General features: G+C 41.5%; 1 long non-coding RNA gene across 3 annotated transcripts; it reads left to right on the plus strand.

The window, feature by feature from the left end:
- Nucleotides 1-14,630: 14,630 nt before the first annotated feature.
- LOC135980814 (uncharacterized) lies at nucleotides 14,631-37,974 on the plus strand. Of its 3 annotated transcripts, none has more exons than XR_010597714.1 (3): nucleotides 14,631-14,761; nucleotides 16,787-16,932; nucleotides 37,003-37,974. It is a non-coding gene; the product is annotated as an uncharacterized LOC135980814 (long non-coding RNA). The 3 variants fall into 3 exon arrangements; XR_010597712.1 differs by lacking the exon at nucleotides 37,003-37,974 and adding an exon at nucleotides 19,304-19,789; XR_010597713.1 differs by lacking the exon at nucleotides 37,003-37,974 and adding an exon at nucleotides 18,070-18,391.
- Nucleotides 37,975-72,089: the final 34,115 nt, after the last annotated feature.

Here is a 72,089-nt window from a genome sequence, read left to right on the forward strand (position 1 = left end):
TGAAGAAGTGAGGTTCTTACCCACGAAAGCTTATGCTCCCAGTACTTCTGTTAGTCTCAAAGGTGCCACAGGACCCTCTGTTGCTTTTTACAGATTCAGACTAACACGGCTACCCCTCTGATACTTGATACTATATACAATGCACATTTTGGGCCTGATCCTGTGGTCGAGCTGAGATGCACCCTCCCCTCAGTTCCAGTTGGAGGTCGTGGTTTTATGGCCACTCTAGCTTTTCCCAGTCATGCCCTCTACACTGCGGACCAAGAAAGGGAGTGGTTGCTATGGTGGTCACATGTCACCAAAGGATTCCCCTGCACCAGAGGTATTCTCTGCCTTTAGATCCATTGAATGTACAGGTTCAACACAGCTGTATGGTGTCCATGAATCTGGACATAATTTAAAAGAGCCATTAATAGTTTCTCCTCTTTTACCCAATGGGATGCTTACCTCCTCAGATCAACTGACAGATACATACAGAGCAGCAAGAGGAGAAATTTGTGACCATGCAGCGCCCAAATGTTTATGCTCTAAATAGGCAAAATTCCTTTTAGTGAGAGCTCTGGTTGGGTATTGATGGCAGGGTCAGTTGCAGGTTGCTAGAAAATGAAGCCTATTACCCTGGGAATGCTTTTGCACTACAGGTCTATACAATTAATTTAACATTTATATTTAAAGATAGATCAAATATGCTTGGGAAAAATGGGGTTCCAACATTATTCAAGTAGTATTTAACTTGTGCAAAAACTCTTCAGTATCTTTGAAATGTATGAACTAAACTTTTGATGGCATGATAGTGACATTTTTTATATTTTTTAACCAAGCCTTTTCACAGCTCCTAAATGTCTGTAGTACTAATTTGAAATCATGGCATGATTTGTTAATTCTTATAGGTCTGCAAAACCTGAATAAATAGGACAAAATTTGAACCAGATTTTCTGAGTCTTGCCAAGACATTAATTTAGTATTATTACTGTCAAGAGTGAAATATGCTCATAAACTTGCAGCATCACATCACACCACTTCACAGCTGACCTGGCATTCCATTACATCAAACCCACAAAGTTATCTGCAATTTAAGAGAACCAGTGAAATTGTCTATTTTTACTGAATTTAAAGCTGCCCATTCTCAGGATCTTTCAGAGTAGTAGAAAAAACAGTTGTTGGGACACACACGGAAAGACTGGTCTTTATTTCCAGGTTCCAGCCACCTGACATAGATCAAAGACTAGTACCCTGTCACATGACAGAAGTCATACTAACTTCTATGGCTAATATTCAATCTTCTTTTATAGGAGGAAAGGGGAAAAAATGCAAATAAACTGTAATTTGAACTAAAAATCAACCATCACAGTCTAATACCACCAGTTAATAAAATGCACGAATAGGGACATCTAGGATGGAGGTCAGGGTAGATTATCAGAATCCCATGTCAAGTGAGAGGATTATTCTGTTTCTAGTATTTCGAACATCTGCTAATAACAACTGTCACAGAACTTCAAAGGCTTTCTGAACATACAGCCATTTCTTGTTTATATAAGAGTTCCTTCCTTCTGCAGTAGCCCATTCAACTGCTCAAGTGAATCTGATCTCTTAATCCTGCATTCGCTATTCCTGGTATTTTTTTATTGGCAGTGACTGGCTAGGTGGATGGATATTATTTTTGTCAGCACACAATGTAAATAACTCTGGGGGTATGTCTAGACTGTGAAAATTAGTAGTGTTTTAAAACATGTTAGTTAACATATTTTAATGTTACTTAAGCAACAAAGCGTGATTGTAAATGTGTTAGCTGGTCATGGTTAGGACTAGAGGGAGACCAGTGAATTGACCAAGACTAGATCATGCATTTTCAAACATCACTCTAATTGTCTGCACTAGATCCTAACTAGTGTTTAAAACCACATTAATGAACTCATGTTAGATACCACATTTAAAAACACCATATATTTTCCCAATCTACAAAAGCTCCAGATGCCCTCTGTGGCTGTCATGGTTTTGTTGAGATGTCATTTTTCCCCCTTTATGGTTGCCAACCTCAGAGATGATTGTGACTTTGTGCAGATTTTACTTTGGTACAATTTGGAGAACCAATTTCACAAAGTACCTAAGCCACTGCTGATGTCTCTACTATGATTCTATGTGGTACCAGAGGACCTTGTCCAGACGGTGATGAGTTTGGATGATAGATAGTTCTATAACAAAAGTGCAGACACACAGCAGTGTAAGATTGGCCTCCACCAGGGTTAGATGCTTAGTCCATCACAATTCATAATTGTGATGGCCTTTAAAAGTAAATCCAAATGAAAAGTTATACAAAGTAGATCTATGTAGATGATATTACACTGATGGCCAGTAGTGAGGAATATTTGGTTCAGGCAATTGAAACCTGGAACAGAAAACTAATTAACTAAGGCCTCAACACGAGAAAAGAAAAACTGAAGTCATGTGGGTGACTAGCATGGAATGAAGGTAGATGCACGTCCACATTGAGGGCCACTACCTAAATCAAGTTTCTGTGTTTAAGTACCTTGAGGGCTGGTTAGCAGAAAATAGAGAAATCAACAGAGAACTGCAAGTAGGTCTTTTTAGAGCATGGAAAGTCTGGCACAAGATTAGTGGAGTGATTTATGATAAATGGATGTCCAGACTACTTGAGGGACAGTTATACAAAGCTATGGTAAGACCAACTCTTCTGTACGGATCAGAGACATGAGCAACTAAGGAGAGTCAACTGAAAGGACTTGAAACCATTTACATGAGATGTTTGAGGGCAGTGAGAGGCCCACATGCAGAATGAGGTCATCAGGAGTGAGACTAAGGTCTGTGGTATCAGAGAGAAGAGGGAAGAGAAGAGGCTAAGACTCTGTGGACATGTATGAAGGATGGATGAAGGGAATCCTGCTAGGGAGGCATTTGAGGCTAGACTTCGTGGGCAGGGAACAAGAGGACAGCCAAAAAAACAGTGCATAGACTGTGTAGGGGAGAACAGAAAGGATATGGAGTGACCGCTGGAATGACAAGTGTGAAAAAGATTGATCTGGGAACTCAACCCCAGCTAGCTGGGGAAATAGGAAGTTTTTGCCTCTCTCTCTCTCTACAAGTATCTAACAGGTGATCCTGATGAAGTAATGTGTAGTGTGTTGTAAAATTCTAACAATGCTAACCATTCTTACACGTCTCAATACCCAGATGCATTTTGCTTTGTATTTCAAACCTCATGCTGTGTAGTACTGCTGTGGAAGAACTTGCTGAACTGATATAATTCAAGATGGCAGGACTATTAGGCATACCATAGAACAAACAGGAGGAAATGAAGATGCAGAGATGGGGCAAAAATTGAGAGGACAAGGGAGGATAAATGGAGAGGATAAGAGAAGATTCAAGTACCTTTAAAAGTTTACAACCAAATTCTCTGCTGATGTAAATGGACAAAATCTGACTGAAATCAATGGAGTGGCAAATGTTTACACCAGAGAATTTTACACTTTATTTTCAAAACTTTTACAATTGGTTGACTAGCCCCCAGACTTATATCACCTGTCCTAGATTGTACTAATAGATCCAAAGTGATTATACAAGATTTTTGTTTCTGCTTTTAATAAGTTACTTAATGAGCTTGTAATGTAGATGTTTGCATCCTAGAATTATATATTCTTTTAATGTGAACAGTCAAAAAGCAATAAACAGGATTATTCCCAGTGCTTTCATAGGGAAACAAGACATCACCAGCACTTGGATAATCCATTTTTATCCACTGTATGCAGGATGTTCTAGCCATTTCATTTTAAACTAATACAGTTACTTTTATTTCCCCTTTTCTGTTTTTTTTTTACTGTACTCCTTTTTTCTTAATGCATGTGCTAAAAATCCTGCCAACAAAATGTAAACAGAAATCTTAATATATAAACCATTATTTATTTCCAGCACTTATTTAAAACAAAGATGTTCCTTTGTGAGCCACAGAATCCTTTATCAGGATGAATGACAGCAGTTTTGAAAAGAGCGGAACCCGTCTTTGTTTGCTTGTCTGTAACTGAAGTAATGGCATAGAACATTAAACCAATGTCTCTTAAGAGACAAAATGCATTTTCTTTCAGGATTAATGGTCCACTGCTAGTGTGAAGAAGATTAAAACTGGGAGTCAAGAGAGGAGAAAGTCCATAGTAGGTTCTACAGTTCAGGTCTATGGAACTTGTTAGCAAACAAAGCCAAAAAGTCAAGCATTTGAGTAAACAGTTCAACATGAAATTACCCACTGAAAGCTATCAGACGTTGTGGTCAAATACATCTGCTGCACAGTTAGGCAATAGATAGAGTGATTTAGTACTGCATACAAATCAATGGGTTTCTATGTGATGGTACCAACTGAAAGGCTGGCAGCAGCAAGACGAATGCCAATCACTGAGTGTCACTTCTTCATTTACATCACATTGGTATTCAGACAGCAGCAGACAACCCCCAAAGTGAATTTTATTGCTCAGAGAAAGTCAATATTTTACAATAACTGTAGGCATTCTGAAGCAGTGATTTAAAAGACTACTTTGTGCAGACCATTTACTTCTTTATACACATGTATATTGCTATTCATTGCCACGGATACCTACAACCAGAGTAATTTTGTGAGACTTCTTAATCTTAAACACTTAGTCTTTTACAAAGTAAACTGCCAATGTTTAGTTTAGTTAGCAAAACTGAGTTATTAGAAAGCTCCTTTGGCTTCCCTAGAACAATTATTTACTGTACATGGTTCATTTGTCTCTCTCTTTTCAATTTTCTTAAAACAACATTTCATTAGTTATTTTGCCCTGAAATTACCATCAGACAGACCAATCAGAGCATCCTATTTTCTTATGAAATATCAGTCTGGCTAAATAACTAGCTTTCCTAAAACTACAAACAGCTTTAGCAAACAGAACACCAGGAGAAGGATGTTCAGGTTTTGATTTGCAGTTTCATTGTGAGCAAGACAAAAGCCATGCTAACTTCAGTGTAAAATTTCACTGTCTTTTTCATTGTATTTTCAACTATTGAAATAGAAAAATCTTCTAGGGAAGATAGACAGACAGACATTAAATGATCTCTATGTCTTCAGAACATTTTATCATTTGGAAATACAGGATTTCCTAGGCTTGGCAAACATCCTAATTATATGCTTCCCCATATTCCAGAAATTCAGGGTTGTCTTGAGCCTGGTCTTGCAACTTTTACTCACATTGTGTAGACCTTACTAATGTAATTAATTCTGTTGTCCAGAATGGAACTACTAGTCTACAGAGTGCAGGATTGGGCCCTCTCTCTCTCTCCTTATTCTACATATCTATCCAAAGTGCTTAGTTCATCCTTCCACTCTTCAAAATAATGTGTCACAATATCAATAACAATGTATCACTGGTATTGGGAAACCTTTTTACCAAGGCAGAAAGTCTACTGAAATCTGAATTCTCTTACATGGGACATATTTCCCATCTGATCTAAAATAGAAGATCTTACCTTCATCCCAATCTACATTTCAATAGATATGTCTGTACCTGCAGTATAGCAATAGAAAAGACACTAACAAGTCTTGTTTGTATGAAAATAAAGTTCTGCGATTTGTTTGTGAGGATAGGCAGAGGAGGGAGTAATTCATGGCACCTAATAATGGTGGCTCAGGAGTCTGATTATGTCAGGACTCGGTTCCTCAAAAAGACCAACCAATATAATTGATCTTGTAACATTTAAAGACTCTTCACTTCAAGTGTATTTTATTGCTGCCTGGCTACAATTATGTTGACCATAAGTGAGGCCAGCACTGGGGTTCAGAACTCTGAGGAAAATCAGTTCAGCATGTAACCACTTCACTCCTAATGGCAGAAGTTGCATAGGAAATTAATTTTCAGGATCACATTAAGTCAGGCAGCAGAAACTATTGTGTGCTTCAGTTGGATAAAATTGCTATAGCTGCTGGAGAGATGAGTGTCAGTAATGATATTTATTAAACAAAATGAATAATGTTTGGAAGCCATGGAAACCAGAGAACTAGAACTGGGAAGATGCATTAAGTGCAAAGGTCACCAAGAGCTTTTTAAGACAATCCAGGGATTTAAAGAACAAGAATAGATTAGATGATTTGTAAGCATTTTTATCTGTCTTCATTTTCCTACAAGTCTAGTGAAATAAATAAAGTACCAAAATGTATAATCACAGAAACAAACTTCCAAACTTACTGTAGTGTAATAGCTCCATCCTATTTATGTCTGTCAGTCAAGACTCCACTCTTTATATGCCTAAAATACCAACATTTAAAATACAGATAATGTAATACAGAATAAAGTAAAAAAAAGGACCACAGAGAGAAAACATGTTAAGTCTGGAATACAAATTTGCACAGAATGCTTATGAGGAAAAGAAATGTGGCAGATTATAAATGCACAGCTAAGGAAAGAAAATCTTAACTGCTTGTGACGTTTGATAGAAAGAAAAAAAAGAAAAAAGAAAAAGTGAATGGAGCAAAGCAAAGGTATACAGAATAGGTTGGTTCTGAATAACAACAATTTGTTCTTAAATAGTACTATGGCCCCAATTTTACAAAAACATACACAGATGCTTAACCTTATACCCTGTGTAAAGTTAAGCATATGTGTAAGTCGGGGCAGTGGCCTTAGTGAGAGGAAGGAGGAGGAAGAAGGAAGAGATTAAAAAAATATGAGCTGTTATACGTTTTAAAAAAGATCAACAAAACAATCATAGTATTGGATGTGTAGGAAAAAAGTTAAGCAAAAGTTAAAGGCCAAAGAAATGAGTCTCAGATTTAGCTAAAATAATCCTTTAAATTGAAAAAATAATGCTAGATTACACACTTTCAAGAACAAAAAAATGGCCACACTTGTAATGGGTCTAACCAATGGGTCATCTAGCCCAGTAACCTGTCTTCTGACAGTGGCCAATGCCAGATGCTTCAGAGGTAGTAAGCAGAACAGGACAACTTATCGAGTGATCCAGCCCCTGCCATCCAGCCCCAGCTACTAGCAGTCAGAGCTTCAGGCACACCTGAAAATCTTGGCTAATACGCATTCATGGACCTAGCCTCCATGAAATTATCTAATTTTTCTTTGAAATCAGTTATACTTTTCTCCTTCACAACATCCCTTGGCAACGAGTTCCACAGGTTGACTGTGTGTTGTTTGAAGAAGTACTTTCTTATGTTTGTTTAAAACCTGCTATATATTAATTTCATTGGGTGACCTCTGGTTGGTGTGTTATATAAAGGGGTAAATAACACTTCCTTATTCAATTTCTCCACACCATTCATGATTTTATAGACCTCTATCGTATCCCCCTTAGTCATCTCTGTTTTAAGATGAATAGTCCCAGTCTTTTTCATCTCACCTCATATGGAAGTTGCTCCATACCCCTAAATAATTTTGTTGCCCTTTTCTGTATTTTTTCCAATTCTAATATTTTTGAGTTGGGGTGACCAAAACTGAAGGCAATAGTCAAGATGTGGGCTACCATGGATTAATATAGTGGCATTATGATAATTTCTGTTTTATTATATATCCTTTTCTTAATGGTTCCTAACGCTGTGTTAGTTTTTTTTATTGCCACTGCACATTGAGTATATGTTTTTCAGAGAACTATCCATAATGACTCCAAGATCTTCTTCTTGAGTATTAACATCTAATTTAGATATCATTATTTTGTAGTTATTGTTGGGATTATGTTTTCCAGTGTGCATTGTTACACTTATTAACACTGAATTTCTCCTGCCATTTTGTTGCCAAGTCACACGGTTTGTGAGATCCCTTTCCAATTCTTCATAGTCTACTTTGGACTTAACTAACTTGAGTAATTTAGTAGCATCTTTAGTTTTTGCCATCTCATTGTTTACCACCTTCTCCAGATCATTTATGAATATGTTGAACAGCACAGGTCCTGGCATAGATCCTTGGTGAATCCCTCTACTTAACTCTTTCCATTGTGAAAACTAACCATTTATTCCTTCCCTTTGTTTCCTATCTTTTAACCAGTTACTGATCCATGAGAGGATCTTCCCTCTTATCCCATGTCTGCTTACTTTGCTTAAGACCTTATTAAAGGCTTTCTGAAAGTCCAACAACACTATATCAACTGAATCACCCTTGTTCACGTGCCTGTTGACACCCCCACAAAATTTTATTTGGCATGATTTTCCTTTACAAAAGCTGTGTTGACTCTTCTACACATGTAATGTTTATTTACAGGTCTGATAATTCCATTCTTTGTGTCATCTGGTACAGAAGCTGATTTAAGCGATAGGTTTTGTACTACAGAAGTAGTTCTGCAATTTCATCTTTGAGTTCCGTCAGAACTCTGGGGTGAATACTATCTGGTCCTGGAGACTTCTTATTGTTTAATTTAGCAATTTTGTTCTAAAACCTCCTCTATTGACACCTTAATCTGGGACAGTTCCTCAGATTTGTCATTTAAAATGAAGGTCTCAGGTGTGGGAATCTCTCTCACATCCTTTCCAATGAAGACCAATGCATAGAATTCATTTAGCATTTCCACCACAGCCTTGTCTTCCTTGAGTGCTCCTTTAGCACCTGGATCAACCAAACAATACATTACTGCCAAACAATACATCCTGCCAAACAATACATTACATTTTAAACATCGCAATACATTCTGTAGTCCTTTCAAAATATAAAGGGAACTAAATGGACAAATTCATGCACTAAATCTTTTTTTCTACAAAGTTCCCGTTATTCAGCAATTCCTAACTTAGAAAATAGATGGCTATTATTTTGGGAGAAATTTTTCACATACTTTTATAGTGAACATAGTACTCATCACACTCAAATAGCAGGATCTAAATTATAGGGATACTATTGATGTACACTTTGTCTTCAGAAATGCAAGTTTAAATTTAAAATTACAAATGAAAGTGACTGAGGAAAACAAAGAACTGTGAGATAAAAAAGCAATTACTCTATTTCAGATTCTTTATGTAGCAAAAGAGAAAAAGAAGATAATGTTATTTCTAGCCTGAGCACTCAAATTAAAATGCCATCTACCTGTGTTTCATTTGAGGCCATATGACATTACAGGGTGCAAATACAGTTAGAGCTAATCAAGCACACCTATTATCTAATGTATCTGACAGCTCTCTAAGATATTAGAAGTGATTCACTTCATCCATTAGTGGGAACATCATAAGGGTGCAAATGTCTTTTAATACTCAACTTCCATAAATAGGCCATCTGTTATCTGTTAGATCAATATGAATAAGAGTTGAAATAAGGCCAGGATCTTTTTTATTTGTTAACTGGAACATCCTTCAGTATTCTTGGAATTATTTATTTAGTCAGTTCACTTTCAACAACTCAGAGTATATCCCACGTTTATATGGCATATCCCATTTCCTGGACATCTTTACCCTGTAATATACTCAGTACCGCACTGTACCCAATCCTGGTCCACACGTAACCAAGAAGATGTATGTGTGGCTGGGGAGGCAGATAGAGGTTGCGTGCTTGTTAAGAAGCAGTGGGAGTCTTCATAGCTAATTATATTTTTCATGTGTAAACTGTAATAAATGTAATACATTATAGAGTTGAGATGATGCTGCTGCTGCTGATGAAGATGAGAAATTCATGATTAAGGTCTTTCTTGAGACAATTGTATTGTGGCAATTTATTTAGTCAAATGTATTTTGTAGCTTATCTTTTGGAGAGAATGACAATCAGTGAATTTGACATTATGAAAAAGTAACTCTAAGTCAAATATTAATATATTGGTAACGTGGCACATATGTGGATAAGCATTTCCCATAGAAGTTATGAAGAGAATTAAATGCAAATAATTTCAGTCCTCAGTTTCCCTTTAGTTTCAATAGGAGATTAGCCAGTACATAGACCAAATTTGGACCTGTTGTGAATGCAGTTTTAAGCTGGAGATTTTAAACACACAGGCTTCAGGAAATTCGGTGTTCCCACAGCAACTGGAACTTGCCCCCTGCCTTCTAGTATTTTGTATTATTGTCTTTGGTGTTAAGCTAATGCCATAGGGCCTAGCATTGAGTCTACTTTTGCAAGGAGACCCACACTCAAAGAGCCTTCTACCCACACTGCTGAAGGCTGCATACCTGGGGAGACAAATCCCCAGCCATTGAGAAAAACAGGAGTGGAACTTCACCTGAGATGCCCAATCCTGAAGTGTGGAGGAAGAAAGGACACCCTGACTCACAAGACCTTTTCTTTCCCCACAACCTCTCTCCAGGTACCATTCCTCTAGGACTTTACCCTCAAATCCTTAGGGTCCCTCAGTTCTTCTGATAACTAGATAGAAGACTTCACCCATCCTCTCCATATCTTCTGGACAGCTCCATCCTTCAGGGGATGACCAAGGAGGCCTCTCTATCACTTCCCAGTTCAATAGAGAAAAGGAAGCTCCTGGAAGTTCCTTACAATCTACAGTGCAGGACAGAGCTCACACAGTGCCAGACAGGCTGGCAACATTACCTTTCATAGACTTGCCCCTCATGGGGACTATCCTTGTCCCCATGAGTAGGCTGTCCCACAGCCCAAAGTATACTCTGTCAATATCAGGTGAATTTCCCTTTGGAGTCTAGGCGACCCATCCAAGTTAGGGGGATGACAGTAGCTTTGAAAAACCTCACCTAAGCCTTTAAAAGGCAATAACATCAATACATTTTGATTTTTTTCTTAACTCATAATTTATTTCCATCAAAAATCACATTAAAAAGGCCTTTAATTAATTCTTTTGTAGAGTGTCAGAGTGGGTGATCTTTTTTCTTTTATTGTGCTGATGATTTTTTGGCTCTGTATATCATATTATATGATTTATATATGCTCAGAATAGAACAATGTCCTGTTAGATTCTATGCTTCCCATGTTTAGGGAGTGGCTTGATTGTAAAATGGGCACATATTAGTAACTTTCCTGTGCCTGGGGTAGTTGTTTTTTGCTGTTGTTGTTGTTGTTGTTGTTTTTTCACACAGAAGAGAGAGGTCATTGTCCTAATCAGCACCGTTTTTTGGGAAAATGTTCTTCTCCACTAATTGAATTGAATCTTATGGCTATGACCCCAGCATTTTGCTGTCTTTGTAATGGAAGCACCAGCTTGCTAAACGTGTTCCTGATACAAGTATGAATCTCATCCCATTCTGTGGCCTTCTACTTCCATTTGTTCTGGAGAGATTTCCTGGCCTCCTGGGTGAATTCCATTGAACAACAATGTGTTCCGATAAAAATTACTTACTTGCAGGATGGATGGAGTTTTGTGCATCCAAGGTTCTGGAGAAAATGTAACAGCATAGATCAGAGAACTAACTGGGTAAAGAGAAAGAGGAACTGCAGGGGTAAGAAAAATTGGATTCCCTTCTTCATTAGTTATGCATAGGTACTTTTGGTGCTCTCTGCTCCTTCTTGTATCCTTTTATTTAGGAGACTCATTTTGACGTACTGGTTAAGGGGACCAGTCTTAATATCAGTTACAGCTACCTGACATCTGTTACAAAAATATAATTTTCCCCATTATTATTAAGCAACCTGCACAGGCTGGACCTTATTAATCCTATGATAGACTCTCAACAGTAACATATTTATTTGAAACAGAGGGTCCTGTGGCACCTTTAAGACTAACAGAAGTATTGGAGGATAAGCTTTCGTGGGTGAATGCCCACTTCATCAGTCTTGCGTCTGATGAAGTGGGCATTCACCCACGAAAACTTATGCTCCAATACTTCTGTTAGTCTTAAAGGTGCCACAGGACCCTCTGTTGCTTTTTACAGATTCAGACTAACACGGCTACCCCTCTGATATTTCTTTGTGAGATTGAAGCTTGATTATCATCATGACCCCTCTCAAACTTGCAGCTTGCTCAGAGTGTAGTAGCAGGATTGCTAAGAGGTTGAGCAAATATGATCATGGAGAATTTGCTACTCCGCTCAGCTCCAGCATGTTTAGGCCTGCCCACTTTTTATGAGCCCTTGTCAGCATCCTCAGCTGGAAGACTCTGCCTTCTGAACAGGCTTATTTGGGGCAACACAGGCCCTTTCCCCAGTGCAGACTTTGATTTCTGTCTAATTAGGGATGGAATATGTACAGCACATTATACATAACCTCCACGTTACATTTCAATAAGAAAATGTTAAAGACCTTGGGACAGCTCTTCAACTGATGTAAATCATCGTGGTTCCATTGGCTTTAACAGAGCTATGTTACTTTACATTAGAGGATATGGCCCTTGTGTTGTTCATCCAAAGAACTTCCCTTGAATAAATGATTGAAATTAAAACTCATAAGAACATAAGAATGGCCATACTAGGTCAGACCAATAGTCCACCTAGCCCAATATCCTGTCTTCTGACAGTGGTCAATCCCAGGTGCTTCAGAGGGAATGAACAGAACCGGTAATCATGGAGTAATCTATCCCCTGCTATCAACGCCCAGCTTCTAGCAATGAGAGACTAGAGATACTCAGAGCAAGGGCTTGCATCCCTGACCATCTTGGATAATAGCCTGATGGACCTATCCTCTGTGAACTTATCTAGTTCTTTTTTCAATCCCGTTATAATTTTGGCATTCACAACATTGCCTGGCAATGAGTTCCACAGGTTGACTGTGCATTGTGTGAAGAAGTACTTCCTTTTGTTTGTTTTAAACCTGTTGCCTATTAATTTCATTGAGTGACTCCTTGTTCTTATGTTAAGTGAAGGAGTAAATAACACTTCCTTATTCACTTTCTCCACACCAGTCATGATTTTACAGACCCCTATCATATCCCCTTTTTGTTGTGTCTTTTCCAAGCTAAAAAAGTCCTAGTCTTTTTAATCTCTCCTTATATGGAAGCTGTTCCATACAATCATTTGTGTTGACCTTCTTTGTATCTTTTCCAATTCTATTTTTTTTTAAGATGGTGTGACCAAAACTGAAGGCAGCATTCAAGATGTGGGTGTACCAGGAATTTATATCGTGGCATTATGATATTTTCTGTCTTATTATCTATCTTTTTCCTAATGGTTTCTTACATTCTGTTAGCTTCTTTGACTGCTGATACACACTGGGCAGATGCTTTCAAAGAACTATCCACAATAACACCAAGATCTCTTTCTTGAGTGGTAGCAGCTAATTTATATCCCATCATTTTGTATATAGAGTTTGGATTATGTTTTCCAATGTGCACTACTTTGCATTAATTGACATTGAATTAAATCTGCCATTTTGTTGCCCAGCCATCCAGTTTGGTGAGATCCCTTTGTAACTTTTCACCATTTACTTTGGACTTAACTATTTTAGGTAATTTAGTATCATCTACAAATTTTGCCAGCTCATTGGTTACCCCTTTTCCCAGACTATTTATGAATATGTTGAACAGCACTAGCCCCACTACAGATTCCTGGGGGACATTACTATATACTTCTCCCCATTCTGAAAACTGACTACTTATTCCTACCTTTTGTTTCCTGTCTTTTAACCATGAGAGGATCTTTCCTCTTATCCCATAACTACTTACTTTACTTAAGAGCCTTTGCCGAGGGACCTTGTGAAAGGCTTTCTGAAAGTCCAAGTACACTACATCCATTGGATCACCCTTGTCCACATGCTTGTTGACACCCTCAAAAATGTTAATAGATTGGTGAGGCATGATTTCCCTTTACAAAAGCCACATTGACTATTCCACAATAAATCATGTTCATCTATGTGGTTGATAATTCTGTTCTTTCAACCAATTTGCCTGGTACTGAAGTTAGGTTTACTGGCCTGTAATTGCCAGGATTGCCTCTGGAGCCCTTTTTAAAAAATTGGTGTCACATTAGCTATCCTCCAGTCATCTGGTACAAAACCTGATTTAAATGACAGATTACATAGCACAGTTAGTAGTTCCGCAGTTTTATCTTTGTGCTCCTCTGAACTCTTAGGTGAAAACCATCTGGTACTGGTCACTTACTACTGTTTAATTTATTACTTTATTCCCAAACCTCTTCTACTGACACCTCAGTCTGGGACAGTTCCTCAGATTTGTCACCTAAACAGAATGGCTTAGGTGTGGGAATCTCCCTCACATCCTCGGTCATGAAGACCAATCCAAAGAATTCATTCAGCTTCTCTTCAATGGCCTTATTTTCCTTTAGTGCTCTTTTAGCACTTTGATTTAGCACTGGATAGGGCCTCACCAACTGTTTGGTAGGCTTCTTGCTTCTGATGTACTTAATTTTTTTCTGTTTGTTTTCGTGTCTTTTGGTAGTTGCTCTTCTAATTCTTCTTTTTTTTTTTTTTTTTACTTTCCTAATTATACTTTTATACTTGACTTGCCAGAGTTTATTCTCCTTTCTATTTTCCCCAGAAGAATTTGACTTCCAATTTTTAAAGGATGCCTTTTTGCCTCTAACTACCTCTTTTACTCTGCTGTTTAGCAATGATGAAATTTGTTTGGTCCTCTTACTATTTTTATTATTATTTGGGATCTATACTGTGATACAGGAAGGCTGGGGGCAGTGGTAGAGTGCTAGAGGGGAAATATATAAGCCCAAGGCTAATTAAGGGGTGGTTCCCTGGAGACTAGGGAGGGTGGCTACAGGTTAATTGGAGCACCTGCAGTCAATTAAAGCCCTGTCAGGAACCTAATAAAACCCTCTGCTTCAGGCAGGGGGGGGAAGAGGAGCATGGACTGGAGCCTGGAGGTGTCCTGTGAGACCTGAAAGCGCAGAGAACTGAAGTAAGGGAGACCCTTCCCCAGCATCTAAGGACCAAAGATACCCCACCCAAGGGGGAAGAGGGTAAGAACCTGCAGGGGTTGAGAGGGGCTGGGGCTCAGAGTGAGGAACAAACCCAGATCCCTCCTCCTTTACCCCCTTCCTGGGCCACTAACGGGGCCTTTAGTGCCCCAAGAGCAGGAGCAAGGGGTGGCATCTTAGCCCCCACCAAGAAACATGCAGGACCCACCATCCTAACATTGGCCATCTTGTCACAATATTTAGTTTCAGCCTCTATTATGGTGTTTTTGAAAAGTTTCCATGCTGCTTGTGGGCATTTTACTTTCACTTTTATCATCATAGGTCACTCCCAGTTTTTTTCCTTAAATACAATCAGCCACATTAAAAATGTATAAACATATTGGTTGTGCCAAAGTTGTTACATTTAAGGCTTTTTCCTGTACAATGCTCACTATGATAAGGAAGCTAGTTAACTGGAAACTTAAAGGAGTAGTCACAAGACTCAAATGTCTGAAAGCTGCAGTATTACTTAAAAAAAAAAAAGCTATGATTTTTGTCTAATGTATAAAGAACTCCAGCTTCAAATATGAATCAATTATTGGAGTCAATTATAATTTTTTTTAAAATTGTATTGCTATTGACTCTGAAAATACTCAAACTCTCCATTTAATTCATTATTCAAGAACAATGTATTTAACAATGTGCAGAGGGGGGAAAAAACCCTAAATATTTAACTCACTCAGTCCAGTAGTGCAGAATAATAGAGATGTGCAGGAGCCTAAGAAATAATTCCTTACTACAATCGTGGGCCTTATTTTTAACCCTCGGGCCATATGTAAACTTGAGTTTAATATCATGGAAGTTACATAGAAACTTGCTTTTTCCCCCTGTGATTTACCTGTAAGTACGAAACTAGAATTTAATGGTGTTAATTTCTAAGTTTATAATTAAAGTCCAGTAATAATGTCTTCTTTCTACATAACAATCCAAACACTGACACTTCCAATAGCTTGGTAACTTCTATGACAGGGGAACGATTAATTCAATGCATACTGGAGGAAAGAGGGCTACCTACTGAGACACCAATAACATTTCTTGTAGTATACAATTAGGAGAAAAGATTACAAGCTAATATGAGAGCAGAAAACAAAGGAAATTATATAACCAATAATAATTAAACTGATAAAGCAATTCATCACTAGTTACAAATGCTATTATTATGAAGATACCATTAAATTAAACTTTTATTGAATATTTTTTCTCCAATATAGTGGGCATAGTCCTAGTCTCCATCACATTTAAGTTCACACATCTTTTTTTGCTGTATCTTTCATTTTGACAGGCACTGAAAGTACAATCCCACTCTATGCTTATGCTTTGTTTCCTATATCTGTTACAGTTTGTGGGGTAGTGTGCAATATACATATCCCAATGTTTTGATGCATCTTGATATCTCTAGTTTCATAGATCAACTGCTCATATTTAATGATTTTCTTCTGCATCACTAGTTCTGTTATCTTGCAAGAAAACTGATTCCCCCCCACTCCCCCAACCTGACATATGAAGAAGAATGTATCCTTTTGCCTAAGAGGTTACAGTGCCATCAGCTACAGCTTTAATGGCATTAGAAGCAGGAACATTAGAATCAGCATTAGCAAATTTAGGTAGTTCTAGTCTTCTAGGACAAATTGTTAATGTTCAACTTAGCTAACAGGGTCAGGAACTTGGACTGGCATTCAGCATCTGATCACCTGTGGAAGCAGTTTGTCAGTCCACCCACCTCCCTCTCATGTATGATAGAAAAGAGACAGAGATGTATATGCTTTGAAAACAGTTAACAAAGATTTATGAAGGAAATTGACAATAGCAGGGATAGGGGAATGATAACTAGACTAAACAACCCAATACAAATGCAAGTGTGGCTGCCTGCAATTGGACGTGAAGCCTGGAGACCCGTACAGCTCTTAACCTAGGCTATATTTAAACTAAACAAAAGGAAAACACAAACTGCCCCAATACTGTACTGAGTCAGAGGAAACAAAACTTCAGGTAAGACATCACCATCAGCTCTTTTGTATCTCATTGTAGCTTGAGAGCTTGGGATCCAAATCCTGGATCTCAAACCAAGCTTTGCAGCCTGACCTGGGCTACAGGAGGGAGGAGCACAGGACCGTCAACGAAGATCTACTGGAACCAGGATTGAAGATAAAGATGTTGCTGGAATCGGGATGTAGGTAGGTGTCATAGTTCATGAGTGATGATAAGTGATGACTTCTGGGCCGATGGTGTAGGTCTGGAATCACTGAGGAGATAATTTGCACGGCTGTCGATGAACGTGATACCTGGCTGCCGCTCTGGACAGCAAGAATGTTCAGGCGCGCAGCCCTTTTTATAGGCTCAGTGGCGCGAACGTAGCGGTCTGAGCTGGCTCTAACTGCCCCCCTAAGAGTATGTTGCTCTTTTCCCGCCACTAATTTGAAAAGGTGCGAAAGTTCTGACAAGAAGGAGCAACAACATGGAGTGCGAGTTGTCATTATGGCACAACACCATCTTGAATTATGGACTCCATTGATTTCTGTTCCATAATTAAGTCATTTTATAATAATCATTACAGCAAACACATTAATTCAAACACAAACACTAACATTAACATCATTAAACATGCATTTAGGGGAAACTTCCCAACAAAATCATATTCCATTTCTTACTCTATATGTTGTGAGAAAAGCTATGTGTTTTGTTGAGTAAGGCAGAAGCATCCAATCTTTGTTAAAACTTGTCCATTAACCCCACTTTGTTCAAAGAAATATAATTGCTTCTTGCCATTTGGAAAAAAAATGCTCAAGAAATCGTGCTGCCAAACAGCTGTATTTGCTGATGTCATCCTGTTTAGTGCTTTGGTGATGCTCTGTAAACTTGGTGGTACACACCATGCAGTCAATTCACCCACTTTGCTTCAGGGAAGAATCCTATATTTCTGTATTCATTTAGTTTAAAGATACATCCCTATAAAGTGTACTGAAAGGTGATTAGATGGCTCAGAGATGGGACAATGAGTCTTTCACTCATAGGTTATTTACTCAAATTCTAATATGGTAATGACCCATGCTCAGTACCATGGATTTGATCTAATCCACAGCCATCTATTGCATTTACCACCACATAAGCTGGAAGTGAGGATACTACATAGGAATAATTCTGCCTTTCTTAGGCAGATAAAAACAGCTGCAAGCTGCAGTTTTACTGACGGATAGATAAAGTGAAAGAACAGATTCATGAGAGAGGGGCAGGGAAATGTGGAAAACTGACCTTGATTCTGGTTGTTGTCTGTGTTTGTAAGTTTCTTTTTTTTTTTTCCCCCTTCACTGAAGCTCCTTTGCTGATGAAGAGAATAATGAATTGGTATTGGCTGTTACTAGCAAAATTGTTAGTGTATTAGGGGCTATTGTGAGTTATACACTTTGCTCAGAGAAAATCTACAATGAGTTTAGTTCAAAAGTGTGCTTTGGAACAGTCTGAGGAAGCTTTCCTTTGGGCAAGGATCTGGTACCTAAAACACCCCAGCAGCTGGCTGGAAGGAGGGCCCCCTGAAGGCTGGTTGTTGATTCCTCAAAACCATCTCAAATTTTGGGTGAATATAAATGTTTTGGATGCTCTGAACCTACTGTGACATCATATATGGGTGTATGTGTACTTGAGACCCAATAAAAAAGTAGTTTTAAGTAAAAGCACTTTGTGCCAATCATTTATCAGACAGAGGAGCTGATTTATTCCTGACACTGCCTGGAGAGAAACAGTTAAGTTAAAATGTGTTGGTGATTTCAGACAATTTGCTAGTGGTGAGCACCTCACAAAATCCACCAATATAATTGAAACTTGGTCTGGCTGTCTTAGTAGAGACTCCAAAGACTAAATTTACATAGACTGAACTACTTTCATCTTACGTGGTAGGTATGTAAGTCAGTCTAACAGATATTGGTGCAGAAGCTTGTGGTGGCCAATACTTGCACTTATTTTGCCTATGGATAAACAGAGCACTTCAGCTTCTAATGCAGTCAATCTAATACATTTCACAAGCAATAAAATTGTGTTTAGTTTTGAACAGGTACATGACTGAACAGTACTGCTTTTTGTAAAACAGACCTCACTTTTGGTGTGATAGGCTTCTTTTTACTGCACTAATGGCACAAAGCAGCACTAAAGATAACGTAGACAGCCACTGCAGAGAAAAGCTCAAGTGGCATAGAACCACTCTAAGCAGCTTCTATGCTAGGCCCTTCTTAATGGTCAGTTTAGGGGGCATGGTGCTGTGGCCAGGCTTGCTGATGGGTAGGGATTTGCAGCTGCCATATCAGCCTTTTGGAACTTTCGCTAGCTGCTGCAAATTGCAGCAGCTTTTAGGTTGCTCTAATTTACACAGGGAACCCAGACCTGAGGAATCACAAAGGACAGTCTTGCACGGAGTGTCTGCATCAATCCCAATGATCAGGGTGCAAATGTATTTTTAGAGTTCCATGCTGTTCTTTAAAATAACTCATATTCCCTGTCCTTTTGCAAGGTTATAAGCTCCTCCCCTAAAAGTAAACTAGTCTTCCATTTTGTTAGGTCTTCTTCCTATATTGCCAAGGGACGTACTGGCCGCCGCTTTCCGCAGCTCCCATTGGCCTGGAGCAGCAAACCGCGGCCAGTAGGAGCCACGATCGGCCGGACCTGCGGACACAGCAGGTCCACAAACTGGCCTGGCCCACCAGGGGCTTTCCCTACACGAGTGGCGTCCCAAGTTTGGGAAACACTGCTATATTGGAATAAACTTGTTATATATTTTCTCAATTAAAATGATGTTTTACCCACATTTTCAGTCTTTGCATTAACTGGTTAAATTCTGTGATGCACAGAATTTAACATCACTGGTTTTAGAAGTGTAATATTTAAAACTACTTAGATTTAACTCAAAACTTTTAGAATTCCTGGTAGTTTTTGTTTGTGTTTTCATTTGTTTGTGTTTAAATTGAGAGTATTGCAAGGACTTTGTGAGCTAACAATTTACTTTATGCTAAAGATGGGCCAAAACTACAAAGTTTGGATTTAATGTGAGCATATTGAATATTAAGTATAGATTCCGAGAAAAAAAACACTTTAAGGATTATTACTTGCCGTATTCCATCCAATTATTGACCATCTAGTTCTGCTTAGTTTGAGAATATAATAATTATAAATCAGTGTGGATTTTTTTCCACATTCTAGACTATTTCTTAAATAGAGATCTTCCTTGGTATCTCACTTTCATTCCCAATCCCACATCACCATCCCCGACCCCAATAACTATCAATCTTGGTTATATACAAAAATAATTAGTCAGATCTAAAGGAATCAAAATGAAAATAAAGTTGCTTTAATGCAATAGGTGCAGATACTTACTTATGTTCCCAAGTTTCGTATCACTAAATGGCTAAAACTGTTCAATTTCCATTTTGAAATCCTTTTAGAATCAAGTGAAAGGCTCTTATGTCTGAGCCTATCATCTATATTTTCAGACGTGTAAGAGGCATGGGAGGGGGAGTTAAATTCTCTCTCCTCCTGAGCTCTCCAAATCATGAGGTTGTCATCATTTGCTCTTCTTCTCCATATGATAGTCCCACCATCATTGCTCCCTTTATAAAAAAAAAAAAAAAACAGTCCAAGCCGCAGCGTACATAGTTGAAGTCCACATCCCTCCACAACTGACTGTTTATTTCATGCATGAAGTGAATCATACTGTCCACACTGAGGAGAGACGCTGTGCAACCAACATGGTTCTACCACAGGAAGGGGGCCGCATGGGATGTATGACCCCATGTGTAGCACACATTTTATATTTCTGCAATTTTTCTCCCTTTCTCAACCAAGTGATTTTATAAAATACAAAAGTATACTCCCGCATGTGGCAAAAATAGTTGACTATCCAACCCCATTCCTTGATTTCTACTAGATTCTGGCTGGCACATTAATATGGATGGGAATTCATAGAAGAGACCTCAGGAGATCATCTAGTCCAACCCCCTGCTCAAAGCTGCTATCAACCCCCCCTCACTTTTCTCTTCTGCAGACTAAATAAGCCCAGTTCCCTCAGCCTCTCCTCAAAGTCATGTGCCCCAGCCCCCTAACCATTTTTATTGCCCTTTACTGGACTCTCTCCAATTTGTCCACAGTCTTTCTGTAGTGGGGGGGGGGCCCAAAACTGGATGGAAATACTCCAGATGTAGCCTCATCAGTGCCGAATACAGGGGAATAATCATTTCCCTCAATCTGCTGGCAATGCTCCTACTAATGCAGCCTAATATGCCATTAGCCTTCTTGGCAACAAGGGCACACTGCTGACTCCTCCCCAGGTCCTTTTATGCAGAACTGCCGTTTAGCCAGTCAGTCCCCAGCCTGTAGCAGCGCATGGGATTCTTCTGTCCTAAGTGCAGGAATCTGAATTGCAACAATAGCACTACACCAGCAATCAGATTCATGTGGATGAACCCTTGTGCCCATGTGAAACCTTATTAACCTCAGTGGGACTCCACCCACAAAGATTGCCTTGCACAATCAGAGCCATTGAGGATAGATCAGAACCCTATATGCTACAGTATAAGCCTACTGCTGCACTTTACAGTAATATGTAGCATAGCCTTGGCATAATAAATATAGCTTAAACTGGTAAGTGAATTTCATAAACTAACATGGTTATTACAATATAATATCAACAGATCACCTACTGGATTTTGAAATAACATCACTTATACACTCTAATTACATTTATTTATTAATATACTCATATTTCAAATATGAGTATATTGAAATATGTTTACTACTAATGCCAGATTTTAACTGATTATAAAAGAATTATTTTATCTGTGGCATAGGACCTTTTCTCCCTGCACCCTATGTCGGGGTACTTACCAGAAAAGTCCCAGTTTCTGAAACCCTATTAAGCTGATGTATGAAGTTAGGGGCCTCTTTTCCAATGCCCAGTCACCCAGCTTAACCATACTGAAGTTCATGCTCCAACTAATTTTATGGTAGGATCTCAGTGCCATGAAGCATTTGCCAGCTTCTCTTCTGAGTTAGACGTTCACTAGGCTGCAATGACCCAGTGTCCTAAATCTTGGAGTTGCACCTTCTGATGCATTGTGATTTAGATGGCTCTAGACTCCACTGCAACCTCCTTTTAATAAGGCAAAGAGATGCACCACAGTATCTGGACTCTTATTTCTTCATTAATATAGGATTTTAGGGTAGCTGAATGTCTCTGCAGGGGATGTCAGTAGACTAGGCGGCTCTGGGAGAAAAGGCTGGAGGGGAAGAGCCATGGGAGGAGTCTGGAATATCGGGGGGGAAGAAGAGACTTTCACCCCATGTGTACACACAATTACCTAGTGATAAACTAATTTAATTACCTGCATTAGCTGTCAAGCAGTTGTATGAGACCCTAAGTGCCAACAGGCAGGGAATGCCCTTTGAGAGTCAGACTCAAGGCCATTGTCCTCTTCTCATTGACATCCCTCTTGCAGATCCACTTTTAACATGACACATGTCAGGAACCACTCAAGCAGGGCCCCTCTGGATATAGAAGAGTGAAGCCTAAAGGCAGGGCATTTCTGGTCTGAAATAGCCCAAATCTGATGACCTTCAGGGCATGCTACAAGACATATCTTTAAGAGGGCTGATGAACTGGCAAACCTCAGCCAGAGGTGATGTAAAGGGAAAGTGGTGAATGTTTTATTTGTATTGTTTTTGTGCTGCAGGGTTACTGAATATTATCAAACATTATGGATTGCTTTTAATTGATTCACTGTCTTTTTCAGTAATTGTCAGAGGCACCTAGGATGTCAGACAGGTGCTCTTGGTCACTTTATAAATGTAAATTATAAACACAAGAAACTAATTGGTAGATAATGGCTGGTTATTGATATGTAGAAATTCTCTCACCCATGCAAAAATTCAGTGTCAATAAATTGTACTTCCTAATCTGACCAATTAACACCTTGACCACTTTAATGTATATACTACGCCCCCTTTTCTTACTCTTTTGTCCATCTTTTGATCCTGCAAACACTTCTGTAGATGCTTAACTTTACTCATGTGAGTGGATTGTTCATATGAGTAAAGTTAAGCATACATGTTTCCAGGCTTGGGGCTTTGGTTTGTAAACTTTTTACAGCAGGGGTTATGCATACCTTTATTTTTGGAGAGTGCCTGGTACAATGAGGGAGAAGCTATAAAAAAATAATAATAAATAAAATAACAAAGGTTCCTAGGTTTCAAAACTGTCCCAGTAAAACTCTAATCTTACTCCATAAAAGGCATGCAAAACCTGCCTTATAACAATAGGTTCAAGGAGCTCAATCTATTCATCTCTACAAAGAGAATGTTAAGGAGTGACTTGATCACAGTTTGTAAGTGCTTACAAGGGAAACAAATATTTAATAATGGGCTCTTCAATCTAGCAGAGAAAGGTCTGACAAGGTCCAGTGGTTGGAAGGTGAAGCTAGACAAATTCAGACTGGAACAAAGGTGATAATTTTTAACTGAGAATAATTAACCATTGGAACAATTTACCAACAATTGTGGTGGATTCTTCATCACTGGCAATTTTAAATGTAGAGTTGATGTTTTTCTAAAACATATGTTCTAATTCAAACAGGAAATATTTTGAGGGAGTTCTATGGCCTGTGTTATGCAGGAGGTTGGATGCATGCTCACAGTGGTCCCTTCTGGCCTTAGAAACTATGAATCTCCAATGAGTCCTTCCAAGAGCCTGAAGAACTGCATGGGACAGTTTTGAGCCAATCATCCCAATTCCTCCTCCTGCTTGTTTGATGGATCAGCATAATATCATGTATTCCCTCCTCAGCAGGGTCTATACCACTAGCTGTCTTTCTTCCAGCTCCCATCAGCCTCAAGGGGTGAGACTGGGCCTGAAAATAGACTCCAGGTCTCAGTTATACACCAGCCACTGAGCAGCAAGGTTGTTTAAGCAGATTTTTGATTGTGCAACTAATTGAGATGCGTGTAACTGTCCTTAAAAATGATGATGAAAGACAATGCACAACGTTGTCAGCTGAGAAGCACTGGGCTTCTGATAAAGGATTTGGTGTGGTTTCTATTAAATTTATTCCAGCAGCAGTTTCCAGTGCTCCTATTCAGAATTTTTTTTTCTTCTACTTATGACTCACTTGGGCTCCATGTCTACAAATTCTGACACGTAGGCAAACTGCTGCAGCCCTGCAGAGCCCTGCTGAGTTCAGCGGGACTCCACGTAGGTGCAGCAGTCCATCCACATGCAAGAATTTAGAAGATTGCTACCTCAACATTTTGTTCGATAAGCTGGAAATGATTGTGATGTCACCAGTGCTCAAGTCCTAAAAAAGCAGTGCCGGAACTCATGATTTTGAGAATAACAACTTTTTTACTGCACACCTGAAAGATGCTATATACATGTCATTCTCCATTGAATCAATATATCCCAATCTGCTTATATAGGTTTGTTGCTTGTTGTCAAGAACTATGGGACTGAGTTCCCTCAGGTGAGCCTGTGGCTAGCCAGCTCAGCCCTCATGCCAGTTAACTCATGCCACCTGGGCTGCAGCAGAATCACCCGACTGGCTGAAAGGAGCCTACATGTCCGCTCAACAGCAGCGGCAAGTTGCTGGTTGTTCAATGTATATGCCCGCAGATGGGCTCACTCCAGTACCTGCCTTGTTCCCAGCCTTGCTTCTGCTTTGTTTCAGTCCAGTTCCAGTGTGCTCCAGCCCTGTGCCCTTGTCCAGTGCATGACTCTGAACCCTGATTCGTTCCGTGCTTCCTGATGCCGGCTCTGACCCTGGAATGTGACTCCTGATTCCTGTTCCTTGTTCCAACCACTAAGCCAGACTCTGACTCTACCCATTAGGCTGAGCCCCATCTCTAACCATTGGGCTGGCCTCTGGCTTTAACCATTAGATCAGATCACCCATTGCCTAGTCTGTGACAGTTGTGCTGCCTCTTCAGGTATCAATTTCCATGATTTTTGTATCATCTGCTGATCAATGCTTTGCAAGCCACTTTTCCACATATGGAACTGGCTTTAAAAAATGCACAGGAGGCGCAAGCAAGCTAATGGACATCAACAGTGACAGCCGAGGTACTTTGAAACTGTGGCACACACAGGTTTAGATATTGTTCATTATGCTGAACCCTCTTTATGTGTCTCGACATCACAGGAATTATTTCAATAGCAAAGACTAGAGATTTGAGATCCTCAGGAACCTCTTTGCCTTCACTGTAAATAGTCACAAAAGATTTCCTTAATCAGTTCAAAAGTCAGATGTAACTTTTCACATAATTTCTTCAGCTTCCTCTCTCCCTTGTACCAAGGACTCTTTGTATCTAGTTGCCACTAACTCGGATCTAAGACATGTATCTGATCTATCAACTTTTTGAAATCAGAGACATTCTGTTGATTATGAAGGAAGGATAGAGCGATTCAAGGAAGCTGTGATAAATAACCAAGATATAAGGTTGTAGACTAAGCTATGGAAATATTGTTGCTGGTCAATTGCTGATTGTTTGTTGCACATTTCAACAGTGGTACTGACTTAACCTGTTCAACAATAGCTTGATCTGTATCCAATATATGTAGAGGACTTCTTGTTTTTGATTGCCTCTACAGATCTTTTGAACATCAGATTCACTTGAGCTAAGGTGACGTCTTCTCTTTGTTAGTATTCTGACACTTCAATTACCTCCTCTAGCGTATGTATCAAATGTCTCAAATAAAAAAAAAAACAATCTTCAGAGCCCAATGATTTAGCAAGCCACCAGAAAGTCTCTTGGGTCTCAGAACTGTGTGACTGATCTTCAGATGCAACTGTGAAATTCGCATGAAGAGCTGCATAATTTTTCTGCACAGCTGATACTGCTCTAAAACTAGAAGCCACCCAATGTACCATTAGAATTTTTTCAGTCTTGTTAAGTTATACAGTGAGTTTGGAGACACAAGCATCAAGTTCCTGTTGGTTTGGGGGCAAATTGGCTGCAAACTGAGTGTGCCTTGTGATACATTCAATCCCTTAAATAATTCCTCTTGTCCATATAAATTTTGAGTGATATATTCCTCCAACTTCCTCGATGGTATCTCCAATGTTAACTTCAATTCTGTGATATAGACAGTGTCATTTGATAGGATCAGGGTAGTCTTTGGTTAAAGAAGTCAGCGTCCCACTTTTTATCTCAACTAGGATGCTAGCACTGTCACTGCATGCACAGAGAAATATTTTAATGAAATATTCATTGCAGAAGCTGTGCTTTGCTACACAAGCTTTGACTCCCTTCACAGTTATCCCTGATCGGGTCTGCGGTTTCATGGGCTGACCAGTCAGAATGCAAAGTACCACCCGTATCTAAACCACTGCTTTGCTGCTCATCAACAGCGTGAGAAGGGTTGCACAGTGGCAATAGCATTTTCCAGAACGCTTTCTTTGCATCAGCTACAAACTGAAGCTGAACCACGTATGGCATTTTTCACGGGTTCAAATATTTTTCTCTGTGATAAGTGCTGTCACTTTTTGTGTAGTTTTGTCAAATTCAACACTGTATGTGCTCCACTCCTTTGAAATCTGAGAAACTCCCTGGCTCATTCTTGCTCACCTGTTCACTTCTTGGCAAATCTAGCAATCAAGATTTCCTCCAGCTAAATAAATAAAAAAATAAAACCAGCCCTGGATTAGCCTTTTAAAAGTAGCTGGCCTGCTTTTCACTCCAGCAAGAAGGAAATTCTGCTTTCAGAAGTAATAAAGGTTCACATGTAGCTAAATGTAAACCCAATTTCACATTTCTTTCTTCTGATGATTAATCAGAATGCACAGAAGAGGCAGGGCTGCAAAATGGTGAAGACAGGGAGGCAGCACACAAAGCGACAGATGCCAAGATCGCCATGATGTTGGCAGGTCATGTTTCTGGTGATGCTGAACAGAAAGGGGATGATGTTGCCGCTGAAGTTTCTGAGCTGAAAAAGAGTTCACATTATTTTTCATTCAAAATCTGATGAGACAAATCAAATGATATGTAACATGATCTCCCTGAGCTACTTTTATATCCCCCTACATAAACAAAGCTACATAGATCCACAGAAGCCAAAAATGGGTGGGATTGACCCCACTCAATGAGACAAATGAAATGATATGCAATATTACCCCTGTTCCCCAGAACCACTTTCAAAATGTCCCCCCTTTTGACTCCCTGGGGCTTTCCCTCTTGCCTCCCCCCAACACACACGCATCCTTTGTTCACACTTATTTTTGAACCTCCATTGGTGGTCTGTACATCTTTCATCTCAATCCAACAAACTGCTTAAGAGAATACACTGTTAACAGGAAAGTTTATAAATAAATAAAGAATCATCCAAAATCAAGACTACCCAGAAACCATCTAAAAATATAGAATGTACCTTTGAATGTTGCTTTTTGGTTTTTTTGCAAGCAACAGAAAAATACAACAAATGCATGATAAAAAAGCACACAGAGATAACATTTTCTTTACCCACAGAAACCAAACATCAGTTGCTCATGGCTGGGGGTAAGAGATGGTGGTTGGGTGTGTCTGATTATGCCAGATGGGCAGAGAGTGTGTGTGTGTGTGTGGGGGATTGTGGATGGTTGTGTTAATGGGGGCTGTGAATGGATGAGGATGTGTTTGGAGGTTGTGGCACATGGAACTGGAGAAATAATGGCATGGGAGATCATTTGTTTGAGGTGGGAGTCAGGGTGAGGGAGGTGGGTGGGTTGGTGACTTTGGGGAGGGGAGATTGGGGTTTCTGTTATGGTGATGTAGTGAGTGTGTGTCAGAGAGGGGAGACTGGACGTGTCTGTTATAGGGATGTAGTGGGTGTCTGTCTGAGGGAGAGGGGAGATTGGGCGTGTCTGTTATAGGGATGTAGTGGGGGGGGGGGTGAAGGAGGAGGATCTGGAGGGAGGTCTGTTTAGGAGCTATAGTAAGATGTCCAGCAGTTGTCTATTTATGGGACATAGTGGGATGTGAAATTGTTTGGGGAAGAACTGTGGTGGGTGAATGGCTGAGGAAGGAAAGAAGGGGGATTAGGGAGCAGGGAGGATGCTGGTGATTAAGGCTTTTTTGCCAGCTATTGAATTGGTCGCCTTAAGGGCACTAGTACTTGTTGCAAGTCTCCAGGAGAAAGTTCAATAGACTTGGCAAGGGGATCTTACTGAAGAGAAGGTTACAGTGATGAGAAGAAGATAATGCTTTGCTGCTGAGAGGGGTTTTGATTCAATCAGACTGACAGGCCATTATTGAGTGGTATCATCTCCCTGTGCTGCCTCCTCTACCTTCAGCTTCTGGATCGGCTCCAGAAGAAGAGATGGCGGCTCAGTAATCGGAAGGAGAGATTGGGGGTGTCTGTTATGGGGATGTAGTGGATGTGTGTCAGAGAGGGGATAGCGGGGATGTATGTCACAGTTCCGCAACTATTTGCTGACAGCCAGGACCGGCTCCAGGGTTTTTGCCGCCCAAAGCAGCGGAAAGAAAAAAAAAAAAAAAAGCCCTGATCGCAATTGCGATCGGCGGCACTCCAGCGGCAGCTCCACCGCACCGCTTTCTTCTTCGGCGGGAATTCGGCAGCAGGTGCTTCCCTCCAAAAGGGACCCGCTGCAGAACAGCCCTACGTGCCGCCCCTTCCACTTGGCCGCCCCAAGCACCTGCTTGCTAGGCTGGTGGCTGAAGCCGGCCCTGCTGACAGCAGAGGAACGTAGAGACTCAGAACTCATGGATTTAGTTCTAGGTTCTGGAAGGAAGTGTTCTTTAATGGTTTTAGGCCATTCTACCTCTAACCACCACAAATCTCTCGTTTCCCCTCTGCTCCTATCCTTTCTAACCCCCAGCCCTTGGTGCTTGCCCCTTCCCTTTCTATTCTTATCCACCACTACCCAGCTCCTGCCCTTCTCCCTCCTCTGCGCCTAAATACCAACACTTTCCCTGCTCCTCCCTCTGCTCCTTTTTAAGCCCCCAGCCCCAACTTCATCTCTGTCTCCCAACCACCTACCCTTTTACTATGCCCCTCCCACTGGCTCCTGACTCCTGGCTCCCACTTCTTCACCCCTTTCCAGCTACTGTTCCTGCTTCCCTCTACTTCTCATCACTCTCTGGCTCTGGCAACCCCCACTCCTCATGTCCCATCCCTTCTTCCTCACCCCTCTGCCCAGAGTATGGCTTCATGAGCCCTTCAGTCGACTAAAAGCATGTTCCACTTGTGCTCTCCACCTGCTGAGCCAGTAGTTGAATCATTCCTTGGTGCTGTTGAGACAGCTGGTATATGGCTTCATAAACCAGAGGATTGAAGAGTAGGCTGGGTTCCACAAGATCACTACTGGGATTTCAAATCACCAGTGGTAATCAGCTTTCTGAACAGATTTGTGCTCGTAAAGATGCAAGTGTCATTCACCTTCCCTGACCAGGTCACATTGATGTCAGTGAAGTCTCCCTGGTGAGCCACCAATTTTTGCATAACCACAGAAAATCAGTCCTTTCTGTGACAAGGTGGGCTGGTGCCAATATAGAGATATGTGTGCCATCTATCACCCCACAGCAGTTCTGCAACCCCATTGCTGCAAATCCATTCACTGCCTCTTGCATATTGCTAAGAGTCTCCGTCGTGCATAGCAGGAGATGATTAATGGCCCTACACACTTGCATGACAACAGCCTCCACTGTGGATTTTTCAATTCCAAATGATTTCCCACTGACCAGTAGCAATCCGGATTTGCAAGCTTCCACAGTATGATCACCATTTGCTGTCAGTGCAGCTCTCATTCTGATGTCTATACACTGGAGGGCCGGGGCCAGCTTGTCACACAGATCCAGGTATGTGGCCATTCACATGCAAACGTTCTGCAGCCACTGCTCATCATCCCAATCCTGCATTACAATGCAATCCCACTAGTCAGTGCTCATTTCTCAGCTCCAAAATTAGTGCTCCATCTTTTGCAGTGGTTCTGTGAATGACATCAATGACCTTGAATGGGGTTTTCACTATGTCCAACTACAATCTGTCAAAGAAATCAACATGCCCTCTATTGTAATGATTCTTACCGTGGCTCTGCAAATACTGGAGGATCATTTGCCCTATGTTTGCAATGATCATGATAACAGTATAGAGCTGTGTGGGCCCCCTGCTTCTGTCAGAGATGGCGGAGAGTGAAAAGTGACATTCAGGTTTGCAGGATTTTTTTAAAAAGCACAAAAATTATGGATATACGTGGCATTATGGGATAGAGAAAGCTGAATGGACGTGAACTTGACTCCTTGCTCCCAGCCACCTCTGTGCAACTTGTTTCTGCCTCACCATGCGTTGTGAAAATTTCCTGAAATTCAATGTGGTGGACAGTGGCAAGGACACACTGGGATACCTACCCATGGTGCACTGCACTGGGCATTGACACAAATAATCCTGTTGAATACATTAAATACCAACACAAGCAGTCAAGTATGCACACACTCAGGCAATATACGAACTGATTCAACAATGTAAATTGCGTCAACCAAAGTTTGCAGTGTAGTCTTGGCCTAATCCAGCTCTGTCCTACTCGTCCTTGATGCATGATTGTCAGAAGTGGCAGTACTGAGCACACAGAAGAGACAGTCTCCCAGTGCTGTCAGGAATCACAGATGCCCAAGACTGGCAATTTTAGGGAGTGTCTTGCTCCTCCCCTGCAGCCCAGGGCTGGAGCATGCTCAGTCACTCTGTAGTATGGGACATGTGCAGTGCAGTAACAGATAGAATCATAGAAATGTAGGGCTGGAAGGGACCAAAAGAAGTCATCAAGTCCTGCCACCCATGCTAAGGCAGGACCAATTATAGCTTGACCACCCCGACAGGTGTTTGTCTAACCTGTTCTTAACACCCTCCAATGAGAGGGATTCCACAACCTCCCTTGGAAACCTATTCCAGAGTTTAGCTACCCTAATATCTAACCTAAATCTTCCTTGCTGAAAATTAAGCCCATTATTTCTTGTCCTGCCTTCACTGGACCTGGAGAACAATTTATCACAGTCCTCTTTATAACAGTCCTTAACGTATTTGAGGACTGTTATCAGCTTTTCTCAAGACTAAACATGCCCAGTTTTTTTTTTTAACCTTTTTTCATAGGTCACATTTTCTAAATCTTTTGTCATTTTTGTTTCTCTCCTCTGGACTCTCTAATTTGTCCACATCTTTCCTGAAATTTGACACCCATAACTGGACACAGTACTCCAGATGAGGCCTCATAAGTGCTAAGTAGAGTGGGACAGTTACCTTCTGTGTCTTACATATATCACTTCTGTTAATATACCCCAGAACAATATTAGTCTTTTTCACAATTGTACCACATGGTTCAAATATATTTAGTTTGTGATCCACTATAAATCCCAGATCATTTTTCAGCAGTACTATCTCCTAAGTAGTTGTGCATTTGATTTTTCAAGTGTAGTACTTTACACTTGTCTTTATTGAATTTCATCTTGTTGATTTCAGACCAATTCTCCAATTTGTCATGGTCCTTTTGAATTCTAATCTTGTCATCCGAAGTGCTTGCAACCACTCACAGGTTGGTGTCATCTGCAAATTTTATAAGTATAAGCTCCACTCCATTGTCCAAGTCATTAATGAAAATACTGACTAGTACCACACCCAGGACTGATTGCTACAGGACCCTACTACATACATCCTCTGAGTCTGACACTGAATTATTAATAAGTACTCTTTGAGTATGGTCGTTCTACACCTACCTCATAGTCATACCATCTATGCCACATTTCCCTAGTTTACTTATGAGAATACCATGTGAAAATGTGTCAAAAGCCTTACTATAATCAAACTATATCATGTCTACTGCTTCTCCCCTTATCCACTAGGTCAGTAATCCTGTAAAAGAAGGAAATAGGAACTATGCAGGGCTGGAGCATACTCAGTTCAAATTGAATGTTTGAAGAATTTAGCAACCAAATTCTGAGAAGTATCTACTGAACATGTGTGTACTGAGATTTTTCAAAGTCTCATAATTTGGCCAAATTTCAGCATTTTTTCACAGGAATAGCAAAATACACCTCTTTGACAACACGGTGACTCCCTGCCAAATATCAAGTCGCTGTTCCAAAGAATGGAGCCCTAGTGAAAGGGATTCTAAAAAAAATTCTTCCATTCATTAACATGGGCAAAACAATGTCTTTTCCATATTCTTGAAAACAGCTGATACACTTATGCTGAAGCTTTCCAGAACAATTGATCCTCAAGCAGACATCTTGCATGGAAAATCTGAGCATGAACCATTAAAATTTGGCAAAGTATTAAGCAACTGAAAACAGGGTCTTATAATGAAAAGTGTACAGCAACCTTAACCAGATGCATAGCTACCTGCAGCACGTAAATTAATAAGAAATTGTAAAATTAAAATGTGTAGCGCATATACCTCAAAGGACCAGTATGGTTTTCTTCAAGATCAATTACATATAGGGATATGCATGCAGTCTATCACATGACAGCAATAAAAAGTCTCTGGAGAAAAATCTTTCAGCAAAAGCCTTAAAAAGAAAAATCTTATGAAAACTCTCTTCTTAGAGCATAATATCTCTGAAAATAAAAATAGAAGCAGCAAAGTTCAAAAGGCAATTATAATCTGACAAATATATTACAAATGTTTGAATTCCAAACATCTTTATTTAGGTAGTTGTAAAAATCTCTTCAGTTCCTAATCATATCTCTGACATTTATTTTGTGCAGTTTTGCACCACAAATTTCTCGGAATATCAGCTTTCCTGTAAAGTAACTCACTGTTGATTTTTCTTGTATCAAAGTTTTTAGGCCTCAGAGCACAGGGACACTTTAGCTTGGTCAACACTGGGAAAATTCCACCTCAAATTCTAATCAGTTTTAAAAACTATTCAGAAAAAAATGATTTCGAACCATTTGAAGCCATAGTGTAGATCAGACTCTGGCAGTCTAAATCAATTTCACTTTGTCAAATTCTCTTCAGACACAGATAACTTCTGGACATTTCAATTAAGAATTTTTTACCCTAGGTAAAGGCCAGCAAATCAATATGAACTCACTTCCATGAGTATAACAGTTATTTTCAGAAGTGGGGTTGGTGCAAAACAAACTTTGAATTCCACAAACAGAGAAGGTTTACGGTTACAAACATTCTTCAGTAGGCCTGTCTATGTATGAGCACCACCTATGCTGTCTCTCTAAAAATTTCATATGAATCATACCTGGATGGTTTTCATTAAGTTCTTTCAAATCTTAATTACAATATTTTGGGACAACAATTCTTATACCCAACATGCCATATTTTATCTAGCGAAAATGTATATTTCCTGTAAAAATAAAGTCTCATTGTCTGAATAGTTTCATATTTGTTTGGCCATCTATTTAATGTAAACTTGAGATAATCTTCACGAGACCTGGCAATATTATTTGAATATCACAGGTAATTATGACACATATTAAGTGGCTTCTTGTATCCAGGATAAGGTTTCTTCAATATACATTGAAGGGCAACCTCTCTTAAGGGCAACCTAAAAAGTCCATCAGCATTAGAATTTTGTGCTGAAGAGGAAAATTTGATATCATACTAAAGACAATCAATAAAATTGCCCATTTCTGGAACTTGTAGGCAGCTATAACAGTAATTTTTTTTAATTAATCTCTAGAGTAGGAAGAAGAGGTTGAGACACGTTACTGATGTATTTTTTGACTGGGTAAGTGTTCATGAAATTTCCACACTTCAGAAATGATAACTAAAGTGTCCCTCTCAAATCATCAACACTTTTGCTCAACTGGCATTAAGGGTCTTGAACTGCAAGAAATGGGATGACAGATCAGTATGATAAATAACTGCTCCCAATTTAAAAAGGGAAACATCAACAACAAAAGCTTATTTATTGGGTTTATCAGGATTATAGTGTACCAAGACAACAATGGGTATTAAAACTGTTTTAATTTTCTGAAAACTGTTTAGGCATTGCCTTGATCAAACAAATAGCTTTACTGGGTACTAGCTTTGAGGGAAGTTTACCATTGAGGATATATCAGAAATGTATTGTTATCCCTTTTGACCTGAGCAGTTAGACAAAAATTCGGGGCCCTGTTGGTTGTTTCCATTATGAGGAGAAATGGACGATAAACAGGTTTTCATCAAAAACACCTGACTCTATTTACAAAAAAATATGTGTTTAGCCTCCTTTCACTGATCTTGACCTGCAAGACCAAGTCCAGCTGAGTGCCTATAAATTGGTCCACTGTCAATTTATCCTGGAAGTCTTCATTGGTACCTGGGTATGCCAGGAATAAAAGTCTCCACTAATCTTCTTCCAATATAGGTGGGGCCTCTTCTTTCCCTTTCCTTCCTAGGTCTGAGCTGTGTCCTGGTCAGTTCAGACTGATGTTTGAGTCCAAACTGCATTTCAAGGGCTTGTACTCTATCTGGATAACTCAGTCTCTTTTCAGGGGGTAAGTTCTGCAAAACCATCAGATCTGGGTCCGTCACGTTGATTGCTGGAACCCCCCCTGTTTGACTATTTCCCAACCATTCATTTCGGCTACAGTAACTCCTCGCTTAGCATTGTAGTTATGTTCCTGAAAAATGCTACTTTAAGCGAAATGATGTTAAGTTAATCCAATTTCCCCATAAGAATTAATGTAAATGGAGGGGTTAGGTTCCAGGGAAATTTTTTCCACCACACAAAAGACTATATTTTATATTTTTATATATATATATATATATATACACACACTATAAGTTTTAAACAACTAATTTAATACTAGTACACAGCAATGATGATTGTGAAGCTTGGTTGAGGTGGTGAAGTTAGAGGGTGGGATATTTCCCAGGGAATGCCTTACTGCTAAATGATGAACTAGCACTCAGCTGAGCCCTCAAGGGTTAACACATTGTTGTTAATGTAGCCTCACACTCTACAAGGCAGCACAAATGGAGGGAGGGGAGACAGCATGGCAGAGAGAGACAGAGACATATATCCTGTGTGTGGGAGAGAGACGCACATTGCCCTTTTACATACGCTGACCCCACTCTAAGTACATTGCCTTTTTAAGTAGATCAGCATGTTGAGACAGCAGCTGTTGCCAGCAAACTCCCTCTGTCTTGAGCCCTGTCGTGTGTCCCCGCTATGCAGATGGGGTAAAAAAGTGGGGGGCAGGAGCAGGGAGGAAAGGGACACCCTGACATTAGCACCCCTTTTCCCCCCTGCCCCCCGCACAGCAAGCAGGAGGCTCCCGGGAGCAGCTCCAAGGCAGAGGGCAGGAGGATCACATGGCAGTGTGGGGAGGGACAGCTGAACTACCTGACAATTTATAGCCTGCTGGGCGGCTGCACAGGGAACTTAGGGGAGCAGGGAGCTGACAGGGGGCTGCTGGTCCACCCTGGTTCCAAGCCCCTCCCCTACCCACCCAGCTAGCTGCAACGGACTGCTCTTTCTGCAAGCAGTGGACAAAGCAGGTGGCTGCCAAACAACATTATAAGGGAGCATTGCGCAACTTTAAATGAGCATGTTCCCTAATTGATCAGCAACGTAAGAATGAAACAACGTTAACTGGGATGACATTAAGTGAGGAGTTACTTTATTATTTTGAACTGAGCCAAATGTACCTCTGCGGGGGGGTCTCTTAAAGTTAGTGGGCTTTTGCATTATTTCACCTCGGAAATCTGCCCACTCCCCGCTGGGCCTCTGTGAGTTATAAAAAGGGTAGAAAACTGTTTAGTCTTACCCAGCTTCTTACCCAGTGGCTCTTTTAGACTCATATTGTTAAAGACCAGAAGGGACCATTGTGATGTGCAGTACTTCCTGCACATCACAGACCACAGAACCGCACCCACCCACTCCTGTAATAGACCCATAAACTCTCACTGAATTACTGAAGTCCTCAAATCCTGATTTAAAGACTTCAAGTTACAGAGAATCCACCATTTACTCTAGTTCAAGCCAACAAGTGACCCAGGGCCCATGCTGCAGCAGAAGACAAAACAAACAAACAGGGTCTCTGCCACTCTGACCTGGGGGACAATTCCTTCCCAACTCCAAATATGGTGATCATTTAGACCCTGAGCATGTCAGTGAAACCCATCAGCCAGAAACCTGGAAAAGAATTCACTGTAGTAACTAAGAGCCCTCCCCATCTAGTGTCCCATCTCCAGCCATTGGAGATATTTGCAACTAGCAGTTGCAGTTGGGCCACATGCCATTGTAGGCAATCTCATCATACCATCTCCTCCATAAACTTACCAAGCTCAGTCTTGAAACCAGTTAGGTGGTGTTTCCCTTACTTCTTCCTTGGAAGGCAATTCTAGAACTTCACTCACCTGATAGTTAGAAACCTTCATCTATTTGCAAACCTAAACTTGTTGATGGACAGTTTATATCCATTTGTTCTTCTGTCAACATTGGTTCTTAATTTAAATAACTTCTCTCCCTCCCTGGTGTTTATCCCTCTGATGTATTTATAGAGAGTAATCATATCTCCCCTCAGATTTCATTTGGTTAGGCTAAACAAGCCAAGCTTCTTATGTCTCCTATCGTAAGGTAGATTCTACGACAAGACTTTATTATCCAAATAGATAATTCACTATTATTTTCTTGATCCTTTTCTTCATAATTTTTTGCTCTCATTTGTAGTCCCAAGTTGTTTTAATTTATATTTATATTTCTGGTTTTGATTTTTTATTAACTTGCTCTTCCTTATCTAAATTATTTTTCATAGATTCATGGATTTTAAGGTCAGAAGAGTTCATTATGATCATGTCGTCTGACCTTCTGCATAATATAGGCCATAGAATTTCAACCAGTGATTCCTGCATCAAGCCCCAAACTTCCGTTTGAACTAAAGCAAGCCTTCAGAAAGACATCCAATCTTGATTTAAGACTGAGGTTAATGGAGAATCCACCACAAAACTTTGTAAATTGTTCCAATGATTAATTACCAGCACTGTTAAACAAATTGCACCTTATTTCTAATCTGAATTTGTCTAGCTTCAGCTTCCAGCCATTGGATGTTGTTATGCCTTTGTCTTCAAAAGTAATGAGCCTTCTATGTTCATAGATCTTCTCCGTACTTTATAGACTATGATAAAATCAGGTCAGCCATCTCTTGGATTAACTCTGTAGATTGATCTTATTTTCTGTATTACTGTAAAGCAGGTTTCCTAGACTGTACATCATTCTTGTAGCTCTTGTCTGATCCCTTTCCAATTTGTCAATGTCTGACATTTTTGTGCAATTTGTTCTTGTGCACCCAGATAAAGCACCCATTCTGGTGAATTAGGGCCCGGGACATTTTAACTCACTTGTATTTTTGCTGAAAGCTGTGTCCACAGTGTTTTGCAAGGTAAGGTGTGCTTATGCAATTAGCTATCCTTGTGTTTCATAGGAATTTAAGCTACACATGAATCTGTTCCATAAAACCTCCTTTAAAAATTGCCCCAATTGGCAAACCTCTTTTTACTTCTACTAAAATTTTACTACAAATTTGCTTTCTTTTTGCTATTTCAGGTGAAATGTAAACCATTTTGCAATTGTATGTGGCCTTGAAGTAATTAGTGCACACATTTCTTCATAACTTTGATAGTCTTGGAAGATCTGAGATACTAATGTTTCAATCAAACTGTTTTCTTTTCACATCCAGTCAAAGGAATGGCTTTTTCTACAGCTAGCTCCTTGTATATAATTTGCTTCAAAGAACTATCATAGCTTTTCAATATTGCATTCTACAATACTATCCTTCTTTATAATCTTCTGTTTTCTTATATGCTGTCATTTTCACTTGTGAAAAGTCTCAAACAATATTTTTCCTCTTTCGGCTGCACAGTAACATTTCAGTCAAACTGTTTTAATTAATTATTGCTTTCCAAGGGAACAAAATATCAGTCACTTGCTGACTTCTGAACTCAAACAAGCTGTGTAATATAATTTTATGTAGCGAGCAGACTGGATTTCAAACTGCAGGTGCAGAACCAAAATGTCTCTAAGCTATCTCAAGGTTTATAGTCTCCCCAATGATAAATGCCTTGTTATTTGACATTGGGCAAGTCAAATAACTTCAGTTTCCCCATAATAGTATTTAACTTCCTTTGTAAAGCACTTTAAGACCCATCAATGAACAGTTTCATATGAATTGAACATTATTATTATTATTATTAGAGAGGGTCAAAAATTGAGATTTCCATCTCACAGGAAATTGCAATATTTAAAAATGTATTTTCATTACAAATTGGAACCAAAAAATCAAAATTTTTACAAAATGGAAAGTTTTAAAAATGTTAAATTTGGAAATGTCAGAATATTTTTTCTGTTCATCTGTTAATCATTAATCCGGAGCTGCTACAGTGCCGCATGAGAGTTATAGTTCAGGTGTCTCATGTCCCCAGTCTCCTCTATAGGCTGGCTTCCTGCTGGACTACATCTCCCATGATGCCCAGTGGCCACATGACTCCCAAGACATGCCACAATGATTCAACTAGAGGGGATCCAGATCCATAGAAGAAAGTGAGGGAAAAAAATATTTTTATTTTGCAGAAATTGCATTTTCAGTCAAAACACATCTTGATGGAAAATTCCCAAACAGCTCTAATTTTGAAATTTTACATTTTGCATGTGTTCCTATAAATCCTGTGAGACAGAGTGGGATGTGATTATACCAGATGATCAATTCCAACTTGTACTATGTGTAGAAATATGAATACCATGATTGCACAAGCATTCCAGAGAGCTGCCCTGTCTGGAAAAGGTGTTTGATGCCTTCATTGAGAACCATCAAGGCTGCAATTTGGAGCCATTGACTGTCTCTCTACTACTGGCCCACCCACATGGAAGAATTTTTTCTACCCAAGAGCCCACAAGGGAGGAAAGCATAACTGATGTGCTGGAGCTTTTCAGTGTGAGCACATGGCACAGAGATGGAGACTTTACTGAAGAGTGGTGTTCTGCTCTGTGCAGGGGGCCGACCGTGACATAAAAAGGACTTGCAGAAAAGACAGGGCAGGAGGGACTTTGATCAGCCTGAAGTATTGACAAAATGTTGACTTGCAGGAAGGGTGAGCTCAGATCAAGGAAGGTGCATCTAGGACATTCGTTGAAAGATCTGTAATTCTTGAGTGCTTTACAATTAAAGTCATTGTGGTTAAGAAACTACTTTGCTAAGCCCCTGTTCCTTGCTTTTCTTTTATCTTGTCCTTGAAGGGTTTAAATTAGAAACCCAAAGTACCCACACAACCTTGGTGGAATGTAGAAGCAACTAGGGGGACTCAGAAGGTCCCAGCCACTGGTTTCAGGTAGCTGGAAGAGGGTGTCCCATGTCCAAAAGGGGGTGGGTGTCAGACAAGAATTCTGATCCTGGGCATGTGCCCTGTAGAGTCAGAGCTAGAAACTGTGACTAGACTCTACTCAGACCAGTGGGCTTAGCACATCCTGTAAAAATCCACAAGAATTGAGTTTTCAAAAGTCATTATGAAAACAAACACCTGCAACATAGGTTCTCCAGTGTTACTGAGAGTTACAGCTGGTTAAAATATAACTATTCATTAAAAACAGACAACCCAGACAATTTAGAAGTCAAAAATAAAATAGATATGAACAAAATTTATCACATTAAATGGAATGGTTTGTGATACATTTGACCTACTCTTCAAAGGGCCCTCTCAACCTGGACTTTACATTTTCCTTACATTCAGTTATGACTGCAATAAATGGCATACCCAAAGAATTGTGGGGGCGGGAGGGAAATCATAAAATGTAAGGTTTGGAAGTTTAGAGTATGTAGTAATGGCTTAACTCTGCTCCTACGGTAGTCCATAGAACTCTCATAGACTTAAAATGTGAGCAGAGTTAGGCCAACTTCCCCATTTGTGGGTACAATCAAGTAAGTATATGTCTACATTCTTTTGTTATCATGCATAATTTATTGCAGGTGCAAAATTAGAAAACATTTTAAAATTGTGACTTGTATCTATAATTGAATCAGTTAGACATATAAGGACAGGAATATTTAAATAGGACACTTATAGTCAGAAAACTGAACCTGCACATAGGTTGAGGCTACAAAATTGAGATTCAGACCCAGGATTGGATTTCAGTCACCCACAAACACTTTGAGAATTCACATCTGGTGTTTTTGTTCATTTCCCTCTTTTCTACAAAAAAATCTACAGGAAATATAGACAGGAAGAAGATCCTGAATTTCAGTAGGCTTTCTTGCAAAGTCAGTTGAAAAAAAAATCTAGCCATAATGCATGCTATGAAGAATAAGAAAAAATAAGAGATGTCAGAACATTTTAATACACTAGCCATTCACTTCTGGAGAACTACATTCTCTTTTGATTTATGATATACATGAAATTAGTTTGGTAGTGATCTTCATCTATCCCTAGATGGTATGTGTCCACATCCCAAAAGCACTAAGTAATTTTATATGATTGGCAATCTTTGCTCAAGAGAAGTCCAGAATAGAAAGAGCTGTTGCAGGTCAGAATTGAAGTGCACTTGCAGAACTCAACGGGGAAAGCTCGTACAGTGCTTGTTCATACTGTACTTCGTATGAGTCTAATTGGCACTATCAGTCACTCCTCTTCAGAAGTACTTAAATTCACCTTAACAATTAATGGGCCTAATTCAGTACTGTGTTACTCCAGTTTTACATCAGTAGAAAACTGGAGTAATATATTGATGAATCAGGCCCAATGTTTAAACATTAGGTAATACAACAGATCTACACCTAATCTCATGAATTTTTAAAAATAATGTACAGTATATATTGTTATGACAGGTGTCATCAGGTGCTGCTGTTACACAATCTTCCAAGTTCTTTTTCTTAGGCTATGTCTACACTACAAGCTAAGGGTGTGATTCTCCTGCTTGTATACACATATTTGCACTAGTTCCAATTGAGCTAACACAGGGGTCGGCAACGTTCGGCACGCGGCTCGCCAAGGTAAGCACCCTAGCGGTCCGGGCCAGTTTATTTACCTGCTGACGCGGCAGGTTCGGCCAATCATGGCCCCAACTCGCCGCGGTTCGCCGTTCCGGGCTAATGGGGGCGGCGGGAAGCGGTGCAGGCCAAGGGATGTGCTGGCCACAGCTTCCCGCCGCCCCCATTGGCCCGGGACGGCGAACCGCGGAGAGTGGGGGCCACGATCAGCCGAACCTGCCGCGTCAGCAGGTAAATAAACTGGCCCGGACCGCTAGGGTGCTTACCCTGGCGAGCCGCATGCCGAACGTTGCCGACCCCTGAGCTAACACAAGTGTAAATAGCAGTGTAGCCACAGTAGCCTGGGCAGCATCAGAGGAGGCATGGCTGAGCAGTGCCTACTACATATCCAATGTTTCAAGTGGGTTTGTATTTGGCACAGCTGAGCTGTGCTTCCGCTGCTGCTATCAGCTATGCTAATGTGGCTATAATGCCATTTAAACTCACAGCATAACAGGAGTTACCAGAATGAACAAGGTAAGGCGAAAGATGCAAGAGAGAGTAGTCAAAGAGAGACAGAATGAAGCTAAGGAGTGGTAACCAGAATGTGACCTGTCTTAGAGTTGGAAGAAGGAGACCTATCCACACTAGTTCTGATGGAGCTATCACATTAAAAATAGAAGTATAGCAGTAGTATGGTGAGTGATGGGAGGGGGACTAGCCCCCTTGAATGGGATCCCATGCAAGACCCTAGATATGTATTTGGAGTGGCTAAACCTGCCCCTGGCTTGTAATGCCGTGGCTACGCATTTATTTTTTAGTTTGCTAGCTTGATGAGAGCTAGCCCGTTAGATCTCCTTGAACTAGGAATCCCACCTTCCATCTCAAGTGTAAAAATACCCATAAACCATATGGTATGTAGCAAAAGGCACTTCAAAAAATAAAATAAGAGCAGTATAACATACTGCATAAATACGAGTGGTATAGTAGAGGAATGCAAATGGGCACATCACTACTTTTCAATGGTACTTGACAGGTATTGGGCAAAAAATCTTATTTTACGTACTCACTTGTACAATAGTTAAGCCCCATTCCCAAATACTGGATTTTTTTAAAAGCTAAATCTAATCAAAATAAGTTATGGAAACTTAATATTTATAACATTCTTAAATCTTGAGTAAAAATTAATAAGACTGTAAACTCTTTGGGGCAGGGACTGCCTTTATGTCCTGTGTTTCTACAATGCCTAGCACCGTGTAGCCCTGTTCCATGGCTTTGGCTCCTAGGTGCTACTATATTACAAAAATAATGTTAATGGTAGTAACATGGAAGTACCCGTTACTTTCCATTGCCATTCATAAGAGGAGAATAAATGGCGTTGCCAGAAAACCCTGCTCTAGGCAACTCACGGAACCCTTGGTATCTTTTCTTTTTGTCTGGAGGTGGAACAATGAGAAGGCCTACCTTGCTCACAGACAGCCGCATAACAAAAAAATAAAATAAAATAGAATTGCTAAAATGATTTTTTTATCTCATCTACAAAACCATGTGTAGCCTCCCTCCTGTCCATTGGCACAATATGAGGTGGTTTGCCCTGGGGCTTTTTTACACAACTTTGGGAAACTGGGCCTGAGGCACCTCCATGTGCTCTGCTGTGTGCGTCAGTATGCAGTGTACCTCAGACCAAACCCACTCAGATAAACTACCAGGAATCGGGTTTTATTCTGTAAAGAAGCATAGAGCAGGATTACAGTCCAGCAACCTCCTTTCTGCTTGCTCACCACGTGCTCCCAGCTTCAGTCAGTGCTGAAATTTCCTGCTGGGAGGGCAGTACTTCCTGGCAGGAAACAAGAAATTCTTCCAACATGTTACAGTTTGTTGTCCACAATTTGTAGTTTCCCACAGCTGCTGTTGAAGCATACTGGACCTTGAGCTATATGTTTCTACTATTGTATGTTTAACCAAGGCTTAAATTCTCATTGAGTATTTCCTGGAGCCCCAGGGCTCCAGGCTTCAGCCCCTTGGGGTATGCCGGGGCATGAGGCTTCATCCCATGGCATGTGCTGTGGCTCTCATGGGTTTGAAAATATTTACTGGAGCTCTGCTCTAAACAACTCTGGCTAGATTTAAGGCCTGTTTTTAGACAAAACAAACTCCTAATCTACTTTATATGTATATGTATATATGTATGTGTATGTACACACACACACACATATTTAGGATTAATATTTTAATAGAAGAATAGTAGTAAAGCCAAATAATGAAAAGAAACAGAAAACAAAAGATGCCATTGACAAAAACACCTCAAAATGCATAATGATGAGGCAAAACAGAAATACAAAGGAATTAAATATTTAGCACTGGGGGGTTATTGTCTTTAACGTCATAGAAAATATATGGAAATATTAAACTATTTTAAATGACTCCCTTAGACATATCAACAGAATATAATCACCTACAATTGCCCTCCCAAGCCAGTCTAATTAGAAATGTTTCATCATAACCCAAGTCTGAAAAAAGCTTCAGACAAAGCTGCCAAATTTTGTAAAGAGTAACTGGACAGCCTTACAGGTATGAATAATTTGCTCCAATAGGGCATGGGCCAACAAATCTCAAGACTATTCTTTGACAGCAGGAGCTTTCTTCTCTAGCATTGGTAGGAGATATAATTAGATCACAGATTAAATTTTTAAATTAGGTCTTTGTGCTGTGCCAATTTTTTTATGAAATAATCAGAACCCAAATTCTGACAAAATCAAATAAATCTTCTTTATCTCTGCATGGTGATGCCTCCAAAAGGATTCAATCACAGATTGAATTCCATGCTAGAATGTATGATATAGTGTTAATTATTATGTACTGTGAAGGTAGCAACACTTAAAGGTAAGATATGCAGATACTGTCCTTCCCAAGACCCTATTTTCAGTTACTTATAATGTTACCATAGTTTAATCGTTTGAGCTGAAATTTTCCAAGTTCCCCCTCCACCCCCAGAAATTTTTAGCAAAAAAGCTTCAGCCATTTCTCAAAACAAGGTTAGGGAAAAACACATTGTTTTGTCCATATTAAAAAATTATACAGATATTTTGTTGAGTATCAAAGAGGTAGCCGTGTTAGTCTGGATCTGTAAAAGCAGCAAAGAGTCCTGTGGCACCTTATAGACTAACAGACGAATTGGAGCATCCGACGAAGTGGGTAGGGTGCTTACCCTGGCGAGCCGCATGCCGAACGTTGCCGACCCCTGGTCTATAAGGTGTCACAGGACTCTCTGCATATTTTGTTGAGAAGCTCAAGAGCCTGCTGGCTGTGGGAAAAAGGTTTGAAATTTGGGAACATGGTCGCTCTTTTGCCATCCCCATTAAAATTGCCCTAATTTGAGCAAGTATGAACATCTGAAAATATCAGTTCACACATGCTCAGTAGAAGCATGTTAGAGTTTGGCAGCTAACTTCTCAAAATCTATACTGAGCATATTCCAGTGAATTGAATGAGGCTGGGATTCCATGGGGAAAATAGTATGTGATGATTTAATTAAAGATGGTATCATCTGTATATGCACAAGGTTCATGGGCAACCTTCATTCTGGCATTTTCTAACTTTTGAGTATTTAACTTTGTAATCTTCATGTTCTTTTTTTATGTCATTTTCAGCATATAATTTTGGATTATAATTGAGAGAAAATTATGTATGGCTTGTAACGTTTGTATTTCATATCTAATGTTCATGTTTCTAATCTGATGGATGGGCTATGTACTGCCTACTGTGATTTATTGTACCTTGATTAATGTATATTCACTAAAATGCTCCTTTTTTCATACCTTTCTACCTGCCCATATCGCAAATGCATAAAACAGGATTAACATAGTTGTGGAGCAGCCACTCCATGTAGCATGGTCCCTCAAGAAACAGGGAAAAAGAACATTACACAGCAAAATACCTATGTAAATTAATGAGCCAATGGTCTAAATTAAATCATACCTATCTCATGTAAGTGGAGAAGGCATATGAGGGAAATTGAAGAGCCAATGGTAGCACTGCTCTTCTACCAGCCATGCTGCCTGTTAGGTTGGAAGTGTTGGAAAACACACAAATGATTTTCAGCTTTGTGATTCTGACTTGGCACTCAGAATACCATGGTGATAGATGCAGTAGGAATACTTGGATATTTCCCCTGAGCAAGGCTTCCACACATTCAGGAGGCCAACAGCTGCTCTCTCTGTTTCCATGCTGCCTCCGTCTCTGTCTGACTGAGGGGGCAAGCAGCTAATCTCTATGGAATGGAGATGCACAGATTACTGCAGGTAAGTTTTTCCTGTCCATGAATTTCTGTACAGAATGGAAATACATGGTCCTAGTGCATCTTCCTATATCCACAATGTATTATCCACAAAGATGAGAAATAAACCATGGGCAGAAGCTGAAATTATTTTTTCCCTTGTTTCTAGTGTAAATCAAAAGTGATGTGGAACCCCGTAGGATATTGATCCTTCCCAGAGACATAGAATAAAGTCTTTCTTTATCTAATGTATGAATAACTAATTAAGCCAGACCTAGAGGAACCTGTGTCTGATAATCATCCAAAACCTGACCTTTATGTTTAATTTAGGAGCCATGACCTCCATCTCTACTGTGACCAGCTGACTACTATTCTCCTATGCTGACCAGGATAGTTTTTCAATGTTTTTATTGTTTCATATCACTTAGGATACAAAATAAACTTTGAAAATCATGCCACATAAAGAAAAACATGACCAACACTTACCAGGGCCACTGAAGGGCAGCCTAATGCTCCAGTGGAATTTCATAGTGCTTAAGATGTTGTCAGAATGGTGCACAGTATTGGTATCAGAGCAGTGGTGGATCCCGCTGGCCAAGGTAGCAATCGATATTGTAAAGCCTAAAAAACATATGAGAGCAATAGCCAAATAATGTGTTGCTTGCTGCTTGTAACCTGGTTAATGAGGGCATTCTGGAGGTAATGATGGAAGGAGAGTGGTGTCATATTTTGCAGGCAGTACTCCCTAAAGTTATGGTTAGTTGCACTTCCTAATAATCCCTGAGATTCAAACTCTGGTTGAGTAGTCTCTTTCTGCAGACAGCCCCATGTATTTCAGTGACGAGCAAGAGGACATTCACTGTGAGTAAGGGTATATGAAGATGTGAAAATATTGTAGAACTTCTAAAAGATTGTTGGAAATCAAGCAAGTAATCAGCATCCCTTGCCAGCTAAAGTGTTTCTATTTGCATCTGCATGATCCATTTTTCCTGGAGTTCTTTCTTTGTTTTGGTAATAATTTACTGGTACTAGGGTGAAATTCACTGCAGCTACATGCTGCCTGGATAACTGGGATTTATGCTGACAAAAAAAACACAGGATGAATTTCAGCCCTAAATTCAACAACAGGCTGCAGAGCCCTTATGTGGCCCCAACCTAGAGTCCAAAAAGCAGTTAGAGACTCCTCTGTGGCATGCTGAAGGTTTCCTCTCTCCTGCCTGTGAGATTACAAAATTGAATTCATAATAATGCAGCCAACTTGGTTAATTTGGTTAAAAAATAGTTTCTGTTTCATCTACAGTTCAGAGGTAACTTTCACTAGCTATACATGCCCACCCTAACATCTGATTTCTAACGAGTAGTGTAAGAGAAAAGACATAGTGCACATGTACCAAAACCTCTTGGCTCCCAACTGGCTGCCATCAGTTAGGAAAACCCAATAATGTGTGTAATATCCAGAGTTTAGCTGTGATTGGGGAGTTTTCAGGGCTTGCATATAGGTAATGGAAGACCAGGACAAAATATAGTTACCTTTATGTTAATATTTTAAATGAAGAAATTTGGTTAGAAGGCTATTATGTTTGTCCCCTCCCACATATGGTTGACCTTCACTTTGGGGCAGTGTGGTAAAAATTTCACTGTCACTGATGGCCAAGGGCATGTTTGCTGATTTAACATGGGGCCTTGTGTGAATGTGGGTACTGTTTTAATAAAACGGTGGCAGGCAGGCAAGTTGACGAGAAGCTTCTAGATCAGCGGTTCTCAAACTGTGGGTCGGGACCCCAAAGTGGGTTGCTTCAGCTCTGGGCTGTGGGGCTCAGGGTACAGGCCCACTGCCTAGGGCCGAAGCCCTCAGGTTTCAGCTTTGGACCCTCACCCAGGATGATGGGGCTTGGGTGGGCTCAGTCTTTGGTCGTCCTCCCACCCCCCCGGGTCCTGTAGTAATATTTGTTGTTAGAAGGGGGTCGCGGTGCAATGAAGTTTGAGAACCCCTGATCTAGACAGAAGTTCTACAGTGAAGCATAGGGAAAGACAGAATAGTTTTAGGGATAATACTGTTTTCCTTATTCTAATAGTTCTTTTGATCAATGTTACAAGGTGACTATTACAGTGGTTCTGTACCATTGTCGCAGGAGTGGTGTTCAGGACTGGCACTCTAGTAACTTTTAAAAAGGCATTAAAATTCACTCAGACTGAGAAGAAATATTGTTCCAACTTATTTCTCTGTATTACATTGTGTCAATATACTTGACAGAATATACTTTTTAACAGTCAGTCATTTGCTTCATCTAGGATAAGTGTTCCTAAATAAATTATCAAGAATTAATCATTTTCTTCTCAGTAGTGCCATATGTTACACTTCTAAGTATCCACAATACAGCAAGCTTAAAATAGGCCATTATAAATATCCTGCAGAGACACTCATTCCACTGTTGTCCTGCTAAATGAAGGACAGGAGCTCTAATATTCAGGAAAAATAACCTCTGAAAAGAGAAACAAAATACAAATCTTCAGGTGATTATCACCTTTATTCAGCCATTCAAACGAGTCAATAAAACTTTCTCAGTATCTTTGTACCTGGCAACCTCAGCTTCAGCTTTTCATATGAAAACACAGGCTTTAAAATGCCTAGTTTTATACATCCCCAAATTAGCATTAACAGAAGATTGTGGAATAAAGCGAATAATATATACATTAATCTAAAAAAATACAGTATTTTAAAATCTAGCCTGTCCATCACATCATCATCCTTATATTGTACCTTCCTAAATTCCACCCACCCTTCCGCCCACTCACCTAATTTCAGCAGAACAATACAAACTATATTCATACCGCACTGAAAAGCAGCCCCCTGTGGACTGGAAAAAGCAGCAACTAGTTGGCACACTGCACAACTCTGGGGGGAGGGCAAATCAAGGATACCAAAGCTTTGTCTTCACTGGAAAAAGGGTTTGGGGGAGTGTTTTTACATCAACATGGCTGTCTATATTTTGATGCAGCACGTTGAGGTAATCTCTATACCTCTCATGAGGGGCTTATGTTGACTCGGTACATTGAGGTCAAAACTACCTGTGCCTTGTCGCCGCTAGGATTTTACCCTGAGATAGCTATCTTAATGTAAAAACTACATACCTATTTTTGAAGCAAAGACAGAGCCTCAGGCAAATCCGTGTTCTTACAAAAGGCACTATTAGATTCTTAATAGCTAGCTGGAGGAAACCAGACCTTGTGTTTTAGGTCCTCATCTAACAAACTCTCACATAGTCAACTGAACAGATTTCAATTCCCACTGCGGGAAGAATCATGTATCTGCATGAGAAGGATGAACGGTATTGTTAAGCCTGGTTGTATTTGAATTCCTCATTCAGGGAGTTGAAATATTTCAAACCTGATATTTAGACTGTAAGTCACCTCTCTACCTGAGGAGATCTTTATATGTTTTCTTAAACTGGTGCATAGTGTTGCTGTGTTCTTTGTGGGTCTGATCCCACTTGCACTGAAGCAATGTAAGTTTAGTCATTGATATCAGTGGGCATAGCGGTAGGCCTGATTCTGCAAAGAATATACTTAGGTGCCTAAATTCATCTCCATTCAACAAAACACTTAAGGCACTATATAAAGGCAATTATCATAGGTCCTAAGGCTTTGCACAAAACACAGTGAATGCAATAGGTAGTCAGGTACAAAAATCCCTTCTCTAATGTCTGGAAATGTGAAATATGATGAAATAAAACATTTTACTTGGATTTCAAACCATAACTCAGCAAGGTAGAGCTTGGAATATTTGATACTCTTAAATCTTAATTTCTATTCAGCATAATCAAATTAAAAACATTTCTTTTGGACTTCTCTACTTAAATCAGCATAGACAAACTAAATTTAGAAGCTAACTTGACCCTTCTTTCAGGCTTCCTTTCTTCATCTTGGTAATTCAGTATTTTTGCTAGTCTGTCTTGGAAGTGGTCCAAGTATTATAACAAGATTGAACATCAACTTTACCCAACACATCAGTGTTATACCAAGGAGGTCTTTACGATAAAGTAAATTTTCCTGTAAAAGCGTTTGAACATTTCGGAAAGAAACATAAAGAAGGGTTTTATTCTATACGAAGTCTTGTTTATCACTAGTAAGCCTTGGAAGCTCAGTAGTTTTTAACCCTACTTCAAATTCTGACATTTCGGTTAGGGTCAGATCAGATCCAATGTGCATAATAAAGCATCTAAGTTGTCACATGAGGCTAAAGTAAGCTCCAGTCAGGGGAGCATGCCCCAGTAAGTCTAGAACAGGGATCAGCAACCTTTGGGATGCGGCCCATCAGGGAAAGCTGCTGGCAGGCCGGGACGATTTGTTTACCTGCAGCGTCCGCAGGTTCGGCCAATCGCAGCTTCCACTGGCTACGGTTCACTGCTGCAGGCCAATGTGGGCTACGGGAAGCAGCGGCTAGCACATCCCTCAGCCTGCATCGCTTCCCGCAGCCCCCATTTGCCTGGAATGGTGAACCGCGGCCAGTGGGAGCTGTGATCGGCCGAAGCTGCGGATGTTGCAGGTAAACAAACCGTCCTGGCCTGCCAGCGGATTTCCCTGATGGGCCACGTGCCAAAGGTTGCCAATCCCTTGTCTAGAATAAGGGCTCGTAGATCACATAAGACCAAAAAAAGATTTTAGAAAAATGAAAAAAAAAATTATAAGGAAGGGCACACTATAAGGATGAACAGACCTTGAAGCTTCTAGTTCACAGAGGTCTAGCATCTCTGAGCTTTCACAAGAATGAGCAGCACTTCACTGCTTGTTTGCCAGTTACTATGCACAAGTCACTTCTGAGATGCCGATTATCCCATAGATACAGGCTTTTCAAGCCAGTTGGCAGCATTCAACAGCAGCAATGTGGATGTTACAGTGGTACTAGCTTGGGCTAAGCTGGATTCATACTTAAGTGGCAGAATAATTTTCTGCTGGGCTTCAAGACTGGCAAGACCTTGTTGGACTTGGATTACCTGCCTTGGTAGGTTCAAATACACCACACTGAAATATATGGTGCCTGCTAGGTGGGCAAGCCATGGCCTTCCCTCTCTGAAGGCCGACTTTACCATTAAATAGCAAAAGTCTCTGCTCAGGTGACTACAAATCTTTGCATGTGTCTTTCTGTTCTGACTCCAGCTCCTATGGTTGTCCTCTGGCCATGACTTCTTCAGCCAGTTTCAGTAACTAAAAATTCCCTCCAGCTCTGGCAATGCAGTGGTATCCACAACGTCTTATGCATATCAACCACTTCAAGCTGGCTGCTTCCTCAAAGTTTACAGGCCTATTCCCATTAAGAAGACCTTGAGCAATTCTTTGCAGCTCTACTTTCCTTACTCACCAGTCATCTGACCCACATTATCATGGTTTCTCAGGTTGCTGCCTCTTCTCAGACATTCATTTTATTAACCAATGAGGGTTCAGATAAAATTTATATGAACTATCATACAGATAATCATTGATAATGGGTTAACAAGTGCCTTTTGAATATCTCATGACCATACATGGCATTTCAACCGTTATCCAGTGTTGCCTTTTATAACTGTATCATTGTTACCAACTCCTCATCCCCAGAGTCCTTTTTGCATATGCTCCAGCCCAAAAAGGGCATCCAGTGGGCAGCTTGACTGACAGCTTTAAACTGTCATCAACCTTCTATTCTCCGCTCAGCCATATCTCAAGTGGCTGTACAGCCTACACTGATGATCAGAACTATCCTCCAAGTGCCTCCAGTAACTCTCCTAGTGTCTCAGGTAAAAATCTTTAGTAGCCTCTTAATAATCATTTGTGGAGCCAGGCCTTATGTGCAGATCAGTTCTGCTAAAATTCCATTGATATAAATTATTGCCTTATGTGCCAGTGGGGGAGGGATAGCTCAGTGGTTTGAGCATTGGCCTGCTAAACCCAGGATTGTGAGTTCAATCCTTGAGGGGGCCACTTAGGCATCTGGGGCAAAATCAGTACTTGGTCCTGCTAGTGAAGGCAGGGGGCTGGACTCGATGACCTTTCAAGGTCCCTTCCAGTTCTAGGAGATGGGATATCTCCATTAATTAATTAAAAAAGGGGGTAGGAAAGTATGTAATGTGCAAAGAACTGGTTTAACAGTTTTTTTGGTTTTTTTGTTTAGTAATAACAAGGAAAGCTATTAATTGGTAGTGAAGCAAAGCAATAGCAACACAAGGTAAAAATAGATGTTTATGGTGCACTGTAACCATCCTTGTCTGCACATGCACTAATTTATCAAGGGTACTTTTGGCTTTGACTGTTCAATGAAATGTGAGTGTCTTCCCTTGAAGTCCTGCTGTTGCTACTTTATAGTTCCCTGATGACACATACACTGCACAGTCCAAGGCACTAGAGCAGCTGTCTCAACAAGAGTTATTTACCTAGAAGATTAAGTCAGTATACTGTTAAGAACTACTATGGTGCATGACCAGAAAGGGTTAAACACCCTGCAAAACAAATTACTCAAATCCAACCCTTAAAGACATGTGGGGAGATAACGTTTGTGTTTCTGTGCATTTACATATATATATGGGTACTGGTCAACAATATAATCCACAGTCCCTGTCTATGCTGTATTCTGTTAATTCAGAGATCAAAAGAACATCCTAGCATTTAAGTGAATTCTAAACACGGAATATCGCTGTATTCATCTCTCTTTGAAATGTATAGCAAATCACCTGTAAATGGTGGGAAAACAGGCAATTGCCTTATGTTAATCTGTGTGAATAGTTAACAACAATGTTTAGGAAATAAGGGCCTATTGTTCCCTGAGGGACTCCAACCTGTCAAAGAAGGCTTGAAATTGTATAAAAGATCCTTGGGTCCTGATCCTGTTATCTCAGTTCTGCTTAAGCTTCATCAGGGAAGTTTGAGTCACAAGACTGAGGTCCCAGTTATGCTGGTACTCCCTGAAAGTGATATTGGACATTGGACTATAACCTATGGACTAAATTCTAAAGGAACTCTTTACAACTATAAAGCTCACCATCTCTGCTATGTATCTGAACCTCAAGAATTGAATTCATGGCTGTATGTACATTGATTTTTTAACCATACTTTCTCCCTTTTCTTTTTAAATAAATTTTAGTTTAGTTAATTAGAATTGACTGTAAGCGTGTGTTAGGGTAAGATCTGGAATATTCATTAACCTGGGAGGTAATGTGTCTGATCCTTTGGATTGGTAGAACCTTTTCTTCTATATGATTAAATAAGATTTTCAGGAATCTTCATCATATTTGACTTTAGTACCTGGATGGAGGCCTGCGGCTGGGTTACTTTAAGGGAACTGTGTTGTTGGTTTCTAATAAAGAAACTGTTTTGTGCTGGCTTGGTAAATCTAAGTATTGAAAAATCCACCAGTTTTGGGGATTTTCTGGATTGCAGTTCACCCTAATTGATTCACCTCAGCTGGCCTCCCGGGATCACGGTCACCACTACTGTAAAAATATTTTTGTTACTTAAATTTAATTTTCTCATTAATCTGAGTTCCTCCTGTGTGTCAATGGAAGAACCACCACTGGAAGCATTTAGAGAGAAGATATGGCAGCTTTCCTAAGCCACTCACATCTCTCTGACCCCCCCATTAAAACGGGAAACATTCATTTTAGAAACAACTGATCTGGCCCCCGTGGGGCTTAAAACCTCTGAAAAAATAACCTATCCACAATACTTTGAACCATTCCTAGCATGCCAAAAGAGGAAGTGTTGTTTCGGGCAACTAGATGACCTAAATATAGTTAGATTATCTCCTAAAGCAATTTCACCTGTGGTGTCCATCCAGTTATTTTGACAATGCTATATTTTTGTTGTATACAATTCTGTTTACTCCTTGTATGTTGAATATCTGTGGCCACTATTATGTTTATGTTAGATCTATTTTACATGAGGTTCACAATTTCACAGTCTATAAGTACCTTCATGGGGATGTAATATCTGAGAGCAGAGGGCTCTTTAATCTGGTGCCATGAATCCACCTCGTAGGTCCTCTATATGATCGTCATCATCCACTGCTTCTGCTGCAAATCTGCTTTCCTGCGCTTGTCTTCCCATACCACGACAAGCGTGCAGCCCTCTCAGCTCAGCTAACATAAGAACATAAGAACGGCCGTACCGGGTCAGACCAAAGGTCCATCTAGCCCAGTATCCTGTCTACCAACAGTGGCCAATTCCAGGTGCCCCAGAGGGAGTGGACCAACAGGCAATGATCATGTGATCTCTCTCCTGCCATCCATCTCCATCCTCTGACAAACAGAGGCTAGGGACACCATTCCTTACCCATCCTGGCTAATAGCCATTAATGGACTTAACCACCATGAATTTATCCAGTTCTCTTTTAAAAGTCCTAGCCTTCACAACCTCCTCAGGTAAGGATTTCCACAAGTTGACTGTGCGGTGCGTGAAGAAGAACTTCCTTGTATTTGTTTTAAACCTGCTGCCTATTAATTTCATTTGGTGACCCCTAGTTCTTGTATTATGGGAATAAGTAAATAACTTTTCCTTATCCACTTTCTCCACATCACTCATGATTTTATATACCTCTATCATATCCCCGCTTAGTCTCCTCTTTTCCAAGCTGAAGAGTCCGAACCTCTTTAATCTCTCCTCATATGGGACCCGTTCCAAACCCCTAATTATTTTAGTTGCCCTTTTCTGAAACTTTTCTAGTGCCAGTATTTCTTTTTTTAGATGAGGAGACCACATCTGTACGCAGTATTCGAGATGTGGGCGTACCATTGATTTATATAAGGGCAATAATATATTCTCCGTCTTATTCTCTATCCCCTTTTTAATGATCCCTAACATCCTGTTTGCTTTTTTGACCGCCTCTGCACACTGTGCGGACATCTTCAGAGAACTATCCACGATGACTCCAAGATCTTTTTCCTGACTTGTTGTAGCTAAATTAGCCCCCATCATATTGTATGTATAGTTTGGGTTATTTTTTCCTATGTGCATTACTTTACATTTATCCACATTAAATTTCATTTACCATTTTGTTGCCCAATCACTTAATTTTGTGAGAACTTTTTGAAGTTCATCACAGTCTGCTTTGGTCTTAACTATCTTGAACAGTTTAGTATCATCTGCAAACTTTGCCACCTCAATGTTTACCCCTTTCTCCAGATCATTTATAAATAAGTTGAATAGGATTGGTCCGAGGACTGACCCTTGGGGAACACCACTAGTTACCCCTCTCCATTCTGAGAATTTACCATTAATTCCTAACCTTTGTTCCCAGTCTTTTAACCAGTTCTCAATCCATGAAAGGACCTTCCCTTTTATCCCATGACAACTTACTTTACTTAAGAGCCTTTGGTGAGGGACCTTGTCAAAGGCTTTCTGGAAATCTAAGTACACTATGTCCACTGGATCCCCCTTGTCCACATGTTTGTTGACCCCCTTCAAAGAACTCTAATAGATTAGTAAGACACGATTTCCCTTTACAGAAACCATGTTGACTATTGCTCAACAGTTTATGTTTTTCTATGTGTCTGACAATTTTATTCTTAACTATTGTTTCGACTAATTTGCCTCGTACCGACGTTAGACTTACCGGTCTGTAATTGCCGGGATCACCTCTAGAGCCCTTTTTAAATATTGGCGTTACATTAGCTAACTTCCAGTCATTGGGTACAGAAGCCGATTTAAAGGACAGGTTACAAACCTTAGTTAATAGTTCCACAACTTCACATTTGAGTTCTTTCAGAACTCTTGGGTGAATGCCATCTGGTCCCGGTGACTTGTTAATGTTAAGTTTATCAATTAATTCCAAAACCTCCTCTAGTGACACTTCAATCTGTGACAGTTCCTCAGATTTGTCACCTACAAAAGCCGGCTCAGGTTTGGGAATCTCCCTAACATCCTCAGCCGTGAAGACTGAAGCAAAGAGTCCATTTAATTTCTCCGCAACGACTTTATCGTCTTTAAGCGCTCCTTTTCTATCTTGATCATCAAGGGGCCCCACTGGTTGTTTAGCAGGCTGCCTGCTTCTGATATACTTAAAAAACATTATGTTATTACCATTGGAGTTTTTGGCTAGCCGTTCTTCAAACTCCTCTTTGGCTTTTCTTATTACATTCTTGCACTTAATTTGGCAGCGTTTATGCTCCTTTCTATTTGCCTCACTAGGATTTGACTTCCACTTTTTAAAGGAAGTCTTTTTATGTCTCACTGCTTCTTTTACATGGTTGTTAAGCCACGGTGGCTCTTTTTTAGTTCTTTTACTGTGTTTCTTAATTTGGGGTATACATTGAAGTTGGGCCTCTATTATGGCATCTTTAAAGAGCGCCCATGCAGCTTGCAGGGATTTCACTTTAGTCATTGTACTTTTTAATTTCTGCTTACCTAACCCCCTCATTTTTGCATAGTTCCCCCTTTTGAAATTAAATGCCACAGTGTTGGGCTGTTGAGATGTTCTTCCCACCACAGGGATGTTGAATGCTATTGTATTATGGTCACTATTTCCAAGCGGTCCCGTTATATTTACGTCTTGGATTTAGTCCTGCGCTCCACTCAGGACTAAATCTAGAGTTGTCTTTCCCCTTGTGGGTTCCCATACCAGCTGCTCCATGAAGCAGTCATTTAAAGTATCGAGAAATTTTATCTCTGCATTTCATCCTGAAGTGAAATGTTCCCAGTCAATATGGGGATAACACTGGTCTACAATTTTTGAGAAGTCGTCTGCTTCAGAGATAAAATGTGCTATTTATTATGTATTTTGATGTGCTGAATTCAAATATGACAATTTAAACAACTGATTGGCTACTGTTTCTAAGATATTTAAGTTTTTACATTTTAGTCTATGTATATTGTGTAGATAGTAGAGTTTTAATCATTAATTGTAAACCTAGGTCTTTTCATGTGTTTATGGTTGCTTTACATGATAATATTTCACCTGTCCTGTTTATGTAACACTTTAAAAATCAGCAAAAGGGTTATATAAATAAAATGTATTATGAAACAAAAGGCAAAAAACTATTATGTACATAGTTTAGTCCTGTTCAGTGTCTACTCGGCACTTCTTGGCTTCTCTCTTGTATTCATTAAATGGAGCATCTCTTGTCACTGTCCAGCAATAGTCTGCAAGCAGTGATGGGCTCCATTTGCCCTGATAGCGTTTCTCCATTGTTGCAATGTCCTGGTGAAATCGCTCGCTGTGCTCGTCGCTCACTGCTCCGCAGTTCGGTGGAAAAAAATCTAGATGAAAGTGCAAAAAATGTATCTTTAGTGACATGTTGCATCCAAGGCTTTTGTATGCCTTGAGGAGGTGTTCCACCAACAACCTGTAGTTGTCTGCCTTGTTGTTTCTGAGAAAATATATTGCTACTAACTGGAAGGCTTTCCATGCCGCCTTTTCCTTGCCACGCAGTGCATGGTCAAATGCATCATCTCGAAGAAGTTCACGAATCTGAGGACCAACGAAGACACCTTCCTTTATCTTAGCTTCACTTAACCTTGGAAATTTTCCACGCAGGTACTTGAAAGCTGCTTGTGTTTTGTCAATGGCCTTGACAAAGTTCTTCATCAGACCCAGCTTGATGTGTAAGGGTGGTAACAAAATCTTCCTTGATTCAACAAGTGGTGGATGCTGAACACTTTTCCTCCCAGGCTCCAATGACTGTTGGAGTGGCCAATTTTTCTTGATGTAGTGGGAATCTCTTGCATGCAGAGAAAATAGCAGTACTTTGTGTTTCCAGTCTGCAGACCAAGCAAGAGAGCAACAACCTTCAAATCGCCACAAAGCTGCCACTGATGTTGGTCATAGTTTATGCACCTCAAAAGTTGTTTCATGTTGTCATAGGTTTCCTTCATATGACTGAATGACCAACTGGAATTGATGGCAAAACATTGCCATTATGCAGTAAAACTGCTTTAAGACTCGTCTTCGATGAATCAATGAACAGTCTCCACTCATCTGGATCGTGAACGATGTTGAGGGCTGCCATCACACCATCGATGTTGTTGCAGGCTACAAGATCACCTTCCATGACGAAGAATGGGACAAGATCCTTTTGACGGTCACGGAACATGGAAACCCTAACATCACCTGCCAGGAGATTCCACTGCTGTAGTCTGGAGCCCAACAGCTCTGCCTTACTCTTGGGTAGTTCCAAATCCCTGACAAGGCCGTCAGTTCACCTTGTGTTATGAGGTGTGTTTCAGTGGAGGAGGATGGGAGAAAATGTGGGTCCTGTGACATTGATGGTTTAGGACCAGAAGTTTCATCCTCTTCCTCTTCCTCGTCTGACTCAAGTGAGAATGATTCTGGTGTATCAGGAACCGGCAGTCCTTCTCCGTGGGGTACTGGGCGTATAGCTGATGGAATGTCTGGATAATGCACAGTCCACTTTTTCTTCTTTGACACACCTTTCCCAACTGGAGGCACCATGCAGAAGTAACAATTGCTGGTATGATCTGTTGGCTCTCTCCAAATCATTGGCACTGCAAAAGGCATAGATTTCCTTTTCCTGTTCAACCACTGGCGAAGATTTGTTGCACAAGTGTTGCAGCATATGTGTGGGGCCCACCTCTTGTCCTGATCTCCAATTTTGCAGCCAAAATAAAGGTGATAGGCTTTCTTAACCATAGTGGTTATACTGCGCTTTTGTGATGCAAAAGTCACTTCACCACAAACATATCAGAAGTTATCTGCACTGTTCACACAAGTACGAGGCATCTCTGCTCACTTTGGCTAAACAGAAATGTGTCCCTTTGCAAAATCAAACACTGACAAATAAGAGAGCACGACACTGTATGATTTCTAGAGCTGATATAGGGCAATTTGTTCAGCAGAGTGATGTAAGCTTCGTTATGATTGCATCATCCATGACTTCTAGGAATAACATGATGCAATTCATATCATGTACGACGCAATACCAGCTTCAGATTGCATTATTCATTGTTTTTCCTAAAAAGCAAGTACTGTCCAAACCCAGTCATAGATTTATTCATAGATCCAGTCAAAGATGTATTTTAGTCATTTCTGGTTTAAATTGAGATCCCTTCCCTTTATAACTCACTTATCCTCTGCCATTCCCAAGTCAAGGGTCGTATATACTGACCCAATAGCATATCTTGAAAACTAGAGCCAATCAACAATTTTAAGCATCATTTTCGTTCTCAGTGACCCAGAATTAGTAAAGTTTGACTACATTTATTTCAGAAGCATTTTGGCTGTAGAGCAGTGTTGAATCCCCCACTATTATTGGGTTCTTAATTTCGATAGCCTCTCTAATTTCCCTTAGCATTTCACCACTGCTGTTGTGTCCTGGTGCTGCTGGCAGCAGAATGTGCAATAGGTCTGCAAAACTGGTTTTCCAACCACCACTTCTGCTGCCATTCTGCTCTGGTCTCGATCAATAGCAAATTTCTCCATGTTGGCTGTCATGGGCCCCCGCTTCTGCTGCAACTCTGCTCTCCTGCTCTCATGAATCCACCTCACAGGTCCTCTCGTTATTCTCTGTACATATCTATTCTCGTGGCATCTCTCTATAAATATCTATTCTCATGTCATCCGTTATCAGCCACTGCTTCCGCTGCAACTCTGCTCTCCTGCTCTCCTGCAGATGCCATACCACGGGAAGCATGGAGCCCACTCAGATCACCATGGCAGTTATGAGCATTGTAAACACCTCATGCATTATCCTGCAGTATATTCAGAACCAGAACCTGCAAAAGCAGGCAAGGGGGCGACGGCAGCGCGGTGACGAGAGTGATGAGGAAATGGACACAGACGTCTCTCAAAATATGGGCCCCGGCAATGTGGACATCCTTGTGGTAATGGAGCAGGCTCATGCTGTGGAACGCTGATTCTGGGCCCAGGAAACAAGCACAGACTAGTGGGACCACATAGTGTTGCAGGTCTGGGATGATTCCCAGTGGCTGCGAAATTTTCGCATGCGTAAGCGCACTTTCATGGAACTTTGTGACTTGCTTTCCCCTGCTCTGAAGTGCAAGAATACCAAGATGAGAGCAGCCCTCACAGTTCACAAGCGAGTGGCGATAGCCTTCTGGTAGCTTGCAATGCCAGAGAGCTGCCGGTCAGTCGGGAATCAATTTGGAGTGAGCAAATCTACTGTGAGGGCTGATGTTATCCAAGTAGCCAATGCAATCACTGAGCTGCTGCTATCAAGGGTAGTGACTCTAGGAAATGTGCAGGTAATAGTGGATGGCTTTGCTGCAATGGGATTCCCTAACTGTGGTGGGACGATAGACGGAACGCATATCCCTATCTTGGGACCGGACCACCTTGGCAGCCAGTACATAAACCAAAAGGGATACTTTTCAATGGTGCTGCAAGCACTGGTGGATCACAAGGGATGTTTCAGCAACATCAACGTGGGATGGCCGGGAAAGGTACATGACGCTCGCATCTTCAGGAACTCTGGTCTGTCTGAACACCTGCAGCAAGGGACTTACTTTCCAGACCAGAAAATAACCATTGGGGATGTTGAAATGCCTATAGTTATCCTTGGGGACCCAGCCTACCACTTAATCCCATGGCTCATGAAGCCATACACAGGTACCCTGGACAGTAGTCAGGAGCTGTTTAACTATAGGCTAAGCAAGTGCAGCATGGTAGTAGAATGTGCATTTAGATGTTTAAAAGCATGCTGGCGCAGTTTACTGACTCAGTTAGACCTTGGCGAAACCAATATTCCCATTGTTATTACTGCTTGCTGTGCACTCCACAATATCTGTGAGAATAAGGGGGAGACATTTATGGCGGGGTGGGAGGTTTAGGCAAATCGCCTGGCAGCTGATTACACGCAGCCAGACACCAGGGCGATTAGAAGAGCACAGCAGGGCACACTGCACATCAGAGAGGCTTTGAAAACCAGTTTCATGACTGCCCAGGCTACGATGTGAAAGTTCTGTTTGTTTCTCCTTGGTGAAAACCCACCCCCTTGGTTCACTCTACTTCCCTGTAACCCAACCGACCTCCCGCCTTCGATCACCACTTGCAGAGGCAATAAAGTCGTTGTTGTTTAAAATTCATGCATTCTTTATTAATTCATCACACAAATAGGGGAATAACTGCCAAGGTAGCTTGGGAGGGGTTAGGGAGGAAGGAAGCACCAGGTGGGGTGGGGGAGGAGGGAAGGACAAGGCCACACTGCACTTCAAAACGTATTGAATGCCAGCCTTCTGTTACTTGGGTAGGCCTTTGGGGTGGAGTGGTTGGGTGCCTGGATCCCCCACTTCATCCCCCGCCCCATGTTCTTGGGCATCTGGGTGAGGAGGCTATGGAACTTGGGGAGGAGGGTGGTCGGTTACACAGGGGCTGCAGCAGTGATCTGTGCTCCTGCTGCCTTTCCTGCAGCTCAACCATACGCCGGAGCATATCAGTTTGATCCTCCAGTAGCCTCAGCATTGCATCCTGCCTCCTCTGCCGCCACCTATTATCTTGCTTCCGCCACCTCTCCTCTTGCTCCCGCCACCTGTTCTCTCATGCGTCCCTCCTGTCCTCACGTTCATTTTGTGCTTTCCTGGACTCTGACATTATCTGCTTCCACGCATTTTGCTGAGCTCTTTCAGTGCGGGAGGACTGCATGAGCTCAGAGAACATTTCATTGCGAGTGTGTTTTTTTCACCTTCTTATCTGTGCTAGCCTCAGGGATGGAGATGATAAGGGGAGCATTGAAACATTTGCAGCTCCGGGAGGAAAAAAAAGGGAGAGTAGTATTTAAAAAGACACATTTTTTAGAGAACAATGGCTAGACTCTTTCGCGGTGAACCAAGCTGTTAACATTACATAGCACATGTGCTTTCGGTACAAGGTCACATTTTGCCTCTTATATTGAGGGCCTACCGGTTTGGTGTGAGAGATCACATATGCAGGGCTGGGCAATAGAATTCGGCTTGCAGGCAGCCATGGTAAGCCGCAGTCTTTTGGCTTCTTTAACCTTCATAACATGTGGGAATTAATGTCCCCTTAATAAAATTCCCCTGTTTCAACCAGGTGACCATGAATGATATCACTCTCCTGAGGATAACACAAAGAGATGAAGAACAAGTGGGTTGCTTGAATGCATTCCAGTAGCTGTACTGGCCATGAATGCATCCCAACTCTTCAGGGAAAATTAATCATTAAACACACTTGCTTTTAAATCATGTATTATATTTATAAAGGTACACTCACCAGAGGTGCCTTCACCGCCTTCAAACTCCGGGAGCCCGCCTTGGGAGGGTTGGGAGGGTATTGTCTCCAGGGTGATAAACAGTTTCTGGCTGTCGGGGAGAATGGTTTCTCCGCTGGCCTGTTATGAACTACCCTCCTCCTCATCATCATCACCTTCCTCATCCCCCAAATCCTCATCCCTGTTGCAAGAGACTCCCCCATTGCAGCAGTCCATGAACAGGGGTGGGGTAGTGGTGTGGGCACCACCTAGAATTGCATGCAGCTCATCATAGAAGCGGCATGTCTGGGGGTCTGACCCGGAGTGGCCATTTGCCTTTCTGTTTTTTTGGTAGGCTTGCCTGAGCTCCTTAAGTTTCACGTGGCACTGCTGCGGCTCCCTATTATAGCCTCTGTCCTTCATGCCCTTGGAAATTTTTTCAAATATTTTGGCATCACACACCTCTGTGTTCCTGGGGAACCAGGGTTCAGTACCCAGCCAGACTCATGAAAGACACCCCACCCCCCAGCCTCTGCTTAAACCAAAACCCATCAGAAAAAGAAAACTTGCAGAGAGCAGTAAAGGGCGTTGGGAGACACACCTAGACCCCTCCTGACAAGGGTGACAAGATTAAGACATCTCCATTAGCATACAGAATGGAGAGCAAAGACAACTTCCCTAGCCTCATCTGCATGAAAGATGGGACAGGAAGACATCTCAATTTACATACAGAATGGAGAACAGAGAACCACACTGAATTCTGGGACCAGAAAAAGCAGGGAAGCACTGCATCCTGGGAATCTCTGCTCCAGATGCTAATGAACCTATGCCTGCACACACACACCCAGCTCAGCAGTTATCAGACCAATTCTAGTAATGAATCCTTAATTGATATCCAAATACTGAAGCAGCCTAGTTTCATTGTGAGCTCCCTGGAAGAAAACACCACCCATAGCCAAGAGTGATCAGCTCCTATTGTCTAGTCTAAAAAAAACCCTTGAGTCATCAGCTTACCTATAAACAAATCTAGTGTTCTCCCTTGAACCATTGTAATTTCTCTACAAAAATCCCTACTCACCCTCTAGTCAGGATTCTGATGCTTAGATCCACACTATGCATCAGTTCAACTGGAACTCCATCTCCTGACTGATTGTGCTGGGGGCTCTGCTTGTCTCCAGCATTCAGAACCCTCAGCTATCACCATCATCTGGGAATCCTGACCAGTTCAAGCCTCATGGAGTGGGTGAGACCCCCCCTCTTTCTCTCGCGCTCTCTGTTTTCCTTTCTACCTTAGGTATTAACCTTTAATCATGTATGTTATGTTGGTTTAGTCCTCCTTGTGTAGTTATTACTATTATTCAATAAATAACTTCTATGGTTAAATTGGTTGCTTCTCTCTCTCTTGCTGAACTTTACTCGTTTGTGTTTTTAGCTTCCCCCATTCACTCTACAGCAACGCTTCTTTTACCTAAGCTAAAGATCCCTGCAGTGCCCAAAATCCTGCGGGGTTTGCTCATCGAGTAGGTTACTGCCAGTATAATTGTGTTGGGGGAGTGGGGATAGGGACGTGCTGAATTTGGGACGCATAAAGGTAACAGCTTGAAAGTGCTGCTTGACCCAGTCCATGGAGCCTAGGGGCATATAAGGAGAGACAGCTTGAAAGTGCTGCTTCCTCCAACCCAGTGAGTCCAGAGACATATAAGGGGTCAGCTTGACAGTGCTGATTGACCCGGTCCGCTCAGACTTGCTCTGTTAATGTACGTGTGGGTGTGTGGGTGTTCATCCGGTTCTGCGGTGGGAGTAACCCAGCCCTCGGGACCCTAGGTCCTACAAGATAGCTCCATTGGGAGGGGACTTGCAGAAGGGAGAAGTAGAGCTCCATATGTAAACACAAGTGACACAAGCAGTACATTGACAGGATTACAGAACCCCCTTCCCCAGAGGAGTAACCCGAATAAATGAGCATACCCCAAAGTAATGGGCAAATCTGGTAACATTTTGTCTTTTGGAATGGAGTTCTGATAGCATGGATTCATCTCCCCATACAGCGATCAGATTCAGTACCTCCCATTCGGTCCAGGCTGGAGCTCTTTTGCAATTCTGGGACTCCCTGGACACCTCTGCTGATGAGCTCTGCACGGTCACCTGTGCTGATCATCTTGCCACGCTGGCCAAACAGGAAATGAAATACAAAAGTTCCCGAGGCTTTTCTTGTCTACCTGGCTAGTGCATCTGAGTTGAGAGTTTTGTCCAGAGCGGTCACAATGGAGCACTCTGGGATAGCTCCTGGAGGCCAATACCGTCGAATTGTGTCCACACTACCCCAAATTCGACCCAGTGATGTCGATTTCAATGCTAATCCCCTCGTCGGGGAGGAGTACAGAAATCAATTTTAAGAGCCCTTTCAGTCGACAAAAATGGCTTCGTCATGTGGACGGGTGCAGGGTTAAATAGATCTAATGCTGCTAAATTCGACCTAAACTCATAGTGTAGACCAGGGCCCAGTGTATGTGCTCCTACCTTCCTTTTGCAATGCATCTATGCATGGACCAGCCATAATTTGGCAGGTTACCCTGGGCAATGCAACTTGGGACGCCAATAAGCACTATTGGCAGGGCTGGTAGCCTTGGAATAGGTTTGTTTGGTTTGAATGGATCCAAAGCCCCTGAGCATACTAGACAGCATAGGAAGACAGCACCATTTTGAAAAGCTGACTATGGCGTCTCTAAAGCATAGCAAGTGTCAGTGCCCAGCACAGTCTCACCGGCATCTCTTACACCAGGGTTTCTCAAACAGGGGTCGCCGCTTGTGTAGGGAAAGCCCCTGGTGAGCTGGGCCGGTTTGTTTACCTGCCCCATCCTCAGGTCCAGCCAATCGCGGCTCCCACTTGCCGCAGTTTGCTGCTCTGGACCAATGGGAGCTGCTGGAAGCGGCGTGGGCCGAGGGATGTGCTGGCCGCCACTTCCAGCAGCTCCCATTGGCCCGGAGCAGCGAACCGCGGCCTGGCCCACCAAAGGCTTTCCGTACACAAGCGGTGACCCCTGTTTGAGAAACCCTGTCTTGCACAGAGATAATGCCTCTAAACAATTCCACTCATTGGCTGCACCATCTGCTCTTCCTCCACTGCAGAGCTTTGACTCTTAGAGGTATAATTTAATCTATATTATTTTATGCTTCTGGGATTTGTCATGTCTCTGTGACTATGTCTAATTAACACTCAAAGTTTCCCGCACTATGAACAGACTAAAAGCTGGCTGTTAATGTGCAATTAATATAGAGCTGTACCTCCTGTTTTAGAAAACCAACTACTGATTGACTGCATCAATAAACATCACAAGTGGGTTACAGTCTGTATGAACACATCATAAAATAATATGGTAGTATGTATCTACAGCACCTGGTGTGACGGGTTGGATCACAGAAACCCCCTTGGGAGCTGCCACCCGATGCGCCAAGACTACCCCTGCTTCTGTTTTCCCTGCCAGCTCAGGACTCCAGCACCCTGTCTTGCTGAGCCAGACACTCTTGTCTGGCTCCAGACACAGACCCAGGGTCTGAATCACCTGTCCCAAAGCTGCAAGTTTACCTGAAAACAGCTCGCAGTAGTGCGCTTGTCTTTAGCACTCAGATGCCCAACTCCCAATGGGGTCTAAACCCAAATAAATCCGTTTTGCCCTGCATAAAGCTTATGCAGGGCAAACTCATAAATTGTTCGCCCTCTATAACACTGATAGAGAGATATGCACAGTTGTTTGCTCCCCCAGGTATTAATACATACTCTGAGTAAATTACTAAATAAAAAGTGATTTTATTAAATACAGACAGTAGGATTTAAGTGGTTCAAAGTAGTAACAGACAGAACAAAGTAAGTCACCAAGCAAAATAAAATAAAATGCGCAGATCTATGCCTAATCAAACTGAATACAGATAATTTCCTCACCAGTTCCAGAGTGCTCCCTTTTACAGGCTAAGCTCCTTTTAGCCTGGGTCCAGCAATCACTCACACCCCCTGTAGTTACTGTCCTTTGTTTCAGTCTCCTTCAAGTATCCTGGGGGGGGGGGGGTGGAGAGGCTCCTTCTTTAGCCAGCTGAAGACAAAATGGAGGGGTCTCCCACAGGTTTAAGTAGACTCTCTCTTGTGGGTGGAGACCTCCCCCCTATGCAAAGCCCAGCTCCAAGATGGAGTTTTGGAGTCACCTGGGCAAGTCACATGCCCCTGCATGACTCAGTCTTTGCAGGCCAACGCCATTGTCCACATGGCATCTTGCATGTCTCCAGGAAGACTTCTCATGTGGATTGGAGCATTCCAAGATGCATTGTTCCCTAAGTGTCTCCTGATCAGGTACTTAACCTGGCAAATTCCTTCCTAAAGAAGCTGACCAAATGCCTCACAAAGCTTACTTAGAAATCAGGCAAGCATACAGCCCATATTCTTAACCTCGAGTAGAAAATGATATATATGTACAAATAGGATGAATAGATATAGTAGACCATAACCCTTACAGAGATATGTTACATGGCACAGGCAGCACAAAACATATTCCAGTTATGTCATACGAACATTTATAAGCACCCCCTCCCCATAAAGCCTTATGGGGTACACTGTCACACCCTCCCCCTGAACTTACTGCCAGAGACTTGGACACTGTCCATGGCGGAGGCAGTACCTGTAAAATTTCTGTTTGTTTCTGGTCACACTTCCTTTCAGTACCTTGAAACCATATGATGTCACTCCTGGGGGTTCTAGCCCGTTTTGGGGTCCCTGGTCCCCAGATGCTTGCAAACAGGTAGGAATGTAGTATTGCTAACAGAATGCAGGCAGCAATACTCATTAACGTGGAGGTATCTTGGCATTTAGCCACCAATGCCATGAGGCGGTGTGCCTCAGTTTCCCCTTCTACACAGCAGCATAGGCCTGTTATGCTTTTGCTGCTTTTTACAGGTATGGGCTGTAAAGTAACATGCTGGTGGGGCTGTCCTGTCACCATCCCCAGCATGAATAACAGCTTATTCCACAAATCAAATATGTTCCACATCTTTAAAGGGTTTACCACTAGTGTGAATTCTTTTGTTTTAACACATAGGTGAATTAGCAAAAGACACAAGGTTAACAGCAAATCTACAGTGGACAGGCTTCGTTCACTCAATTTGACTTGTTTAGCATCTATTGCATTTTCCCAGTTCTCTGTGCCCTCTGGTAGACCTGATGCAGATTCCTCTGCCTCTTTGGGGAAGACTTCTAGTTCGGGCATGTGCTTGGGTCTTTGGCCAGGAAAGGGTGTACTACAACCATACTTGTCCTCGGCCCCTCCCTCCGGAGTTTCTCTGGGCTGGGCCCCACTCCCTCGTGAAGTTCCTCCCATGAAGAGATTTCCCACCCCCTGTCTTGGAGAGAGAGTTTTATCTCTTGCAAGTGTAGCAAGAACAGCAGCTTTCCCTGGGGTGCTCTGGACCCCTTTGGGCACCCCACTTTCTGTTTCCAATGGGTCAGCTGGATAGACCCCCTCATCCTGGAGACCTGACCCCCTGGTTTCCCTTAAAACCTGATCCACAGGAGAGGGGGCTGGCATTTCGAATGCAGACTTTTCACCCTCCTCCTGGGAAAGCCCCTCCCTACAAAAGGTGGGTGGACTCTCTGGCCCCCCCTGACCTTCCATTTGGGCTTCCCTCTTTGGGCTCCCCGCTGGGTCCGACACTCTTGTGTCCCCTGAAAGGGAAGGTGATCCTGCCCCAGCTGTGGACTCACAGCTACCAGCTACAACAGACCTCTCACTGGCCCGCAAAATCCCTCCCCTTCCACTCGGGTTGGGCTGGCACTCAGCTTTAGAGTCCTTGGGGCCTGTTCCCACCACAGTGGTCCCCAGGACCCCAACTTCCACCTTTGGGACACACACCTCTGTGTACCCCAGGGCAGGCCCGGCCCCCTGCTGACCTGCAACTTCCTGGCAGTCAGCAGCTGTGGTGGCCTCCTTGCTACAAGGTGGTACATCCCCCTCCCCCGGGGAGATGATTAGGGGACAGGAGCTGGCTTCATCCAGCTCCTCCCTCTGGAACTTCCCTTGAGCCCCAGAGCTACAGGAACCCAGCTCCTCCCTCTGGAACTTCCCTTGAGCCCCAGAGCTACAGGAACCAGCTACAATCAGCCCTGCCCCCGAAGCTGCATCCTTTACTGCTGCAGAGGAATCTAAGAGACACCCTCCTATTCCCCCAGCAGTCTGTGTGACTTCGCCCCCCCCTCTGGGGCTTTTGGCACAAGATTCCTTCTCACTGCTAACCAACCCTGGGACAGATTCTGCCACACTAAAGAAATCATTCCCCAGTAGAAACGGTGCAAAATTGTGTGCCACCGTTGCAACAGTCAGCTCAGCCTGCAAATCCCGAGTTTGCATGTGTACTTTAGCTAAAGGTGCAAGGACTTTGTAACCCCCGACCAGCTCTAATTCTGCCATTTTACCTGGCAACAGATCCTTCTCCTGGATTAGGTCCCTCCTGACCACAGAAATCTCAGCACCCGTGTCCCTTAATCCAAGAAGCATTTGACCATTCAATTTAACAGCATGCATATGCTCCTTGCTGGGTTGTGTGGAAGCAAGCTTTACAAATCCTGTGTGGAAAGAGGCCACAGCCTGGCTCTGAGAAGCCGCAGCTTCACTCAGTAAGGGACACTTATTCCTCAGGTGCTCAGTGGACTTACAATGATAGCACCTCTTGGGCTCCTCTGCTTGCACAGGAAATTTGGGTCGAGTACCAGGGGAATGGGGAGGTGACCGCCCAGCCTCTTTTTTCCCAGACCCAGGGGTAAAACGGTGATTCTGCTTTCCCCCAACCTTATACCCTTCTGCCAGTGGTTTGTGTTTGATTGCAGCTTGGGCTTGTTCATAAGAGTCAGCATACTCAGCTAATTCACCCACTGCATTTACCTTTTTGTCCCACAAATACTGTTTTACCTCATCACTGCACATATTCAGGAAATGTTCCTGAGTAACTAGATCACACATCCCTTCAAAGCTGGTAATGCCTCTCCCCCGCACCCATTTATCTACCAAATCTCTCATTTCATTGGCATAAGCCACATTACTTAATCCAGATCCCCTCTTAAGGCTCCTGAATTTAACCCTGTAGGTTTCAGGTGTAACCTGAAACTGTTTCAAAACCAGTTCCTTAAATTTACCATAGTTTGAAGCATCATCAATAGGCATCTTATTGAATATGTCCAGAGCTCTACCAGTCAATTTTGCTATCAATGTGGTCATCTTCTGATCTTCAGGGATGGCATGGAGGGTGCACAGTCTCTCAAAGGTGATGAAATATTCGGCGATATCGCTGGACTCATCATACTGTGGACATAGCCGCTCCCATTTGTGGATTTTTGGGGAAGTGGAGCCAGCAGGGGGAGGGTTTCGTCTCTTTGACTCCATAACAGCCAGTTCATGCTTCCGGGCCTCCCTCTGGGCCTCCATAGCCCTCTCGTGGGCAGCTGCCTCTGCCTCCGCCGCCACTCGCGCCCTCGCTGCCTCCCTCGCTGCTTCTGCCTCCGCCCTCACTGCCTCCCTCGCTGCCTCTGCCTTCGCTGCCTCGACCTCCATAGCTCTCTTGTGGGCAGCCTCTTCCCTTGCATGTTCTGCCTCCATGGCACTAATTTCTAATTGTCTTAGTTCCAGCCATCTCTTATGTTCGCTTTCTCTTTCTTTTGCTTCCAACCTGGCCAGCTTTAGTTTAATAGCAGCGTCACTGGTACTCATTGTCCTGCTTTCTTGTGCTGGGCTACGACCACTCTGCAGTTCACTGGAACTGAGATCGCTAGTACTCATTTTCCTGCTTTCTTGTGCTGGGCCACAACCCCTCTGCAGTTCACTGAAACTGAGATGCACTCAGCTCAGGGGATTCTTAGTTAACAGAGAGCTTCCTTTTCTGTCCCTACTTCCCTTGCCCGAAATAAGCAAACAGAAAATAACAAACCGGTAACCACTTTGTCTGTTCTCCAGCCACCACACTTAAAACTCACTTAAAATCACTACCAGTATCTCAAAGCAATCAGCTGTGCACAGACCCTGCTCGACTACGCCACTGTGACGGGTTGGATCACAGAAACCCCCTTGGGAGCTGCCACCCGATGCGCCAAGACTACCCCTGCTTCTGTTTTCCCTGCCAGCTCAGGACTCCAGCACCCTGTCTTGCTGAGCCAGACACTCTTGTCTGGCTCCAGACACAGACCCAGGGTCTGAATCACCTGTCCCAAAGCTGCAAGTTTACCTGAAAACAGCTCGCAGTAGTGCGCTTGTCTTTAGCACTCAGATGCCCAACTCCCAATGGGGTCTAAACCCAAATAAATCCGTTTTGCCCTGCATAAAGCTTATGCAGGGCAAACTCATAAATTGTTCGCCCTCTATAACACTGATAGAGAGATATGCACAGTTGTTTGCTCCCCCAGGTATTAATACATACTCTGAGTAAATTACTAAATAAAAAGTGATTTTATTAAATACAGACAGTAGGATTTAAGTGGTTCAAAGTAGTAACAGACAGAACAAAGTAAGTCACCAAGCAAAATAAAATAAAATGCGCAGATCTATGCCTGATCAAACTGAATACAGATAATTTCCTCACCAGTTCCAGAGTGCTCCCTTTTACAGGCTAAGCTCCTTTTAGCCTGGGTCCAGCAATCACTCACACCCCCTGTAGTTACTGTCCTTTGTTTCAGTCTCCTTCAAGTATCCTGGGGGGGGCGTGGAGAGGCTCCTTCTTTAGCCAGCTGAAGACAAAATGGAGGGGTCTCCCACAGGTTTAAGTAGACTCTCTCTTGTGGGTGGAGACCTCCCCCCTATGCAAAGCCCAGCTCCAAGATGGAGTTTTGGAGTCACCTGGGCAAGTCACATGCCCCTGCATGACTCAGTCTTTGCAGGCCAACGCCATTGTCCACATGGCATCTTGCATGTCTCCAGGAAGACTTCTCATGTGGATTGGAGCATTCCAAGATGCATTGTTCCCTAAGTGTCTCCTGATCAGGTACTTAACCTGGCAAATTCCTTCCTAAAGAAGCTGACCAAATGCCTCACAAAGCTTACTTAGAAATCAGGCAAGCATACAGCCCATATTCTTAACCTCGAGTAGAAAATGATATATATGTACAAATAGGATGAATAGATACAGTAGACCATAACCCTTACAGAGATATGTTACATGGCACAGGCAGCACAAAACATATTCCAGTTATGTCATACGAACATTTATAAGCACCCCCTCCCCATAAAGCCTTATGGGGTACACTGTCACACCTGGGAAAAGGGGTGAATGAAGGTGTCCATTATTCTATGACATATGAGTTGAAAGTCAGGGAAATAATAACATACAACACTGTAATTGTAGAAAACAGTTATGAATGTGCCATGTTGACATGTGTCAAGCAAACATCATTTCCCAATCCCTGACCAGATTCTGTTTCACAATTTTACATATTGGGCATGATGTCCAAGCCCATCCCTGACTGTGGGTCAAGTTGCAGTACAAACTGACTAGGTTAATTCAAACAATAGATCAAATGCGTAGCCTTGAAGGCATTTGCATTCTATTTTTTATCACAATCCCTTGGTGTTCACCTACAAGTATATAAGATCATGAGGTCTCTTCCATTCTGAATGCATGAAAATATTCTGAAAACAGTCATTACAACTAGACATTTGGCACCTAAATTGCAACAACAACATTTCCAGGGGTGGAACTTAATGAGTGCATGTAAACATAAGTAAATAAATACCTATTTATTCATCCAGATTCCCATTTTGTGTCTGCATGTAGCTGTGATATTTGGCACACTAAGTGATGAGCACAGCATAAATAACAGATATTCACCAGATTTGTGCATGCAACAGAGGCACAAATTTAACTGATTCAGCTTAGGTGGAAGGCCTTAAAAATACAGTCCCAAACCTACCAATGAATGACAGAAAAAAAGCACAAAAAGTGAAAACTTTAAGTGATAACTCTGCAAGGAATAAAAATATCTGAGATAGGAAGGATTAAAACCAGAAGAATTGTTTATTGCTGACTTTCTTTTAAAAGGTTAAAAGGGCAGTCACTCAGATTACAGAAAAGCCTTTGAAAAGTTACTACTGAACTACTTTCCAGTGCCAGTTAAACATTAAATTTCCTCCATCTCCGATAGCCCATCTTAAGGTGCTTTACAAAATAAATCTGACAAACAAATAAAATACAGCACTTCTAAAATGAAAGGATTTCCAGTAGAGCCAAGCAGAGGATGCAAGTTCCATTTCATGAAGGATTTCAGGTTTTCAGAATCTGACTCTGTTCTCAATTGGAACAAAAACAGATGATTTCAAAATTCTCCACAACGGAAATTCTTGAAAAATATTTCATTTCCATCAATTGAAATTTTTTTTATTTTGGCAACATGAAAACATTGTTTTGATTCTGACTTTTTATTTTGTATTATATAATATCTGATAATACAAAAAAAATTGTCAAAACAAAATTATTTCAAAAATGGATCATCTGAACTTTTTCCAGTTTTTTTCCAAAAAGAAATTCCTCTGAAATTGACTTGATTTTGCAAAGCATTTTGATTTTGAGAGATCCACATATTCCAACAGAATATGATCCATTAAAGTTTCTCTGACCAGCTTTAATTTTCAGAGGCACAATGTCAATATCACCACCATCTTTTCTGCAAAATTTCATACTGTCACACTGTTGAATCTTAATCAATATGAAAGCTTAGGGAAACAGAAGAGAATGGAAATAATAATAATTATAAGGAAAACAAATGTAAAAAAAAAAGGCTGGAAAAGCAATAATTGCCAATAAAAAAGCATACAAATTAACCTACATTAGGACACTCTGCTTCAACACTGTCACAAAGTACTATCCATAACTCAGTGCCATCACAAAGAAAATATTGCACAATAAGGGGCATTTTTCAGACATGCTCAGCACCACATAATCAGGTCCAGATTTTTAAAAGCATTCAAGAGCACGTTTTGAAAATCTGGC

Source organism: Chrysemys picta, chromosome 1 (assembly GCF_011386835.1).
Source record: "Chrysemys picta bellii isolate R12L10 chromosome 1, ASM1138683v2, whole genome shotgun sequence".
Classification (NCBI taxonomy): Eukaryota; Metazoa; Chordata; order Testudines; family Emydidae; genus Chrysemys; species Chrysemys picta.